The sequence below is a fragment of the Mya arenaria genome, chromosome 13 (genome assembly GCF_026914265.1).
Source record: "Mya arenaria isolate MELC-2E11 chromosome 13, ASM2691426v1".
Classification (NCBI taxonomy): domain Eukaryota; kingdom Metazoa; phylum Mollusca; class Bivalvia; order Myida; family Myidae; genus Mya; species Mya arenaria.
Genome location: NC_069134.1, coordinates 14648467 through 14720555, shown reverse-complemented (window position 1 = coordinate 14720555; position 72089 = coordinate 14648467). Strand labels below are relative to the sequence as shown.

The following is a 72089-nucleotide window of genomic DNA, read 5'->3' as shown; positions in this document are numbered from 1 at the left end:
TGAAAACAGTTGACGATTCCTAAAACAATTATCGAAATAAAATTATGCAAAAAGATTGCAAAACTTCGAAAATAATCCAAAGACACACCAAACAACCATCAAAAGTTGATAACCCCTGTTTTACGAGTATGCTCTGATGCTGACTTTGAGAAGAAATTTTAATACAGTGTTCGTGTAGAAGTTATCTTTAAGATTTCGCTCTGCTCATTATTTACTACTTCTTTGATAATGCCGCGACAATTACAAGATAAGCGTAGGAAAGATAATACAATGTAAGAAATAATACCCAGGCTATTCAAAATGTACCTGATGTTGCTTCTAGAGGTGACTATTTTTTAGAAAAAAGGGCACCTTCGAATGACCAACAGTTATCTATTTATAACTTGTTAAAGTCTTACAGTGTTACATTTATTATAATATAGAGTTAGACCTTAAAGGTTGAAATTACCCGCAGTGCAACTGTTGCATTCTGTTTCATTCTAGGAGCATTATCGCCTGTGATTGATCAGCTTTATTAATACTTTAAACATGATTGCTATGTATAAAATAGCTATGTAGCCAAACTACAACTTAGGACAAAGGATAACTCAGCATCTCATGTTCCACTTACACGTTGTACAAATTATAGTATTTGCTTAAAAACAATACTTCTTTGTAAAATGCATTTTCAGAAATGCGGCTATTTTGTTAAAACAAGTTTAGCTAAAGGGTTATCGGATGTGGGTTACTTCCTGAATTTTTCAGAAATTAAATCAATCAAGCAATCCATTCAACATATCTACTAAGAGCAAATATTATCCAGGCTCAGAATTTATTGTGAATGAAAACAATACATATTGTCAGAAAATGTTGTAATAGTCGGAAACGTCTGAAACTTTCAAAAACCAGTGCTATTTTGGATCTTTATGGTTTGGCATTTCGTTGTGTGGAACAACTTTTTACTTGTTTTCTTTTATATACTTTTAAAAAGCCAATTTGCATTTGTATGTACTGGTGCGCGCTTTCTGATTCTTCGCTCGGACAACTTTTTACATAGTTTTTGTAAGGTCAAACAAGGCAAAACTAGGCAATAACGGACCCCTTAAGGACAATGTAGTGTGGACATCTATTTTTTAAATAGGACACATATGGATTAGTGTATCTACTGTTAATATTTGTAAGTGGTAAAGCTTTTATTTAAAAAAATATGTACGTAAGAACGTAGTTATCTAACATAGCAGTATCTGTAAAAGTGGCTATGTCCGGTTTCTTGCGAAAAAATGAATTTTGTAAACGTATTGTGTCTTTTATTCACATATACATCAATTGAACTGAGCGGGTGAACAAAATACTTGATCAAATCGAGATTACCTGCGAAATTGTACAACACGCTTATGCTCTGTGCGGACGCAAACTATTTACTATGTATATTTTAACTGAGCTAAACTCTGACGCAATTGATGCGCTTTAGCCAGGATCGAACATATTCGAGAATGTACTCCCACAAACTATTTAACGAAGTTGCATTATAATTGGATAATATGTACAGTAACTTAAGATATTATTTGCGCAATGTATTGCTGATGTAGCCGGCTCCGCCGACGCCGCCAAAAATAGTTCCTACATATTCAACGATTTCAAAATGAATTTGTATATCCATTTTTGTCAAAGAAATAAAGTACCATATACATTAAAAATACTGTGTTGCAAAGTTCCACAGACGGAATGGGGCTAACATATTAGTATATGGAGAATAACAGAGTTTTTTCATAGTGGTGGATGAGAAAGTCTTAAAACTGCAGTTGAGTATAAAGAACAGTTTCCCATTTGCAAGATATCGCGCTGTGATATTAACATAGCATGCTCAATTTCAATGTTGTATATATATTGTTACAAATTTGTCCAAAACACGAGAGACAAAAAGTCCCCCTGCCTTCCGCGAATAACAATCGTACAGGATCCTCACAAAAATCAAACAACTTAAATCACAAGTGATAGCTACTCAAGGTTAACATGCCGGTTAAATAATTGCATTATCCAATATGATCGCCAGTCAGCCATCTTGAACGCAATAAATCACTTATTTGATGTAACACACATCAACTCATTTTGTTAAACCACTATGCCAAGTAAAAGCAAACAAATGCGATTATGGTCTGGAGATAAAGTGCAGTCAATGATCTCTTTGTGAAACTATTCAAGGGCCACAACTCTGTGAACAATAGCCCTAACACAACATTTCATTGGTAAAGCCATACTAGGCAAGGTGTATTTGCCTACCCTTTTTTTCACAATCTGTGTGATGGGAAATCTTAATATGACCGCCATTCAGTCATCTTGAATATAGATCAGGAACAACTAACAGTTACACTATCAATGGATGATCGTAACTGAATAAATTGCGAAAAAACAATGATGCAACGATGCAGATAGTAAGATTTATGCACTGCTTCTGATTATCTGAATTTGAAAGCTAATGAAAAACCTTTCATGAAGCTAGAAAGACATCCATGCGATCATTTTATGGCGATTACGTGCAGACAAGATTGTCCTTGTTCACTATTTGTAAAATATCAATGGAGCATAACTATGCAAAAAAATACACGGGCATAACTGGTGTACGTATGTATCACCGCTTTGAACTTCAGAATCACACAAGCAGTATTGCAGAATTGTTTTTTATCTAAATAATCTATAAAATGTGTCATAAACTACATTAAATTAACAAAATGTACTTAAGTGAGCGGATTTTCACTTTTCTGAAATAAGCACCAACTTCAAAAACCAAATTTCAGGTAAATATTATTAAACATATTGGTTTTTTATCTCAAAATACGAAATCAATCTGTGCATGAATGAAAACACTATTTTTGCATTTCTTTAACAAATGGTAGCAACAAATGAACTAAATATTACAGTATTACATGAACGCAATGTTATAATAAACCGCTACTCTCTGGTACATGGAATAGATGAACACACCAAATTATACTATTACTACAGGGTCACAGTTCGGCGTATTTAACAAAAGGAAAAGGTATGTCGATCCGAAAAAATGTATATTAAAGCTTATAAATAAAGTTTTCTGTTGTATATAAATGTTTCAACACTTTTCGTTTTACATTTTATGCCTGGCACTTCATATTCATATGACTAACATCCGATAATTATGGGATTAAACGTTTGTATCGCTAGTTTATTGACGTTTGGCTACTTGCCTTGTGCTTCTAAACAGGGTTATTAATGTTCCACTAAAAGGCTTGTCCTTTTAGTTTTTATTGTTATTTTGATAATTTGTTATACTTGAGGGTTAAACTATTGGAGTCGCATAATATTTAAATTGTTGTATTGTGTTTAAATGCATTTTGTGATGTGTTGAGTTCTTTGATATATGCAGATATCTTGTAAAAGTACAATTCTGTATGAAATCAAATATTATACTTTGAAGGTGTCAAGTCACTGGTTATTATTTACGGGCAAAATAGTATATGGTTTGTTTTTCGTTTAATAAACGATCAAGTGACTGTTTAATTGTGGTGTAGTAGGCAATGAAAATATTTGTACAGCCTGGTCTATATATCAGTAATATGGTACTTATTCATACCATGATCAGCGCAATGTTATAACTTATTGTTGTTACAAAAGCTCAAGAAGTTGTTTATGTGTCATAGATTGTACCCGTCCTGTTTCGCGTGAAACGTATGGCACGTAGACGCTCAGGTCGAAAACGCAAACATAGCAAACACCATTTCTATCACAGCAACATCCAGTCTACTCTTGGTCATATCAGAAGGAAACGCCAACGCCACCACAATCAGGTTATGAACCTTGCTTGCACTGCATTACTGAGTTCGTTGGTATACGATATCCATCCAAAGTTAACCGCAACCCGGAAACGTTTTTCCATAGTCAGCTTGGCATTTTGCATAGGTATATTTATACTGCACATCACTATGCAAATAAAGAAACAGGACTAGAGTATTTTATAAGTGATCTATATTGAACAATCTTAATTGAAAAACTCTCAATGATTTGTGACTGTATTGTACATAGTTTTTGTTATCTTCCCTCGATAGATAATGTAGTTTGTAAATGACTATTCAAATATGTAAATGAATTATTGGTTATATTTTGCCTTTTGTGACATATGGCATTGATTATCATCCGTCTGGTATCTGGGGGTAACAGTACTGGTGGTGGTGTATAAGCTTATTGATAATCGCACTCAGGCCTTGCAAATTCGGCGAAAGCTCCGATAAGATTGTTAGTCAATTTTAACTTTTTGTCGAGCATAGTGCAGAGACAGAAAGTATCAATGGTTAGAACTAAAATGGTACTTTAACCTGCACCAGTGTATAACACTGTCACACAAGACCCCCGTTTAACGTCCCTCCCGGAAGGCTATTGGTATTATTAAGTGCTGCGGCGGGTAGTTGAACCTGCCGCCACTGTATTGAGGAAAAGTGTGTTACCACTAGACCACGGATCCGCAACGATTATAGTACTAAACCTAAACACCTATTTATACTTCCACTCACCTAGAAGAGGCGATAACAAGTTTTGGAACAATGATAATATTTCTTATTGTTTGTAGGTATTTCTCAAGGTTTGTTGGTATTTCGTGTAGAATTGTGTTTGTGACAACATTTTTCTACAACTTTACATGAGCGTTTAATCGCTAATATTACAATACTCAAATGTTGTTGTAATAACCACAATGCCGTTGGACTTAATAAACCGGTGATTCATTCAGACCATGTATATTGTGTAATCTTTCGGTACGCATATTTAATCATTATGTACATGAAAATGTCCAAATGTAGGTTTCTGTGTGTTTGTGCTAGCGTGTCAAAGTACAAACTTATTTAAAAGAAAGAAATGTCAAGTAATAGTGACGAATAAATTCCAACTCAAATTCACTTCGATTCCTCAACATTAATATTGGAAATTGCAGGGAGACGGATATGTATCAAGTTACTCCTGACTTTAAATACCTGATCTTCCAATGATTTTTGTATCTTTATTGCTATATAATTTCTTCGATTAAACCTTGAATTATAGATAACCAATCAGGGCAGCATTATTCAATTGGGACACGTGGTCGTTGAAACGTAATTCGGGAAATTGTTAGACTGCTGAAGGAAGACAAGCTTGAAGGTTTTCCTTTAGTATTAGTGAATGTATATTAAAATTTCTAAATGTTTCTGTATTAGTTGTAGTAAATGGAACCGGTTTGGGCTTGGCGGGAATATATTTTTGTATTGTTTTTGTTAATTATTTGTATGTTGTCCTATGTCTTCATAACAGTTAAGTGATATTTTACGGTGCAGACGGATATGGAGATGAATTTAGATTAAATATATATTTACTTAGATTTGAACCTAGTTAAGTTTCAGAAACCTCTTGTCGAGTTCTGAGAGATCATTTAGTGATCATTCCGATCAGACGTTGGAATTCTACTTATAACAGGCTAGACGCTACTGTTGTGGCCGAGCGCACATGAAGTCACAAATTCGATCTATTTATCTTTCAATGTGAAAATTGTTGCTAATAAAAAGCTTTATTCCTAGTTTTGTCTTGTTTTTAATGCTGGTGTCAAAACATTTCTGATTAGTGAATAATTGTTTTACTCACGATAACCAACGTGAGTAATATATATCCTTGACGGTTAAATGAAGACATACGTTAGACATACAGGGGTTTAGGTAATATCATAATAGTGCAATGATAGCCCTTTACCACTCACTTGGGTATGGTCGATACATAGCAGTGTATAATTGTATAAGTCATTGTGATTATGTATTTCTTCCTGAAAACATGACAACAACCATAAATGCATAATAAGGAGCCATGCAATTGTTATGATTTAAATGAAATATTATGTAAAAATCTGAAAGAATGAAAAAATAGTTTTCAAGCCAAATATGATTTAGTAGCATGTAGCTGGAAAAAGCATATGTAAATAAAAGAAGCATATATTGGATAATAATAATTATAATAAAACTCAATAATTAAATTCTAATCATATAACTCAGTGAATTTATGTTGATACATGTCGGAAAATAGCTCATTTAGCATATATTTCTTGTAAATACCATACACCTGACTCAAAATAAAGAATCTTGTATGGCGCCCGGTATTGTATGCCACTGATCATCTAGCATTATTGCATGCTTTGGCAGAGATCCACATATATAATATCGACACAATAAACTGATAACGTAATATTGAATGCCATGGGTCTCGACTTATTACAGACGCGTGTGACAGTAACTAAATTTACATCACATAAAACATAATACGGTCCGACAGAAGACAAATTGGATCGATCATTGTGATTGGCAAGATGAATACATCGAGTAAAACAATGGGTCAAAGATACAGCTTCTATGGGGAACTGTTTTATGATTATACTGTCAAATAGAGAACGTCATTAATCATTTAAAATATTCAGATAGCGAACGCTTGACAAACAAGGGCTTCGATAGAGCTTTTCATTGAATTATCGCCGAGTAAAATGACTGAAGACACAGTATCTTAAAGCGATCAAATAAGTTACATAATAGTTATTCATGACCAAGTATGGTGAAATGTTTACGTTAGTAAGGTTATAAAATAATGAAAAGCTTGAGTGCCATTTATGGTCATCAAGTTGTCTTTATATAATACAGACTCATATCTAAATTAATAAAACTAGGAAACATTATTCCCCAAAACATAACGTTATAATAAGCGCTTTGGTTTTCAACATAAACGTCATTCAGTTTTAACCGCCAGTAAAATTACACTTTGCTAACCGTGGCAAGGCTTTACCAAACAATTCCTGATAGAGTTCACAGTTTTGTTTACATTATATATATTGTGTGTTGTTTGTGGATGTATCTGTGTTGTTGTTTTGTGTTTCTGGCAATTGTCCTGTGCTGTTGAACGGGGTATATATTAAACCTTTCAACAACTCGACTTGTGTCTGTTGATTGTCATATAAATATTGATAAACATGCGTAGTTTAATGTATTATATATGTTGTGTGTTGTTTGTGGATGTATGCATTGTTGTTCTGTGTTTCTGACTCCGGCGTCTGCCATTGAACGAAGTTTATGTTTAAGCTTTCGATTAATGGTCTTGCGTTTTGTTTTCATATAAAAGTTAATTGAGACTGCTTACTCATATTAGTGTCAACGCCCTCTTCCACCTTAATAAGTCTACTTTGTGATACACGTCAATGATCAAGAAAACATAAAGCCGGTAGTAAATGTCGTTTGCAAGTCCGTAGGCGATGATGCTACTTGGCTATCACAAGACCCGATGAGTTCTCCATATCTTTATAACAGCACGTATATAATTACATACGTCATTCCGATATTTCCATCTCTCTTTAATAAACAATATGTTTCAATATTTATTTTTCCACTTGTTATTGTACAAGAAAACGGGAAAATACGTATTTGACGAAAACGATACCCAAGTTATATAAATTTATGTAGTAAAATGCACTAAATTAATCTTAAGTATGGACAAATGTGTACCGTTATTTAGTGGATCATTTCCAAACATTGTGTAACTTGATTGGTTAGCTCCTGAAAGCAGTTCTTTAAAACTTAGGAAATCATGTTTTTCTGCTTTCAGGATGATTTGAATTCGTTTTCTAGGTTTGTCTGATTAATTATTATACAAACATTTACTATCAGTGTCGATGAACTACACATGAGCATTTAAGTGAAAGATATATTGGATTAATGAATATATCATATCAGAATCAAAGGTCCAGCTTACTGTCAACTGTTTCAGTAAACTTTCTTAAGTCTAATAAAACCAGGAATCAATTACAATTAATCAATTAAACAAGCTATGATTTATGTACTGTGTTGTCAACAAGCATTATGATATACTCTGAAAGACTAATTGGAGGACTAATTGGTTGCTTGACGTAGGCATTCCTGATAAGGTACTTACGTTTAAACACCGTACTATCTTTACACTCGAATGAGGCAAAAAGTAATATTTATAACACTTCTGTACGTCACTAAGGTCGAACACATAGAGAACAATACAATGACTTTAGTCATGATATGGAAACTTCGTACAATATATGACTTTTAAGTACATGGAATATTTATTAGGTTAAATAATTAACATCACACTAAACCAGTGCATCAAATATTTGAATGCATGCAAGGAAATGCATTGAGGACCGACTGTACCTACCATACACATGAGTTTACCTATTTAGTTTAATTTTATATTAACCCTGGATTGAATCACTATAATATTTACTCGCCATTACTGTATGTATTAACGGGATATTTATATTTCTTGTCATATTATTCCATAAAATGTTTCGATGTTGGTCAGTAGTTGATCTAGTTTTACGTTTTTACTTTATTTGTTTATATGACAACATTTAAATACCGTTGTATAAAAGTATAATTGCATTATTTTGGTGATTCGTTTTTAAACATATAAGTGAATCATGTATTGTCATACGATATACTTAAGCCATTCACAAGTTTGCGAGAAGACGTTTTTCTTGGCAGTATTAAATGCAAATGAAATGACTAAACACATCATAGTGTCTCTATTAGCAAGACTTGCATTGTCTGTTGATCGCATATTGAGAATTCTGATACTAACTGTATTAAGATAGTTCGAGCAGTTACACATATTACTATCCATACAAAATCACGGTATGCAATAAAAATGCGTAGCAAGATACTGGATCAACGTACGTACGATGTTTTTTGTTCCAAAGGCAGATTATTTCATAAACCAGTATTTAACACACCTTTTAATCATCGACATTTTTGGTATTTATTTGTAAAACGTTTTGAGAAGGGAGATGTTTGTAGTTTGTAATGCATGGTCAAACGTTGTATACAACATACAGGGTAATAAAACTTACTCAGAAAAAGCGCATGCCCTACATCATTACTACAGGATGACCTTAGATAAAGAAAATGATTTGTGCACAAGAACAAATCAAATGATCGAAGTTTGAAGGATGAACTGTCGTTTGTCATTTCTGTGTTTTCCGACTGTCACAATCATTGTCAAATCGATGCTTTGTCTATTCTTGAACAACCCTGAAAAGGTTACTGCAACCAATGTCTTGCCTCGCAAATTATCAATAAATAAATGTAAGAAACAGTTTATGTGCCGATTCAGTTTGAATAAATCGCTCCATCTTTACAACGTACCCTTGTTGAATAATAAACAGCATTTTGTCCTCAGAAAGTATTTTATCGTACTAAGATTATAACAATTTATCTATTTATTATAAAATTAACCTCCTTTATCATGTATTGCTACTTCTGTTGATAAATATGAGTGTTTTCTAGTAGTATTCATTCAAATTATGCCTCAAAACATAGGTTCATCACAAAATATTTATTATTATCGTTAAAACGTAAATAAGGATGTTGAACTCAATACTTGACCTAAACTGATTTGACCGATAAATGGATTAATATGCAATCATACTAGTTGGCTTAAATACAACAATCTATTAACCAACACGTGTTCCTTTAATTATCTAGAGGAAAGCTCTTCCTTACTCTTATACATGGAGTCAAATGAATACACTAATGTTTAGTTGTTGTTGCTTTTTAAACATGAACATACGTCCTAACATGACAGCATATAGCCGTGAAGTGCGCATGTTCACAGCATGTTACTATAAAGAATCATCGTTGTTTTCACAGTTTGATTCATAGTCAAAATCATGATTATATAAACTCGTCCTTACTTTTGGAGGAGTAAATTAATCTGCCTAACTATCTTGTCTTTTTGATGCTCCAAGAAACATAAACTATGAAACTGCTTAATCACAATCACACTTTCGGCTTTCATGGTGACCTAATTTGTAGGTTTGTCTCATGAGCTAAAAAGTCATTATCTCATGCTAGTCGTGATGAGTCGAACTGCAAATTTATGTTCAAAAACTAAACATGTCCGAAATGAATAACAGTAATTTACCACGACATTATCTGCTTTACAATATGGTCTGAATCAAGCGGGTTTTAGGTTTAGTTTCAGAATAGTATGCACCATCTGTACGTGTTGATAACAGGTTGACAAATTCATTCCATCCAAGAAAATGCGGGTTCTTTTAAATTTCGACTCGTTTTTGTTAATATTTACAAGTTATAGTCTGTAAAAAAACTTTTCAAGAAGTAGTACGAAACAAAACAGTCGGTTTCGGCGAAATTATACATGCGGGTGCATAAAGAGGTACCTATTGCATATAAAAAAGAGGTGCAGTAAATCCGACGAACAACTTATCAATTTGTTGTAGCCTAGAAATAGTTGATATATTAGTCTACAAGTATCTTTTAGGCTTGTGGTTCTATACGCTCATGTATAATGACCTCTGTAAGCCATCTAGCCATGGCAGAATATATCTTAAGCATCTAGGAGAATTTATGGACCTGTGGGAAATGTTGCTCGGAAATGAATTTATTCGTTAAGCATTCCTGTCATCAGCTGAAATCGATATTCATTTGAAACTAAAAGACGTCTACTCTTTCTTCATCGGTCGTAATGAGGCCATTTTTTGACGTAAGACTTGAATATATACTGAACATGTTAGATGTACTGTATAAATATTGAGTATATATCAGCGTAAATACATTGGAAAATACTATTAACGGCAATTACCTATTAATTAAGTAAAGCTATGAAGACATGATACCATTTACTATTTACAATTTCTCTGTAGCAATTTAAGGTATCGAAACAATACAAAATTGATTAACCGCTTTGTCTTAAAACACGACCAACAAGGGCAAAGATCCATATAGACCGTAGCATACACTTCGTTGCAAGCCACCGAAAACATTAAATAAATCAAATATTCATTACATTAAATGGTCAGCTTTAGTGCAAACATAATTGTACGGCATATATATGTACCCATTAGTTCCATTTCGAATCCTGAGCCTAAAAGCAAACACCTTTGTACACGGCTTCAAATCATGTTCGACCAAGCCACGCACCTGAATGACCTGATTACTCTTGATACACTACTGTTTAGTAAAGACATAGAAAATAAAACGGGCCACATTGACAATAATACAGCCTTTTAATATTCAAATTACCATTACCCTTTTTAAGTTTGGTCATATGCTTGTTGCTGAAGAGACGGCAGAGCATGCAATGGTGTGTGTCAAAGCTCTTTCATTGAGTAGACTTCTTCATTCTTTAACGTGCCCATTAAGGAGGGCCGATACATGAGCGGTATCACCCTGGGTTTAACAATTCTCGATTTCACTGAACGTGAAGCACTTAACACCAGCTGTAATGTACCTTTAGTAGTGCGGTTCATCGGTGTAAAATACATTGATACATATGATAAACTTCACAAATGGATGAAGCGCAGTACTGAATTATGTAACTGAGAATAATGGGAAGGAAACTAGCGTGGCCCCTCAAACTTTACACCAGGCATCATTATCACGAAAATACTTAAGTCAAATCTTAAAAACTCAATCTCAACTCATTTTACCATATCAAATGTATTAAAAACATAATATGTTTTACACATTTTTAAACCGCGTTTTAACATTGTACATGTTGAATGAAACCCTTGGTCTAGATTTCAATGAAAAAATATTATACAGCCAAAAATGTACTTAAGTACAATTCATTGCCTTTGAACAATTGCTCATGTTAATTGTGGCCATAATGAGCTGTGAAATAACTAATATTATACACAACTATTTACTACAAAACAAACATTAAAAATGCATTGAGCTTTTTGAAGGTCCGCCATGAAATCATCAAGCATGTCCGGGTGAATTTTTACTCACATATTCAAATATCAAGGATTCACGAATTTACAATTAAAAAGCTTATTAGCGTATATCAGATTGCAGAGTTATTTATAATTACTTATATATCGCCAATCTCGCCAGCACTAGTCACGCGGGAAAAGCTCGTTTGGGCATGTGTTATTGTGAGTTTGATTCTCAGACAAGAACATACAACTTATAGAAAGAATCAAAGTGCGCCGTGAACTAGTTTTAATCCAGTTTGATTAAAACAATAGTATGTAAGAATCATAAATAAATCAACAATTATGCTGTAGCAGAACATGTTTTGTTTATATTTTATCAAACACGACACACTGAGCTTTGATAAACTTTTAAAGAAATATTGAGTACTAAAGAGATTGAAGACACAATGTCGAAACCATAACGTCATTGGTATTTTATGGCCAATTATGGTCTAATATTTACTGTGGTGGTGGTGAAGTAGCGCCATTAGGAGCAGTTTTATATCTTATTATATATCATTGAAAGCTTGTTAGTAGTTTATTGCCTTCAAATTGTGTTATTTAATATATATAATACAGACTCGTATATATATCAATGCACCCGGTAGGAGAAATAATTGAAAAAGCAAAACGTAGTAATAAGCGTTTTTACTTGGTTGAAAATACTCACTGATAGAACTGTCAACGCCCACTACCAATACATGTTTTCGTTGTCCAAGAACAGATAGTATTAGAATATATTTAACTTGTATTCTCAATTAATATTAAAAGACTGAAGGGTTTGTTATTGTTGTGTTGTACCAGGACCCGATTACTTTTCTTGGACAAAGTCACCAAATCTTTATAAAAGCTCGGATTTCATTACAAACAATACCCAATGTATGTGAAAACTAATAGAAACAAGCTTAGTAGCCAAACGTTGAAACATAAACCCCGTTTAATGGCACAGGGTAAACGCCAAAGACATAAAACACAAAACCAAATAAATCACAAGAAGGAACATGGAACAACAACACAAAACTTCACAAACAGCACAGTGCTTATATACTATATAAACAACTATGTATGTTAATCAAGGATTGTTAGGTAACGCCTTGGAACGGTCAGTAAAATATTAATTTACTATGGATTTAAACCAGTAAAAGGTAAATCTTTTCGAAGTATATAATAATAAACTAAAAGGTAAACCCCAAGGACTTCAATGATTAGAGATTCCAACTCTATCTTCAGACGGAGGAATGCAATTCAAAATACCTACTTCAAAAACTATTCAAAGATACGATGCAGTCATTGTTTAAAACGATAAGCATCAAACACAGTCTGCCTTAGGTTAAACACTATGTGTGAAATCAGTATGTAAGTAAAATCATTAAATTTATTTAAAGTATGGACTGATTCCTCACGTCATTTACGAAATCATTACCATAAATATCGTTTGTTGAACGTTACATAAAATGCAAAAGTGTCTTAATAATATTATTCATTACAACGTAAATTCATGTTTTTGAAATTAACATAAATATTAAGTGTCAATAATAATCAAGTTGCCATAGAATAATTTATTAATTCATACGCGCTTAAAGGAGACCATATTGCAATTTGTTTCATAAAGCATTCTCTAAATAAACCAGAATAGTATTATGACCAAAAACGTGGCTTTAAAAATATATCTGAAAATGAATTAAGAAGCTGAGATAAATTAATTCCGTTGTCAACAAGCAATATGATAAAATATTACTCTTGAAGATCATTGGGATGACAAATTGAGAGCTTGACGCAGATATTTTAATTAGATATTTACTTTACATTCTTTACATACGTGAATATGGTTTCCTGCACCCCTTTATCCCACCGGGTCACTTACTAACTCTAAACGTATTTATCACGTCGACAACATTTTTACTTGTTTAAATGTTTTATTTCTTCTTCGAAATTGAAATATAGACGCCATTTTGGTACGATATACATTTGGTGACCCTATATGTAAACTATATATGACTTGATGTATGACTTTGTATTACATTAAAGACTTGTCTTGTTATGAATGAAAATCGACCAAAACCAGTATATCAGAGATTGGAACCAACTAATGAAATGCAGGGAGGACCAACTTGTCAAGTGACGGGCTCCAAATTTAATTTTAAATTGCATTCACTCTCTCGATTAAATCGCTTTAATTTACACGAACGTAACGCTACGGAAATCGCCCAGTGTTCCACTACAACTCAGAACACAGCAAAGTTCGTATTTTATTTATTTATTTTAATATATTTACAGAGTAGAGCATAATTTATAATTGGTCTGCTCCCCAAAACCACACTTCTCGTACAGAGAATCTGGTGAAACCAGGCCAAAACTGTCATAAACACAAATCTACATCGTATATATATATATATATACAGACATTATAACTAAACTAGGCTTATTAAAGCTTTTATAGCTATTTAAAGACATATTCCGTTTCAAAACAACAATTCTATATAGACATATTTACAATGATCTGTCAAACATCTTATACTCATTTATTGTTCTTATTAATTGTTTTGAATGGTCACATTCCATTAGACGCCCAGAAGTTGTGGACACTTATATGCCCACGCTGTACACTCTTTAATATTTTTATTACTCCTAAGTTCTGAATTAAAAACTGTGATAATGTGACCATTCAATTCTACCTTGATTATATGTATTGGTAAATCCATGCTGGTTTATTGAATGTAAAATAGAATAAAACTCCACTTTTAACATGACTCTGTTGCTTTACAAATTTATAATCAACAATGAGTCGCATGATGCGAACACTATGAGAAACTTATTGGTCCAGTATAGCGAGCACAATGGAGGTCAAGTTGATACATTTATTATGTTTATTTATCATAATGTAACATCCAAACTTTCTCACAAAGTTACATTCCAATTTGATATATATTTAAGAGGCAGCATATTACAATGATATTGATACCGTTTATTTGTTTTGAGAACACGTTCGTGGTGCCTTCGTTTGTGGTATTTTATTATCAAACGGTACATATCAATATAAACCATATGTTTAACCTTTTGGCTACTGAGCTTGCTTTTATAGTTTTGCATATACATATTTATTAACAAAAATGTTTTATGTAAGAGTAGTGTATATGTTATACGATGTATGAATGTCAGGCCTTGTCCTTGCGCTTCTTTATATTTAACATGCATGAACAATTACCACAGTAAGCCACCTAGCCATGGTAGGAAATATCGCATGCATCTAGAAGGATTTTATGGTCCTCTGGGAAATGTTGCTCGGTAATGACGAACTGCAAAGAATTTATGAGTAATCGCATTTGTATTATCAACTGAAATCGATATTCATTTGAATCTAAAAGACATCTACCCTGTCCTCATTGGTCGTATTGGGGCAATGTTTCCCCTTCATATAGGAAGATTAATTGAAATTTCTAGATGTACTGTATAAATGTTGAATATATTCCAGCGTCAAAACATCGTTTTTTTTCATTTCTAATGTATATAGTTACTAACAACTGCTGGCGTTATCAAAATAACTATTTTTGTATAAGTTAGTAAGTAAGTAAGTAAATTGTTTATTATAGTGACATGTGTATATAACATAATTACATTTTCAATACAAACATATAGTACATTTTACACCCGGCCCATCGGACCTATAAGTCACCTAAATATTAACGTTATGTAAAGCATATATTTAAAGTTATACATTTTTAAATTTGTATGTTACAGTGCAGATATAGGTAATCAAGTTTATACATATATAGCATCTATGAGTTATAAATATGGAGATTGTTCAAAGAGGTAATAATTTCATTCGATAAAGATTAAATGAAAAAACGAAAGCAAACGTGTACATGTGCAAATATATGGAGGCAAAATAAATAAACATAAACATGTATATTGAATAGAAACACAATGTCATTCATGCGTTAAGAATATAACGTATTTCTCCTTATGGTGTATGCCTTCACAATATATTTTGCTAACTGTCTGACATGTTTTTGCATGAGATATGTGATTTTGCCTGTATCAGAGAGGTTTACAAATTCATCGTTGGACAAAAGTGGTCCTAAACATGTAGTTCTTGCAGCATTGTACAATTGACATTTTAGGACAAAATGGCACTCGTTTTCCACTTCTTGGGAATCACAAAATTTACAGAGTCTGGAGTTGACTAAATAACGACCTGTTTCTATTCGTAGTTGCAATATACCAGTCCTAAATTGAGCAAGTAATGAACGTTCGTTCTTCTTAAGAGCCAAGCTCAAATACTTTTCACATTTAAATTCTTGTTTAAATTCACGGTATGTTCGTAGTTTTGGCATGGATCCTACATCTGTTGACCAAATGTTATTAATGTAATGATTTCGCACAAGCATATGCACAGTCGGGATTTCAACAGGTAGCTTAGCATTGAATTTATCCAATAATCCGATATGCATCATGATGTCCTTGATTTCGCTTGACCAGTTTGTAGTACATCTGTTATAGTCCGTTTCAAATACTTGCGCGCATAGCAGGTCTCGGTCCATTAGCACGAGTCTATTCCAGAGGCGTAGCATATTACTCCATCTGCGGTAGCGGGTGGGAATCCATCCGGTGTCCCCGGTTAGGGCGGGTATTGGAGCAAATCGATGAACACCAAGAGCGTAACGTAGGGCACGGTTTTGGACGTTATCCGATGATTGAAATTGCTTGTATCCCCACACCGAACTACAGTAATCCATGACGGGCACAACACATGCGTTATACAATTTTTCATAGGGTTTAAATCCAAGGTTGTTCAGTGTGTGTACTTTACTGATGACACTTCCAAGTGCTCTGCCGGCCCCTTTTGAGAGACCTTCACAAGTGAACGAGAAGTCGCCTTTATCTTGGAAAACGATACCGAGGTATTTGTATTTGTCCACGATTTCAAGGACATTCTCACCGATGTGGAAATTAAACTGTGTTCGTTGAGTACGTCCTTTCCGGAAGTGCATGTATTTTGATTTTGACGTATTAATCATCACACGCCAACGTTTACACCAGCTGTTGAGAACATCTAGCATTGACTGCAATTTTTCCTCACTGTCGGCCATAAGCAGTATGTCATCAGCGTACATGAGCATTGATACCTGATTTTCTCCAATAGCTACGCCACAGCCCAGGTCATTTCCTTGACGAGATCGTTGGCGAAGATGGCAAAAAGTGTCGACGACAACGTGCAGCCCTGTTTCACGCCTGTTACACAGTCAAACCAGTCGGTGTGAGAGATATTTATCCGGACACAAGATGAGGAACTGGCATAAATATTATTGACAGAGTTGTAGAACTTTCCATCTATTCTAGTCAGCAATAGTTTGTGCAATAGCATGTCTCGATCAATATAATCAAAACAACGTCGCAGGTCGATATATGCCGCAAAGACGTTTTTGTTGTTTCTAACAACACTATTTAAGGTGAATACATGATCTTAACACGATCTATTTGCCCGAAATCCGTTTTGTTCATCCGCAAGAAGATTTTCAATTTCAAGGTACTTCGAGAGCCGTTTATTCAAAAATGCAGTATACATTTTGCTTACGCACGACAAAAGGCTTATCCCTCTATAGTTCATTGGTATTCGTTTATCAGATTGAGGATCCTTAAGTATTGGGTAAATAATAGCCTTTCTCCATATTGAAGGGATAATGCTGGTGTCGAACACTAATTGAAATAATTGCTGTAGCACGGCAATAACTGGTGGATTTTTCAATACGTCATACGGTAAATTGTCTATTCCGCAGGCCGAACCAGATTTACATTTCTGTATTATAAATGCTATCTCTTCTAATGAAATGTTGTTATTCAATGATGCGTTCGTTTCATATAGGGGATCATTTATATTGTTCTCAAGTAACAGTTTATGTAACTTTGCACGGTTGTAATGTTCATTGTCGAAATTATCAAATTCCTGGCAATTGTACAAGTCTTTGAAGTCCTCTTTCCACCGGTCAAACACTCTGTTTTCATCACTCGTAACAGATCCGTCGGCTTCGTACACTTCAGTAGGGATGCGCGAGTCTCTCCGTGGTCCCAGCGCTTTGATTTTGCTCCAAATCTCTTTGGGGTTATTTGCCTCAAAGGTCTCGATTTCAATGGCTTTGTCCTTTCTATAAACACGTTCTGTTCTATGGAGAGTCTTGTCAAACTTATTCCTGGCTGTAACATATTCCGAGTGCAGACGTACTCTTAATGTCCTGTCATCCCTGCACTTAAGGAATCTATTTTCACGCTCTCTGAGCTCATTCCAAAGATCTTGCAATTCGTTGTTCCAGAATGGTTTTGTGTGTTTCAGTTTGTTGATGTTCTTTTTGAACTTGACAATTTCGGAATTTTATCATTTCAACCAAAATCACATCGCAAAGAGTTGTGTATAGACTGTCAATAGATTCTTGAGTCTCCCTTGAGTTTTCTATTTGCATGATAAGAGAAAGTAAAGCAGTTCTGACCCCCTCACTGTCCATGAAGTCAGACGGGATACGCCGAAGGTTAAATCGAGCTTCGCGTGGGGTCTCTATAGCAGTATTTGTACCAGATAAAGGTGCACTATAGCCCGTGTCAATATATACACTTAATGCGCAGTGATCAGGAACGCGTGAACGCTCATTCAATAATCCCTGTAATCCTTGTTGATCAATAATGTCATGGGGGTTTATAACTTTAAAGTTTTTACAGCGCTGATAAATATCGTGTGGGACACAAATAAAATCAACAACAGCTTTCCCTTTTCTCGAAATAGACGTAAAGTTATCTAGATCACGTTGAAAACGGCCGTTTAATACACAGAACTTGGAGTCACATAGGAACACAACGAAATCATGGCCGTGCTGGTTTACAGTTTTATCAATAACCTTTCTCTCCGATATGGAGTCGCATTCATTAAGTAAATCTGATAATGAGCCTATCCTGGCGTTAAAGTCAGAACATATAACCATCTGGTCACAGTTTGCATGCGCGTATATCTGCGTTAGAAGATGCGCATCTCGTCCTCGTGTGGATCCTTCCGGTGGCAAATAACACGAGAATACAATAAAATCGGACTGCGTAGCTTTATTTGTGAAGTTAACAGCTAGAATTCCGTCGTAGGCTCGGTCAACTACGCTAACATCATAGTCATTTATAATCCGCTGTTTTACCAAAAGTCCGACACCGCCAGACGCTTTGGGTGCATTTCTATGAATTTCGGTTCTATTGAAGCCAAACCATGAATATCCCTCAACCTCTATAACATTTCTGTCAGGTAAATGAGTTTCGCAAAGGGAGATAATATCAGCATCAAATGAGTTGACTAATGCAACACGAAGATTTTCATTGTCTTTTGTCCATCCGCAACCGTTAATATGTACAATATGGACGGACGTTCCAATGGGACGGGGTGCATCCTAGTTACCATCACGTGGGGCAGTGGGCTGCTGGTCGGGACGGGCGCGGATGCGTCCGTTGGCATCAACACGGTAGTTGGCGCCCTGTGGGATATCTGCAATATCCTGTTATTGAGGTTAAGCTATAAACACATGATAAACTATGTAAAATTCCTTTCCTGCAGTTTAAGGTTGAAGGTGCCAAAAAAATTTGAAAAACACTTTCGCCATAAACACGATAATCAAAGTCGTAATTTAGAAAAAATATAACATAAAATTGTCAACTGTAATGTTTTTATATACAACACATACATTTCGAAAATCGGCCAATAAGCAACCCCATCACCCTTGAAACCGGCTAAATATCATGTTTTGTTAAACTTCACCAGGTCGGTCTTAAACTGGTTTAAACCCCCAATAAATTAACATTTTACTGACCGTTCCAAGGCGGTACCTAACAATTCTTGATAAACATACCAATTATATATATATATAGTATTTATGGACTGTGCTGTTTGTAGAGTTTTGTGCTGTTCTATGTTTCTTGTTTGTGAATATGTGTTCTATGTCTTTGGCGTTTGCCCATTGCCACTAAACCGGGTTTATGTTTAAACTTTTTGCTACTGAGCATGTTTCTGTAGCTTTTTGCATATATATTAAATTACAATTTGCGGAATGAAAAAAACAACATTTAACTTTGTTGTTCGATTATCCAAAATATATAAAGTAAAATAGTTCAATTTTAGCCATTATCGATTACACTAAACATGCAGCACTTAACGCTGGCTGTTATGTTAAGGAACATGGAACATATATTTCGATAAACAGATTTAACAAAAGCATGAACTACAAAGTCAACTTTAAATATTTTTCATGATATGGAAGAAATTGACCTTAAATGCAAATCAACTCAAATCAACTCAATATGTATTTATTGTCGGGTACTTTAACAAGTGTTCAACTTATGGTAAGAATAACTTTCCACGTTAACACCGACAGCAACTCTAAAAGGCAAAATATCTTGAAATATATAAAAAAAAAATATGAAAGTTATGCTACAATACATGACGTATTATTGGCGTTAAATGTACATTTTCGTTACCGTTTTCAAATATCATTTTACACTCCTTTTGAGTTTCTTAATACTAATACATAGCCTTAAGATTGCATACAATTTCCTTTTAAGGCATCTCTTCAGAATACATAAAATCGACAGATGTTTATGATTCGTCAATAATATATAAGTGAAATCGATAAAAAAAAGTGACGTCAGGGACGCTACCGCTTTGCAAACAGTATTGTTTGTACTATTTTTATACATATTCACGTTTAATATTTAAGTCTTGCTGTACATTGGTGTATAAAAGCATTTGATCAGTGCACAAAATTGCCATTATCGAGCTGTGGAATAACTTATATTAAACTAAACTATTTACTGCAAGCCAAACATGCATTGAACTGATCGAAGATCCGCCATAAAGTCATTACGTCGTTTCGGGAAAGTTTATACTGACATGTTCAAATTTCGAAAATTTAAACGTTGCTTAGTGTATATCACATTGCATGACAAATCTATGCGTGAGATTATAACTTAGTTTTCTAGAAAATAAAAAAACGTATTTTGCGTTGTGTCCGTAAACCAATAAATCAAAAAGAAATTGTCGAAATGTATTGATATTTATTTTTCGAAAATAATTTGTAAAATTATCACGAGCAACATATAATTTCTGTTTTTAAAAAGCATTATTGATGCAATATTTCATCAAACATAACAGGAAACAACAAATAGAAATGAGACGATCTGATACATCAAGTATATTTGATATATCCAGTTAATTATAAATTCAAAACATTTTTAGGGACAGTTGTATCGTTACATTGTCCAACACAATACTTTGACTTACACTACTACCCGTCAACATCTTTACACAAATGGTAAGATTATAGTAAATCATTTGTTGACAAAGGTCAAATGCACAGATATATATGAAAAAGTTCTTCGATACGGAAATATCTTGATTTAAGCTACAAATTGTTTTATACCTATATATAACGATATCCGGTCTTGCACATAATAATTATATTTAAATAGAATCCCTTGACGATAACGCCCGTACTAAGTTTTCAGCAATGTAGGTCGGAAAGAGCAGTTTGTATGTGCAATGAAATGTGATTTGGCTGTTCGGCAGAAAATCAAACAGAGCAGAACTTGTATCAAAGAATAAATTGTCACGAGCCATGCCAGCTTGGAGCATTACTACTTTCTGTCTTGACATAAACATTTTAAAGCTAAAAGCGAAACTGAAGCGAATTTTAGGTCGCAAAAATATGTGACACATGCAATTACAAAGGGAAAAATAATACAAAAAACACAATGTTCAGGCTGCTACCAAAATGTGTCCAGCCAGCATGAAAAGCATGGGACACATACAAAGCACCGAACTTGTACCGATATTTACAAAGCGACACCTTGTTAGTGCGTAAACACTATTGTACTATTGTAGTAAGAACTCGTAATTATTTCCCTGATTTATTATGAGCTGATTACGTTTTCTATGCATGTTCACTTGATGTGCATAAGAAGAAAGAACTAATAATCACAGTTACATGTCCATGTTAACAAATAATTCATTGATTGTTCAAATACACCATATTGAGTCCAGTATATAATATTAAAATAAAACAGTCTAATCAATGCTTGAGAGCTTCTTCAAGAACTCATTAAACATATCATCTGTAATGGAATTATATAGCCAAATTCGTAGACGCTGGGGAACAAATGATTATATAAACTTATATTAAGCATACTGCATTTAAAAATGCCAGACATTTAGAGCTTAATTAGCTTTGTCTGCAGACACCCGTCTGGATCCCTTCTTCTTTTGCGTACCGTTTCAACTAGTAATCAAGCGTAATTATTCATTGAAATTGCTGTATTATGATTGTACACTCTGTTGTGTTTTTTCTTTGCTTGTCTTGTTTCATTTGATCATTGTTTCTTCGAAAGTTTATCATATTATTTTGTTGTTTTTTTATTGTTTTTTGTTGTTGTTTTTTTTTTGGGGGGGGGGCGTGTACCTGTAGTTTATTTTACGATATCAATCGAACTTATCCGAACACGCGTTCTCTTTATCCCGAGATATTTTTAATTATTTTTCTTAGATTCAGCTTTACACTTTTTATGTCCTCGTTTGGAATGGAAAACACTAATAATAAATATTTACACTGCAAAACAGAAACAATTATACGGGATATTTTCGAGCTGGTTTGCTTCATTAAATGTGTTCATTGTAATGATTTCTTATATAAGAACGATGTTACGAAACTTAATACATAATAGTTATTGACCGTTGTGTTAAAACAGGTAACATGCGCTCACTTTTAATTAGGTTCACAAGCCAAAAGAATAGTGCGTAGTGGTTGAAATGTTATTCTATAGGCTTACTTTGTAAAAAAGCAATGATAGCAACATATTTAATACATATATCACGTATGATTAATTACTAACACATGCGTGCGTGCATCAGTGCATGCGCGCGCGCTTGTGTGTGTGTCGAATACGAAGATAACTGCGCGTCGCAGAGAATGTCTTCAATTCAAACAACATATCTATACGACTTTCGAGTGAGCATCACAAAACACTACGGAGTTTTGAATTAAGAGCTCACCTAACAAGACGTAAACCTAACTTGATGTCCTTCCTCGTGAGTTGTAAATAAAAGTGCGCCAAGCTGAGATCATATTAATATATTTCTCGTAGCAATTTTGATATAAACGACACATTTGACTTAATGTGCATGATTTGTCTGATATAAGGTTTAGGGTTAGCACGCTAGGGGTAATTTCACATAAAGCCTGTGGTGCTTGCTTCTGGCCAAGTGAGACTAAGTGCAATTATGGTTGTAAGCTTCCGAGGCATTGGATATGTTTATGTTCTCAAAGAGTTTCAGGACCTCTGGGAAATGTTGCTCGGAAGTCACTTAATGCAATTCATTGGTACTTTTCGTTTTTATGATAGAAGCTTGAGTCGATATTCGTTTACATCTAAAATACTTATACACAGTGCTCGTATTAAGTCATTGAATCATGTCTTCAACTGAAGCGTTTATAACGCATTTTGAACTGAAATACAATTCATTAAAAGTTTAAACAACGATTGACACAATAAAGATTCAATTATGAGTTTAATGTCTTAATACAATAAAACCAACCAGTCAAAACAGTATCTTCGAACAGTTTTCCGAATTCAATATCTCGGAGGTCACATCATCATCATCATACTCATCATCATCAGCAGCAGCAGCAACAACACCAACACCACCACCACCACAACAACAACAACAACAACAGAAACTTTCAATTAATCATTCAATTTGTATTAAATTAGTCACTAGCAAGTACTCATTATTATGCCGTGTTTTATGAACAAAAGCGTCTACAATAATCCACAAGTGATTGTGGATTATTTTAGACGCTTTTTTTAAGAATACAACGTATAACAGTGATAAATTACACAAACACGCCTTTGTTATTGCCATTAAGTTTTTCGTTATTATGACCGTACATTTACGATAATGGCAGATCGTAAAAATGCTATGAAACGCACCTCTGCATTCGATATTTTGTCACATGTAGGGCAAATTCTTGTCTGGGCATGCACGCCGGAAGGCGATAGTACGATGATGAAAACACGACAGTACGACAATGAAAACGCGACAATACGATGATGAAAACGCGAAAGTACGATGATGAAAGTACTTTCGAGTATCGTGTTTCAGATCAACTCATTCACAGGCGATGGCCCTAACAGCATTCCGTAAACTACCGGTCGGTAGGGCCTTAGTTGATATATGTCTGCCATTAAAACCAGTTTTAGCTGTTTTAATCACAAACTACATAATATTTGATTAAACATATACTTAGCAACGGAAACAGATATGTAAACAAATCCCCGTAGAATACACAAAACATGTTGTTGTTTTTTTTATGAAATACACTTAAATGCAAATCTTTTCGTTAGAAACAGGGGTAACAGTGTCAAATTTAATACAAATAAATAATTTAAATATATTATTAAGTTTATCTTGGTATTCCATTTTTTTCAGTTGGTGGAGCAAAAATTCAAATATTTACCTCATTTAAAACATGCATGTGAATAGATGGTATGATTTTGACAACACATGTTGTATATTTATGATAGACAGCTGTAACTAGTATCTCCTCTCTTTTTTGTTTGAATTTCGTCAGTAGTTTTATCGAAACAAGCTTATTTCCATACTTTGATAAAACCCTAATAAGAAATACGAGGATTTTAACTCCCATAATGTCATTTACTGTATATTCGTCTGAGTGTCATATTGTTCAACGTATGGTATCGGTTTTAATTAAAATTCAATCAATGCAAATTCATAAGGCGTGCTAGCGCTTCTTGGAAAATTTGCAAAATCGCGACCGAGCGCTTACACTGCATGAACGCATAAAAAAACCCCCATCTTTATGCCTTTTATTTATTCAGTTTTGGTAGAAAAAGGATTTTAGTTGTTAAAACGTTCTAATTTATCAAGAGAACTATTGATATTTCTATACCTCCAGTTTTATCTATGCGTGACGCAGGTCTTTCTTGCAATATTCAGCCTGCAGAGGTCACGAAGGGTCGACCGGTTCTTGTAAAATGAACGAAAAATTTTATCGGGCAAAAGCAAGAGCAAATGTAAATATTGCAGTTTAATAACAACAAGTTCGAATTGATTAGCCATTATATTTCCGATAAATGTTCACAAAAATCGATTTCATTATACAGCGCATCCAACGTGATATTATTAAATGAATAAGATGGCGCAGCTCTCTTAATTCACGTCTGCACGAAATACAATCTTGGCTTTCATAAAACGCCTACAAATAAAGTCAATTATTGAAAACTAGATAAATGCAATTTTATCTAAACGGCAAACGCATTTGTTCTTTCTTTTAAAAAAATACCATGTAAAATATAAGTATAAAAAGCGAAATTACAAATTTAAATAACGAACATCAAAAACTCTGAAATAGATTGTCTTTTTCATTTTTCTCGTTTTCCAGTGTCACAATTAGCTCAAGGGAAAAAGTAAATCCTTGCTAATTACTAATTTACAATAAAAAAAGGTTTGTTTTAAAATGAAGCATTTATACCACGGCCATTGGCACTGTTCTCAAAGAACGTATCATCGTGAAAAGAGAAGTTGTAGTTCCCGATATTGGCTCGACAGGGCCTAGAATAGTTAAGTGAATGGAATACACTCAGATAGCTGTGCGGTGCGGTGGCATAGAGTCTCATGCCGACAGGAGTGGAAGGATTGGCATACTATCTTGTGAAATAAATGGAAAAGGAATTGTAACGCGCGACTGCATCGATGCCACTTAAAAGGAAATTACTGTATCAATAATTAAAGAATAAATTCTGGAAGTTCCTATGAACATCTAGACTTGATTATTTCAATACCGTATTTTATATAACTCGGGGCTAACAGTGCGCTGACTCAAGAACCTAGGATGGCAATTCTACACAGTATAAGGTTTTGCTGGTAGATTTATAGTGCCGTTTCATTGTGAACCCACCATTCCAGGATATTATTTTTGAGGAAAACTGAAGATTTTTTAGGAATAAATTTTGTAAATACTTGAACTGGAGCTTTATACTAATGAATAGACACTTAAAAGAAACTAGTGGTCTTCAGAACTTATGAATTGTCAACGGTAATCCGGTACAATGATATAATTACATTATTTCGTCTTGTTTAATCGTTTAATCACCAGAGGTAATATTTCGACCGGAAAATTTTAAACAGGATCGCAAAAAGTGAATGTTTTATAGCAGGGCAATTTTTTACTTCATGTCATGATATTCACAATTCACACTGTAAAAGTTTTACTTATCTGTTATATTTACTTCTTTAATTAAGCACGTGCTGTTGGCCAAGGAAAAACAAATATATGGATGAACTAATATCAAAAGGAGAAATTCAATGCGGAATATTAATTTCTCTGAAGAATCGGATATGACGGATATATATTTGTCTCACAACCAATCACTATTTGTTAACAATACCTACACTACTTTATCAGGGACCTTAAATGGTATCTACGGATTAAATAAATCAATCGAACAAGGGACTTTTGGTGAACATGAGATTTCATCAGGAAATATAGTGACAGGAGTAGTTTTATTCTTTATTGCTGCCCTTACAGTTACCGGAAATATAATGGTATTCGCTGCTGTTATATTCAACAAGAAATTACGGTCAGTTTCAAACTTATTCATTATGTCTCTTAGCATGGCGGATTTGTTGTTAGCGACTGTGGTGATGATTCCTGCAACACTTAACGAAATATTTGGACGCTGGATACTGGCAAGCGGATTCTGTGTTGTTTGGGCGGGCTTCGATGTCATGCTCTGTAGTGCGTCGGTGTTAAACGTGTGCCTGATAAGCCTTGATCGATACATTGCTGTGATGTCACCTCTACGTTACAAGGTCATCGTGACCAACCGACGTGCATTTGCTATGATAGCTGTTGCTTGGGCAATAGCGATTTGTGCGTCTTTCATTCCCTTGGGGACAGGTATTCACAATCCTGATTTACCAACTCTGACTGACCTAACCTTTCTTACGGAAACACCTCAATGTCTTTTCATTCCAAGTTTAACATTTGTGCTAATAGCATCAACTGTGACTTTATGGCTGCCGATAATTGTTGCATTCGGTTTATATTACCGGGTATCTAAGGAAGCGAAACGTCAAGCACGTTTCGTAGGAGTCCTTATTGCACCTAGCAACATGCTCCTAGGTGCAAAAGTAGCAAACAAACATATCAGAGAACCTTTCACCAGAAAAGCTACAATAACCCTCGGAATAATTGTGGGTGCATACGTTGTGACATGGGCTCCATTTTTGATTACAAATATATTAGAAGCCTTATGTACTTGCGTTCATGCCAAACTGTTTAGTGCTTTTGTGTGGCTAGGGTATTGTAACAGCCTCATAAACCCCATCATTTACCCTTTGTTCATGCGTGACTTTCGGAACGTGTATTCAACAGCGCTGTTAAATGTATGCCCTTGCTTGACATTTCTTAAAAAACACAAACGTGACAGAGTCTTTTTTCAGAGCTCTATGGATTTTGCAAAGCGTTCGTCGGGACCCATAGAGGATACAGTATAAATTACCAGCGGATCAAATCTTTCGTGCCATTAAAGCCATACATATTTTATGTGACACACGTACATAATAGGATACTGAGCATTTGTAATGTGTCATTGACAGTTAAGATTTCGTATCAATTTGTCTAATCATTATTCCAGCCGGAAATTAAACTTGTACACGGTTTGAACAAGACTAAAGGAACCTACTTTACCCCGTATCAGAACCTCGTATATTGAAATTGCTTCCAGCGTGGGTCCTTTTATATAGATACATGTACTGTTATAGATAACAACAGGTATCAACTCGCAAGGCTTATTCAACATGGAATTAATCATTGTATATATTTTAGGAAAGAATATTTTGGGTGAACTTTTAAGGGCTGTTTTCCCATTGAATCGATGTTAGGTATTATTGTATTACAGTAGTCATTCCGGCGCACGTTAATGGTTGCTATGTTTACTTTTAATTCGAATGTGCCGTTTTTATGAAAACTTGTCTTTCAAATGTATTTTTCATACATATATTGATATGTTATGGTTACTCATGTTATCCGTTCACAGTGACTCTCTTTCGAATAAAGAAATAATACCATATATACGTGTTCATATTAATGTATAGACCTAGCTTTTAACATCGAATATTCACCAACGCCATACAAATGTTAATGTGAAAACAGTCTGCGAAACAAGTGGATAAATGCATCCGACATATTTATAACTTCAGGGCGATTGTATTATTTGTCTAAACTTGCACAACTATATTTTCACTTTCAATTAGCATTGAAACCAATAATTTGAAAAACACGTTTTTGGACATGCACACTGTAATTGTGTTATAATTATTGTAAAACTCTTTATTTGATTCAATATCTATGAGTTGGATTGCTGAATTCCCGGGGGTTTACTTGAAATTTAAATGTTACAAATTAAATGTCTGCAGGTTCAATGTGGTGCCAAACAAATCCTTCGGGAAATTTATTACGTCTGTGATTATGGATCATTTTAAGCAATTTAGGATCCATTTTAGGAACATTCAAAGCAATTAAAGACTGCATGTGCACCTCCGTGGAGAAAACACTGCCTTCTGACTTTCTTCTTCCGTGAATCTGAACTTAGTATCACGCTGTTTTTAAATTACAGCATACACACAGGACATTTAATTATAAAACATGGAAAGGTCAAACTGCGGAAGAAAAAAAATGGTACGAAACTTTTTAATTTGGTGCTTGTATCATTATCATATAAGTATCACTTATATTTGAAGTAAGATATGTGCTCTTATTTGTTATAACAAGGAAATCAGAATTGTTTTTGTGTTTTCGATACTTCTTTTATTTGAAGAAAATGTTATCAAACAATCACACGACATTGATTACAGTGTCGTCTGCGGAACTCTGGTTTGTATATGGTATTCCCCATCGATCTTTGTATACATTGTTCATTTAAAAGGATAGAGTTTTTTTTATTTTACACCGATTGTGCTATTATTTCGAAGTGAATATATCTTAATATTATACAAAAAAGGTAAATCTTGACTGATATTACGTTGCGTGCTGAAACCAGGGAACCTGTCGAACGGCATGCCCAGCAACTAAGCCAGAAAAGTGTGTTTCAATGAATTTACATTAAGGAGCTCAACTTGTTTACCAAATTTTATCTTACGAATTCCATATAGAAATTCTTTATTAAAATGTTATGCGATAATTATAAGTTCATCGAAAATAATTATTTGAATTCAAGTAATAGTATAAGTATTTTCGATGTGAAAATTGCAATAAATTGAATCGTTGAAACTGCATCGGGTAAATTCGGTATAGGTTAAAATCCGGAATGGCGCCATATAGTAATCCGACTGTCCGTCCGTACCAACGGTTTCCAATCAATAACTTGTGAACGCTAAGGCCCATTGACTTCAAATTCGGTAGGCTGGTTGGTTACTTCGAGCAGATAAATTCTATTTATTTTGAGTCGAAAGGGTCAACTATCAAGGTGCTGGTATTTTTTACCTACTAATCCATTTAATAATTTAAGAACGCTTGGGCCCAATGTGTCAAAAGTATATAGGAAAACAGACCAGAACATAATTCGTATTGATATTGAGGTAAATTGATCTAAAGTCACGGTCGTTTGGCGTTTAAAATCAGTTTGAGATAAATAACTGAAGAATACACGGTACCAGGTACCTCAAACCTAACAGAAAGGCTGGTCACGCCCAGAGAGTGAATTTTAACGATTCTGAGGTCAAGGGGTCAATGGTCAATGCTATGGTGATATTGCCCAGAAAATTCATTTCCACTAAATAACTGAAGAACGCTCTAGCCTAATTGCCCGACACCTGGTATGCAGTTTGATCATCATCAGCAGATGAGCCCTAACGATTTTATGGTCAGTGGGTCAAAATTTATATGAAAAACTACAGAAACAAGTACAGTAGTCGAAAGTTTAAACATTAACCCCGTTTAATGGCACAGGGTCAACACCAAAGATATAGAACAAAAACAATCCATCACAAACCAGAAACATCGAACAGCAGCACAATACTCCACAAACAATACACTACATACGATTATGATACGTATATAATATATACAAAAACAAGGTTGTTTATGAAGGATTGTTCGGTACTGCAAAAGTATCCATTACATTAAGTAACCTTAATGTAAAACAAATAATAATAATAAACTAATACTGTAAGGGGTTAAAGTCTGCTGATGAACACTTGGATCTCGGAACCTCATACTTGACAGGCAGTTTGATCACGGTTTACACCTTTTGATAATGTATACAAGGATATTAAAACGGTAAAATGTTCATGCCATTTACTGACGTTATTCACACAAAAGCTATACAGTGCTGGTTATTTTGTTGTTGTTTTGTCATTATTACTTTTATTATGCAAGGTTTTCATCAAAACGATCCAATTAAAAATTATTCAACTTTCTATAAAGTGATATATACATACATTTTCAGTCATGGCCTCAATTTCATTTAATTGACAGCAGACGCGAGTTGACATCTACTTTATATCGCAGTAACTTATCATTTTTATGTTGATACATTTCTACTTCTGTCTATCAACGAGGCCTTTTTGTGGGCATTTTTCACATTCCTTTGTCAGTTATTGTTTCATTCATTTTATGTTAGCATGTTTTATTACATATTGATATCAACACTTTCCCCGAACCACCAAATACAGTACAAGTATGTAAATGGCAGTGCCACAAATGCTCCTATCTGAATACAAGAGTGATATGCTTTTTCACTTAACACTTAATGAAGCTACTACGAGAACATAAGAACATACCTAGATACCATCAATCACATGATTGCTACTTGACTGTTGTTTTCAACCTATTCAATATCATAGATTCTGTTTGAGCACCATATAGTTATTACCCAGTAAAACATTTTATTGCAATTATAGTCTTACAAACAAACAAAAGACAATCGACTACAATCTAATGCACAGGTACCGATAGCCTTCGAAACAAAAAACGTAAATAATGCCCAACGAATAACGCTCAGAGTGTACACTCCATCTAAACACGATCAGAATAATCACTTAATGCTGGCGAGTTATTTCATGAACTGATGGTTTGATCTGGCGTGATGATCATGATACGTATACAAATTAAAATGTACGTTTTATGGGTATCTCCAGTTTTAAATATCTACACTTACAAGGCAGATTGAGAAACAGCCTAAACAGCTTATGTTTAAACATCAGACATGGAATTTAATATATTTATATATATATTTATTTTCGACAGGCACATTTTAAAAGGAGTGCGTATTAAGTTTTTTTTATTAAAACGACATAAAATATGTACTTCAGAAAATGTCCGATTTTAGATGTTTATTATTAACAGGATGGTTTCAAAGTTACGTGAACCTTTCACACTAATGGTTGTGTTTTTTCCAGACACTCAATTATTTACAGCATTCTATTGAGGGCATACACATGCAATCGAAACACAAAGAATATTAATAATGGGCATATGGCATTCGCATAGTCAATTGCATTAGTAGCGAGAATGTTATCATTGATTTTCAATTGCAAGGATGAAAACTGTTTTTCTTGAGTTTTATAATACCGTTTTTATTGTATAACATGGTGCATATCTTAAGTCGTATTAACAACAGAAAATACATTGTGTCTTGATATAACCTATTTTCAACAATTAATTTACCCCAATACTTTATAATGCGACACATTCTATTCAAATCTAATATTTGAAGAAAGCACATTATATTCAGCAAATGTTCGTTTCGTGTTGACCATTCAAAATGTCATCGTATTTGTTTTATTTGAAATGGCATCAAATACATAAAATCATAGTTGTAACTTATAAAAATATACAGTGGAAATGAATATTTGTGAATAAACAAATATTTCTGATGCTTATAATTGGAATGTTTCAACATAAGTATAGTTTTTCACATTAGTGTACATAATCTAAGATTAACTTTAATATGTATGTCATAAAAATAAATTTGTGCTGCTTTATCAATTTCAAAACTATGATAGAAGTTATTTATTTACAAATTAAGTTCATTCAGCGAAAACTGACTCTGTTGGAACATATAGATTACAATGTGCCACAGAATTTCGTGTCAAAAGACAATAAAAGATTCAAATGAAAACTAAAAGATTACCATAAGCCAGTTTAACCAATACTAATCAAGATCAGAAGGACAGAGTGAAACAATTAAATGCGTAAGGAATTTCTTGGCCGTAATTGCTTGCCTTACTCTCGGGTCACCATATCAGCAAATATCTTGATTTTGTTGCTATTGTCTTGGAAGTTGGACAATTCATATTTAAAGATACAAACAGCCGTTTTGAAATATGTCATTCACACGTAGCGAATAACCACTTACATCAGCAAGCGATAATTGACAAGCAGACCGGTTATACGGAAATATAAATAAAACGTCGAGAATACAACTGAATATACCATTTTATGGTAATGAAAATAAACAAATTATCGTGGAATCCCAGCAATGCTTACATTAGATATAAAGCCTATATCGTTATAGCTATATATCCTGTCCTCATCAAACTTCGCCTTACCTTAGTCAAACTTGCCTGTGTCTGTAAAGTCCATCGACACTTTTGCCTGAGTAGGGCTGATGCTCAGTCAAAATGGTCGTTTGTCTCAATCAGCGATTTCTAAAATGGTATGTTTATGTTACTTTGTCGACTACGAGGATCAGACTGAATAAACAATTAAAACTACAGGCGCACATATATTACAACCAAAGTCCTGATTCAAGGCATGTGCTCCGTACAAGGCTAACTGGTGACACTCAATGTCAAATACAACAACACAAGTTGCCCACATCATTTAAAAGAGAGTTTACCCAAAAAAAATATGTCTGCTATAACAATACCATATTGTAAAAATCAAAGATATTTTTTAGAATATACTTGAAACATTATTTAACTTGATTAGTTAAACTTCTAAGTATATATAGGAAGCATTGTTTATATTTCATAAGAGTGTTTGCGTGAGTGTATACTATACGAAGGCGAAACAAATAAAAATAATTGATCCGCAAGCTTGACATTTTATTTTAATCTATCACGGCGATTGAGATAACAGTATTCGTTTTTCTAAATGCAAGGCAAATGGTTAACGTATCTTAATTGAATGTTCCATATTCAAAGTAAAGGACTTTTCTGATCGCATTTACATATAAATATACATAATTATTAGGAGACAATGTAACTTTGCAACATTTGTATGTCAACATGCATATAACATATTGGAAGATATATGCTTTGCAATCAGAAGTCTCGGTACCAGGATAATCCCCATTTACTGAAAATATCATATGTATTTACCCCTTTCTTACAGGTGCGCACTTCTATTTTCAAGCATCCTTAAAAAATGTGTTTATTCTACAGCTATCAATGTAAAACTGATAAAAACAACGCTTAGCTATTTTTTTAAGATATTCCTATTTTCTGAACCTGATTTGTTTCTTGGAACTACAAATACATTTACCATGAACCAAATGGGAACCTTGAACAACTGGTAAAGTTGCTCGCCTATTTTTTTATTTTTTATTTTTAATAAGTGTTTATATAAACTATTGTACTTTTCTTCCTTACTTCTTACAAATGTATTGTTCGATTGTTTGTATTGTTGTATATATGTTTATTCCTATAATTGTTAAATCACTTACGGGTGGAAAAAAGAGTATATATATATAGATTACCCCTTTGAACGGCGATGTTCAAATTTCCCCATCATTAGGTTTGTTTGTTTCGCAATTGGTTTATTTCGCTAGAGCATGTTCGGATGTGCATGCGTTTTGTTCCCTTATTAAAATGATGATTATGTAACTGATTATGCAAGAATTTAAACATCTGAATTTAGGTTTACCTTTTCAAAGGTCTTCATAAAGCATAACGACAAATACCGCCAAACTCTCAAAACACTGATCGCTAATGGTATTAACCATCTTGATTTATATGGCGATATTCGCTAAAAGCTGCGTTATCATAAAATCCTATCCCAAAATAGAATTTACGGCAAAATCAATGTTCTTTAAATATCAACCCTGTGCGACATTATTGATTAACAGTTAAGACTGAGGTGAGGTTTAGATTTATGAATGCTGATTTGGCTTCAGATAAATTAGTGTGTTCACTCACCGCCAAGCGATGCCGTTCGAAATCTCGAAGGATATTCGACTGCGTGTATTTTTATTGTTGTTAATTGTTTTACCTTCGAGTTTGAAAACTTGGTTTTACTTTTGTTAATTAAGTAATAATTGTATCTACCTTTTTTAGATTTGGCACAGCTGCTTTCGCTTGATGCTTTTGTTTGCAGGTGATGTCTTGTATCAGGTCGTTGAGTTTTGTAAAAATATATCAGTTTAGTTTTACTTTATACCGGATTATTTTAATTTGATGCTGAAATTGTTAATTTTCTAATTGTTTATCAATGTAGGGAAGTGTGTGATGTTTTTTGCATATGTACTATTTCAAACACTCAGTAAACTCACGGTGATCCCATCATTGATTTAGATGCGATTGTTGTCTGTGTTTCTCGTTCAATGTCGTTTGGGCAACAGGATTTTTATTTGAATATTGGACTAGTGGGTTTGTGCCCAAGCGTTTTCATTGATTGTCAAGAGTTTAGCAATCAAATAAACAATGCCGTTATAACGCCGATCTGTCCATGCCTTATGAATGTTACTTGTCCCAAAGACAATACCAGACAGCGATTACTTTGAATACGTTGAGTTAATATCGAGAACAAAGTTTAAGATTGTATAATATTTTTACATTTTTTGCAACTTTCTTAAGAGCAAATGATTCTAATCAATGAATAGCCCACTGGTAACACTTTTTTGAAATAGTTAAATATATCTTCATTCAATATTACATTTAAATATTTTTATAATTACGAATGCAAGAAAATATAAATATCAATATAAAGATGACATGGAGAAAAACCTTAAACCACCAAAATTATCGCTTGCGTCTAAGGCAGGATTCAAGTTCGGGGCTTGCATTATCCTTGACCATATTATACGTGTACACTTGCTTTTTTTCGTAAAAATGCACCAATACACTATCCGAAGCCGAATAAAGCGACTTCCAATGCTCTTATTCCAAAGTCATAGTCTAATGATAAAGATTTTATCGAGGGTAAGCATCAAATCATCACAACACTCATGTGAATACAACTCAAGTTAATGTTCCACATGTACTAAAACAAGCAGGACATACTTTGATTTAAATATACAAGAGTACAATAGTCGTTTGTAACAATTTCATTACCCAGATGTGTTGCTAGAGAGAATGATAAAGCTTCACGTATTTATATTTTTAACCGCCTCAACTGTGCCAATCTATACACATAGAAAGTGTTTAAAATTAAATTCCCAGACGCACATCCAGAACATTATTATTTTCAATAACTCATTGTAAGCATATTGCTAGCCTGGATAGTATTAACTAGATGCTGTTGAAACAAATATATGTATGCGAAAAACTACAGAAACAAGCTTAGTAGCAATAAATTTAAACATAAACCCCATTTAATGGCACTGGGTAAACGCCAAAGACATAAAACATAAAAACAAAAAAATCACAAACAATATTACATAAAAAAACAGCACAAAACTCCACAAGCAGCACATTGCATACACACTATATATAAAAAAACTAGGTATGTTTATCAAGGATTGTTATCAAGAACTCTCATCCCAACAATCATAAATAAAGAAATTTTGTGATGAAGCAAACATCAGATCATAATTTGCATTCTAGTTTGAAATAAAAATAGATCGGCATTTAAAAGACTCTGTGCGGAAGTATGTCATTTAGGTTGTATATATGAAATTTAGTAATTAGCACATATGCAACACAGATTGATTATTTGTATTACGTTACTTCCAACGAGTATTTCAAAGGGGACCATATAATATTCCTGAGACATAAAACATCAACTCAATTGCCTTACCGACATGAAGAGGTAAATACACTGAATCGCAATTAACAAGACGTTATAGCTGAATACTTTACGTCTAGGATTCAAGCAATCAAAATAATAGTATACTTCTGGGACAAGAGAATTCATGTTGTTTATTTAGAGCACTAACAATAAAGCTTATTTGTAGGAACTTAACTTGAAAGGCAGTGTCAACAATGCTTTGATCTCGAATGTGTATGCTTCTCGTCATCTCTTATAAAGGACACTTATGGGAAATTCCTGAGATTTGGATTAATAATTTGTATCAACCTTTGTGGTAGAAAATATATTCATTGATATGATATATATGTAAACCGTGTTAGTTTTATAATGTATTGTGAATGTATTTGAATTTGAACATAAAACAAGACCACTGTATGCATGTTTTTCCTTGATCCTTGTACTATTAACCAAGACCGCTGTTTTAATTTTGCTGTAATGCTGGTACAATTGAACACTATTTATGCAAAACCTACAGAAACAAGCTGAGAAGCAAAAAGTATAAACCCGTATTAATGGCATTGGGTAAACGCCAAAGATAATAACATAAAATCACAAAAAAAACATGGAAGAACAGCAAAAAACTCCATAAGCAGCACAGGGCATACATACTATATATAGAAAACTAGGTATGTTTATCAAGGATTGTTAGGTATCGCCTTGAAACCGTCGGTAAAATGTAAATTTACTGGAGGTTTAAACCAGTTTAAATGCACAAACCTCACTCCTAACCTAACAATCTTAAATAAAGATAAAACGCAAAAAGTAAATCTTATCAAAGTATGCATTAGACCCCTTAAGGCATTTTGCTTTTATACTTATACAATTGAACAAGACCGCTGTTGTCAATTTGCTGTGATGCTGGTACCAATTGATCAAGACCCCTTTAGGCATTTTGCTTTGATCCTCGTTCTATTAAAGAAGACCACTGTTGGAATTTGGCTCTGATGATCGTACTTTGAAACAAGACCACTGTTGCATTTTTCCGCGGTGCTTAGACAATTAAAAAACAATAATGCAAGTAGGCTGTAATGCCATTTATAATTAAAGAAGACCACTGTTTGCATTCGTCCATGACGCTTGTACCATAAAATATACCACGGTTGCCAGTTGGCTGAAATGCCCACATAATTGAAGAAGATAACTGTTTGCATTAAGCTGTGATATTGTACCATTAAATAAGACTACTGTTGACATATGCTGCTTGTATCAGTCAACAAGACCATTGTTGGATTTTGGTTGTGATGCTTGTTACATTAAATATGTCATTTTGTTCTGATGATTGTTCTATGATGTAAGAAACCCGTTGGCATATAACTTCGATGGTTGTATTATTAAATAAGTCCCTGTTATCATTTGATTGTGATGCGTATTGTATTATATAAGAAAACCGTTGCCATATGACTGCGATGCTTGTACCACTTAATAAGACCACTACTGATATTTTGTGTTTAGCTATGTACCATTAAAGCCCACTTGCATTTAGCTTTGATGATTGTTATATTAACTATGTCCCTTATGGTATTGGTACTTGATACTTGTATCATTAAGCGTCTTCACTATTGACATTTTGCGTTAATCCTCGTACTATTAAACAAGACCAATGTTGTCATTTCATTTAGCTGTGATGTTTGTTACATTAAACACGCCACTTTTTTGTATTGGACTGTAATGCCCTTAATAGTTGAACGAGAACAATGTTGGCATTTTGCTCTGATGCTAGTCCAGTTATATGACAATACTTGTTGGCATATGGCTGTGATGTTTGTATCATTAAACAAGACCACTGTTGGCTTTTTCCTGCAATGCCTGTACCATTTAACAAGACCACTATTTGCCTTTTGCTTTGATCCTTGTACCATTAAACAAGACCACTGTTGGCATTTGGCTGTAGTGCATTTTATATTTATTTATAATTGAACATGAACACTATTGGCATTTATCAGCCATTCGTTAACTATCAAATAAGACTAATGTTGTCATATGGTTGTGCTGCTTGTCTCATTAACAATACCTCTGTTATCATTAGGATGTGATGCTTGTACCATTTCAAAACATCACTATAGACATTTGGCTTTTATCATTGTACTTTTAAACAAGACCATTGTAGTTTTTAGCTGTGGTGAATGTATCTGTAGTTTATTTTGCATATTTGATGTAAGAGTTGACTGCGCAATTTAGGACTTCGACTGACACCGATCATATTTGCAAGTATCCAAAACAGACTTTTGCACATGAAAACTAATGTCGTATTTGTTTGGCAACTATATGAAGACTTAAGAAAACTATGTTGGTAAATAAGAAGACTTACAGTTGGCCATGGATTGTTCAATGTTTTTTTTAATACTAATGAAATGTTTCATTCGAGTAAATAAAAATAAAGTAAAAGTAATACTGTTTGAGCACGATAAAAGGATAACTATGATAATAAGTTAGTAACACCTGTAAAGCGGCTAAAGCATTGAATACTTACACTATTCGCTTCTTTCACTCGGTAAACTGCTTATAATGGTATAAAGGTTGTTGTGTTCTGTTGAAAACACAAATGCTGAAGTGTGTAATATGGTGATACGTTAAACGGTGTGGTACAGATGTATTTTGTAGTAGATGTGAATGTGTGGTGGTTTAAAGCAATATTGAAGAAAGGGGAAATGTTGTGGAGGGAGGTAGGTACATACACAAGTTAGGTTAGTGGCATACTTAGGTTTGCTCTTATTTATAAGGAAATCAGAGGCGTTTAGTCCGGCGAAGGTGTTCAAAGAGGTTCAATATAATTTTGTTGGTGCAGTACGTGGCTGTCTCGGATCCTTACAGTAGAGCCTAAAGATATCTTGTGAAAGATAGGTGGTCGATGATATTATATCCTTAAGCATGATTTAGATGTCAGGTGAAGATTTTCTCCATATTAGAAATTTTGGCTATCTGCAATATTGTTAGACATCAACTACCTGCTCCGATAACAACAGTGCATACGCTGCCTTTGTGATGACATTTGCGATAACCGTAATAGAAAAGCATGGGAACAAGTTTATTTTTAGATCAACGGACTTCTTCTGGTAGTGCATTCTATGCTATGATTGTCAATGACATAAAGGAACCCTAAAACAATTGTAATTCATATGGAATCCTCCTCAGTTGAAGATAATTTCGAAGGAAATTATATCGTCAACTCGTAAGGGAATAGAGCGTAGAAAAAGTTTTAAACACAATGTTAATACGGTGCTTTTATGGGGTGTGGGGGTCCTTTAGAGATATAAGTTCTTTTTTTATATAAAGTTTGAATACGGAGGTCGTATTTGAAAGTATGCCACTAACCTAACTTGTGTATGTACCTACCTCCCTCCACATACAGATGAATAGGTGTACTTGCTTGTATGTTGTTTTTTTTTATTGAGTGATAAAGTTCTTGCCGTATTTAATGATACAACAACACCATGAAAATAATGGAAAATACTGGGACAAGCCAGTTTTCATCCCAAATGCGGATACTTCCAGTGGCATTATTTAGTTTCTGGGCAGCAGCTATAGTCTCGTCGACAGTGATGAACGTTTAAGGTTCAGGTCATCACAATTTGCTCATTTCTTGAAAAGCAGCTGGAACAATTAAAATCCACTAAAACAGCGCTGGTTTTTATTTGTCGATACATAACTTTTAAAATCAAATATATACGTTCTTCTCAATCGTCTTAGAGTTATTCACTTATAGATACAGCATCGACTTGTCAACGGCCATCTATTTGGGACTTATGTTTAAGGCGAAAGTATAACTGTGTTTACCAATCGTGATTGATAACCCTTAATACTGTTATTATGGATAATGTTAAACACATTGTAAATGAATGAGATATGTAGCCACCCAACAACTCTTACTTAGGACGAATGAAACTGTATAGTTTATGTTCCAGCGACACGTTAAAACAGAAATCTAAGGCAAAAGTAAACCGCAGAGAAATTTTTACATATGTTAATTATCAAACAATTATTCGTATCTATGACTAATCAGCTTTATTATTACAGTCATTATAATTAATGTCAAACATTTTGTATATGAATTAGATATGTAGCCACGCTACAACCTATGACGTAGGATAACGTATAGTTGATTGCAATAATTAAGGATAATTTTAAAAAAATGTATCCGATAACTGCAGTAATCTGATGAAGTTTCTACATAAACCTTTCGTAAAATATGTCGTTTAAACAATCTATCAAACACTTCTACTTACCAGTTATATCCGGTCTCAGAACTGATTGTGATTTATAACCAAATAGAGTGTTAAACAACTTAGTTAGAAACACCGGCATTCTTCAAAGAAACTTTCTACCACGCAACTTTATCGTTTATCATTTTGTTCTTTGGACCAACTTTGATCTTTTTTATGCAGCCGATTTGCATTGCAATGCACGGGCAAGCGCTTCCGGTTTTATCGTTAAGGCATTTATTTGCATCAGAAAATGCAAACTAGGCTACAACAGACTGTAAATAGATAATGTGAATATTATGCACATCCTACTTTTGAATCGGTCACGTGCGGGATAGTGAATATATGAAGTACATATGTAGGTTTAGTTTAGCTGTAATGTACAATATATTTACAAAACCAACATAACATGTATTTACGAGAAAAACATAAATATGAATTTCCTTAGCTTATTCGTACACCAATGTACCTGAAACCTATTGTAGTTCAAGTATAATCTCGATTAGTTTGATCAAAATGAGATTGACTGCGCAATTGTACAAAATGAATCTGTTCTGCGTGGACAAACGCTATGCAAAACTCCTGCACGATATGTTGTCAGAACTTTTTGCTATATTCGTTGCCTATCTTCACAAAAGGGTGCTGACTGGAAATGAACTTGTATATGAAATAGCTTGTCGCAAATTTTCTTGTTGACCCTGGCCCTACTTATCGAAGTGTTTCCTTAAACCACATACACATACTACAGGTGACAAGAGAATGCGGTATAAACATGTAATAGGAGCAAAAACTGAATATAGTAACTTATGCGATCTATGTTACGATTAAACAATACGGTGATGCCATGCATACAAACACTGTCAGCAAGTTGACTGGCTAAGATATACTGAAGTTATCCTTTGCAAACGATACAAAAAAATCCTTAATGTAAAATGGGCTTTACTCCGAGAATTACTTATTCAATTCAATCAACGATCGGATGTAACCGAAACATTGTTCCTGCAACCACTGTCAGCAAGTTCCATAATGAGTGTATATTAAATACTTCTTGTCTGCACAAGACGTAAAGTTACTATTTTAACGTTTAATGGGCATAACTCTGTGATCATACTTGACCGCGACATTTTCCCTCAGATACTGTCACAAAGCTTTAACATGATTGGATAACTTATACTTAAATCATATTCTCACAATAATACACCTACTATTTTTAATTTTAAAGAGACATAACTGTGTTTAATTATCTGATAACCCACGAATGAAGTTAACCGACACAATATGCCTTCATACACTGTCATGAAGTTTCATTTTGCTTAGATAATAACTGTTTACTAAATACCAAATAACATTTAAAAGAAAAACACACTTTGTATAGCTTTTTACAGACATAAAATGGTTGCTATGGTTTAAAGTATGTTAATGGTTTATGGTTGCTGTGATAACTTTTTAAAGTACTTTTTGAAATCGAATTTGCCTTACTTTATACAAAAAATGTCTTTCAACTGTAGTTTTCATACATATGTTGATATATTACTGTTTCTCATGAAATCCGTCACAGTGATTCTCTTTCTAATAAAAAAACCTCTTATTACCTTAAAAACTTGTCAATTCCGAAACAACCGATATATCAATAAATTCAGAACGATATTACTACTCGTGTCACTTTTCACAATTATGTTTACACTTTTAATAAGCATTACACACAAGCAACTATTTGAATAACTTTGTTTTGAAATGCAAACTGTTATGATGTTAGAATTATTGTAAAACTCTCCATTTGATTCAATGTTTATGCGTTGGACTGGCTGATACTCCCGGGGGCTAACTTGGTATTCTACTGTTTCAAATTAAATGTTCAATTGAGGTTCAATGTCGTGCTAATCAATTCCTTCGGGGAATTTATTATGTGTTTGATTACGAATCAATTACTGTAATTAAGGTTCCTTGGAAACGTTTAAATCAATTGAAGACCTGCGTTTTTACTTTCTGTGCATCTGTACTTAGTATCACGCTGTTTTTAAATAATAGCACAAGTCAAAGAAAGCTCAAACTGCAGAATAAAGCTTGGTAGGAAACTTCAGTACTTATACTATTTTCATGTTTGTGTCACTTATATTTCAAGTACGATATGTGCACTTGTAATAATTAGGAAATTAGAAGGTATCATTGTTTTTCGATACCTCTTTTATTTGAAGAAAACGTTATCAAACAATCACAAGACATTAATGACAGTATCGTCTGAAGTTTTCGCGGGAGTCTGATTTGTATATGGTCTTCTCCATCCATTTGTGTATACACATTCTTGAAAAAGACATATTTAACAGGATATAGTTATTTATTTTAACATCGACTGGCCCCAATTTCTCGAAACTTTTTAAGCTTAACAGGTTTAAGTTGTTTATTTCAAATAGCCAAAATACATACATATAGTGATTTTTGATCAATGAAAAAATGGTTTATTGCGATATTCGTAACGATAATTCATATCTTAAGTATAAATCATTTAAAGAAGTATATAAAACGCAATATATATATATATATATATATATATATATATATATATATATATATATATATATATATATATATATATATATATATATATATATATATATATATATATGTGTGTGTGTTGAACTATTGAAAAACAAAAATATTGGGTTTAGCATAATCCTGTTATAAGAGACTTAAGAAGTTTCGAGAAATTGGGGCCAGAGCTATAACTATAATAAATAATTTTAGTATACATAATAGGTATATCCTGGTTGATTTTGCGTTGCGTGCGGACACCGGGGTACCGAAAGGCATGACAGGCAACTAAGCCAGAAAAGACCAGTGTGTACTTTCAATAAGGAGTGCATATTTCAAGTAAGATATGTCCACTCATTTGTTATAACCAGGACATCAAACGATGATTTTGTTGTTTTGATAACTCTTTTATTTAAAATTCTTATCAAACGATCACAAGACATTGATGACAATGTCGTCTGAACAATTATGGCGGAACTCTGATTTGTATATGGTCTTCCATCCATTTTGTATAGCAACTCTTTAATTACTGGCATAATATAAAGCTTATTTAGTTTACATCAATTATGTTATGACTGTGAAGTTTAAATAAAATCTTATATTATACACACTTGCTTTATCTTAAGTGTTTTTGCGTTGCGTGCGAAAATCGGGGTACCCCTTGGAAAGACATGACCAGCAACCGAACTCTTAGCCGGAAAAAGACCATTGTGGTCAATGCATTTACAGTGCTGCATATCTATGTCTATCTTTGACCAATCTTATCCAAATAAAGAATCAAGAGATTTTCTAGAACGGAGCTACATATGTTCACCAAAGTGCTTATCTCGGCGTATAATAGAATCTAACGAATTGATTCAGGAATTCTTTACATACTATGCGATAAGTATTAGTTCATAGAAAAAGAATATTGGAATTCATATCATAGCTTTTATATGTTTAAATTGCAGCAAGTTTGAATGGTTTCGTGTGAAACCAGTATTTATGCTGTCAAATGGCGCAAAACAGTAGTTCGACTTTCTGTCTTTCCGTCCGTACCGACAGTTTCCAATTAATAACTTGTAAATGCTGAGGCCTAAGGACTTATTTTGAAGACATATATTGGATATTAACAGCATAATAATTATATTAGTTTTTAGGTGAATTGGACAAAGATCAAGGTGATGGTATCTTTGAGCTGAAAATCCGTTTTCGATTAATAATTTAAGAACGCTTGGACCCAAGGTATCCAAACTATGAAAGCAGGCAGGTTATGGACAGAACTGATTGAGGTCAATGAATCAAAAGTCAATGCCGTTTTGAAGTAGGCACTAGGAACTTGAAGAACACTCGGTCCAAAGGACAACAAACCTGACAGGAAAGCTGGACATGACCAGTAGTTTAATTTTATCGATTCTGAGGTCAGAGGGTCCAAGGTCAACGTTGTGGTAACCTTGACCTGAAAATCCGTTTCCGCTTAATAACTTTAGAACGCTCCAGCTTAAAAATCCGACAAATGGTAGGCAGTTTGAACACTATATTAATCCTATTGATAATGTATACCAGGATTTTGATACGGCAAAAATGATCAAGCCATTTACTGACGTCATTCACATAACCGTTATCCAGTGCTGGTTATTTCGTTTTGATTGTTATTTTAGCATACCCTAAAAGTGTTCATACCATTTTTTGTTCTATAAGAGGTTTCCATTAAAATATAAATCTTGGCAAAAATCTATTCAGCTTTATGTAAGTATTCATACACATACATTTTCAGTAATGACCAGCACTCTCATTTGATTGTACGGCAGATATGAGTTGAAATCAACTTATTGCAGTGACTTATCATCTTCTTATTCATATTATACCATCTATATATCAACAAGGCCTTTTAGGGGCATTCTTCACATCCCTGTGGCAATATTTATTTTTATTTCAAATCATATGCAGATTTTTTTTCAGTATATTTTTATATCAATAAATTCTCCGAAACATCAAATAGATCACAAATATGTAAATGGCAGTGTCAGTTTGATTGACGGAGATGTAAGGGCAGCCCCGCTGACGTCCCCCGAGCACCAAGAATTAGACTTGACTCAAGATTGATAGCGCCTTGGTGGCACAGACGTATCTATTACTTCCAAAACATTTCTGCTAGTCATATCCACGAATGATCCTATTTGCAAAGTGTTATGTCTTTCATAACACTTATTGAGCTATACTTACGCAGATCATGTTTGTTACTAAGGCAACATACCTACATACCATCAATCACATGATTGATCAATGACTGCTGGTTTAATTTATCCAGTTTGTCAGATTCTGTATAAGCACCATATTGTCATTACCCAGTAAGACATAATTAAAAAATAAATGTACATTTTAATATATTTATATGCATATACGACAGGCACATTGTAAAAATTGAATTAGAATTGTTTTTAATATGCATGTAAAACAATGATATGTACTGTAGTTCATGTTCTGTTTTTAAATGTTTATTATAAAAAGGATGATTTCAATATAACATTAATCCTTTCACACTGACAGATGCGTTTTCTTTCGAGACACTCAATTATTTATAGCATTCTGATGAGGGCATACACATGCAATCGAAACACAAAGAAAATTAGATATAGGACTATCACAATGTCAATTGCATTAGTAGCAGAATGTTATCATTGATTTTGAATTGATAGGAAGGACATTACCACAGAAATTGTTGTGTCCGGATATAAGCTATTTTCACCAATTATTTTACCCCAATATTAATGCGAAAAGCTACAGAAACAAGCTCAGTAGCAAAACGTTTAAACATAATACCGGTTTAATGGCACTGGGCAAACGCCAAAGACAAAGAACATAAAAACAAAAAATCACAAACAAAAAATATGGAAGAACAGCACAAAGCTCCACAAACAGCAAAGTGCATACATACTACATATAAAAACTAGGTATGTTAATCAAGGATTGTTAGGTACCGCCTTAATACTTAATAAGTAGTATTGATTAAATAGATTATTGGCTGAAATGTGCAACAGCAACACTGTACACGCCCCGTGGTCTCGGCATTTTCTGGTATTTAATTTCAATAATATTGACCTCAAAGAGAATAAGTACAGCAGCCACATTATACTAAATGCCGAATTCAAAGTTAATTGTCAGCAACGGTGATTGCAGCTCTGTTATTCCAATGGTATATATAGTATTAAAGTAATTAAAAATAACTAAATGTAAACACTCATCAGGTACCTTTACCAATAAATGATGAAATAGTCGACTTGGAACGGTCAGTGAAACTCTTTTTACTGGAGCATCCGTCTATTGTGTGCTTAAACAAAGTTATACAGCCTGGTTTTTTGTGCTATATGTTTTTCAGGAAACTGATTCCCTTATAAATACTTCAAATAAAGAAGCAGCATGGAATTATTTTCTTTGACTATAGAAAAATCTGTGATGTAATTTGTGCCGGTAAACATGGTATTTTATTGTCCTTAATAACTAATAGGAAATGAGTAAGCTTGCCAACGACGTATTGTTTCAATGAGTCCAAATTTGCAACGGTATATTTACCAAAGTTTCGACGGTATATTCAGTGTTTTACCGCCACAAATAATCAATTTAGCTAACGAGATTGCAGATGTTTTGGAATATTAATATGATACACATTAAATCGATCATTTACTACATGATATAATGTATATGACACTGAAAAAGAGAACAATAAATACAAAAGAAGTAAAAGCAAATTTTATAATGACGTTGTGCGCGCTAAACTTAGATTATTCTGTGGTTTTTGTTGCTTTTTGTTATTGGAATAAAGGAATTTTCATCACTCTTGAAATGAAAAAGGTCATAAAGGTTAAGAGAAGCTTACACGCAAATAAGTTTACATCACTAAACATGATTGCACTTTAAAAAGTGGTAGTGGTACGTTTCAGAGTTTGCATGGTTTTCTAAATGATTAGCATGAAATATGGTTTGCGAAAACGCATTATCAGCCTTGCTTTTACTTAATTCAATATATACAAAGAAAATGAGCAAATGAAATGATTCCAATCTTTCATTAACTTTATTTCTTTACAGTTACTTGATAGGGAGCTGATAATATTATTTTAAGAACTGATCCGAAGTATGAATGCGCTTGTATCGTTAATGGATATACTAAACATTACCTTCATCCCACTATTGAAAATGTTGATACTAGCAAAAGTTATCGCATTAAACTTTCTTTTAGCAACAAGGGTATAGATCTTCTTCATCTAAATAATTTATTTAAGAATAAAAATGTAGAAAAATGTATTCCACAATACTTTAAGAATAAAGAAATGCCAATGATATGTTACAAATATATAAAGCCTATTAGAAATTTCATATTTAATTATAATAAAGTAGTATCAGAAGAGGATATTTCCGCAAAAACACCTTCTTCATGAGATTGTATTGACTCCATGTACTGCTACGACCCTGTTGGGCATATTGTTACAGGAGAATTTTCTTTTATTAAAAATAATTCTCTTAGAAAACTGCTTAATAAAGGTCCTTAATACCGGATAGCATCTGAAATTAATTTCCATACATGTAAATTAGAATTGACAGACACTTTATCCAAATATTGTAAAAGCTAGTGCAAAAGAGAAGGGGTCGAACCAAATGCCTTATTACCGTGGATGAATAAAATATTGTACCTAATAGATAAGAAAATAGAGTTTTTCAACAATAATCCGTTGGCACTTCCCCCAAAGTCCATTTCGATAACTCCAAAGTTGATAATGGATATCAAATCCCTACATAATAAACTTGCATTTGTACCAGCTGACAAAGCAGCTAATAGTGTAATCATAGTTTGACGTTTATATTATGTAAATACTATTATTGAAGAGTTACAATCTTCTAGAACTTACATTTCTAGCCAACTCGATGAAGAAAGTGTTATTAAAAACCATATTGATTATAATGCTAAATTTCAAGTTCTTTTGAATGATGATCATAATTTTTTTATACATTCCTACAATACACTGGTTGCCTAAGATGCATACAAATCCGTATAAATCACGATTTATTGTTTATTCTATTTCTTGCTCTACTAAACAAGTTTCAATTTTACTTACATCCTGCTGAACTGCTATAAAGTTTCATGTGAAAAAATACTGTAGTAAAGTTTATGAGAATTCTGGAATTAATCTCATTTGGTCTATCAATAATTCTTTAGATTTAGTTAATGATTTTGAAAATAGACGGTATAAAGTCTCAGTACTTAATACTAACCCTTCACAATTGCAACTTAATAAATCTAATACATCCGTTTTAAAAGCATCCTATTTAGATTTGCAACTAGAAGTAAAGAAATATATATTGAGCATCAATCTTTATGATAAACGTGATAATTTTAATTTTAAAATAATTAATTACCCTTCTTTAGATGCTGATGTTCCTATTTCACCTTCATATGGTGTTTTTATTGCACAGTTGATACGATTTGCTAGAATATGTACGGATGTAAAAAAAATCTCAGTTCTCGCAGTAAACCTATGACGCAAAAACCTCTAAAACAGGGTTTCAGATATTTTAAATTAAGGAAAACTTTCTCAAAATTTGTTAATGGTCATTATAATCTCATATCAAAGTATAATAGTAGTCTTAAATCGCTCATTTGTGATAGTATTGCTCATCCCGATTTTTAGCTCCACTGGCCGAAGGCCATGGAGCTTATGTCGTCAAAGATTGTCCGTCGTGAGTGCGTGCGTGCGTGCGTGCGTAAACTTTTACTTTAAACGACATCTCCTCTGAAACTGATAAGCGGATTTTGACAAAACTTCACAGGAATGTTCCTTTGGTGGTCCTTTACCAAAATTGCTCAAATGGTTCCGGTCCATTGCACAATATGGCCGCCAGAGCTAAAAATAGCAAACTCTTTAAACGACATCTCCTCTGAAACGGTTCGGCAGATTTTGATGAAACTTGACAGTAATGTTCCTTGGGTATCCTTTATTAAATTGCTCAAATGGTTCTGGTCCATTGCACAATATGGCCGCCACAGTTAAAAATAGCAAAATCTTTAAACGACATCTCCTCTGAAACGGATAGGCAGATTTTGATGAAACTTGACAGAATTGTTCCTTGGGTGGTCCTTAACCAAAATTACTCAAATGGTTCCGGTCCGCTGCACAACATGGCTGCCAGGGCAAAAAAATAGAAAAATCTTTAAAGAACATCTTCTCAGAAACCGATGATCAGATTTTGATGAAACTTAACAGAAATGTTCCTTGGATGGTCCTTTATCAAATTTGCTTCAATGGTTTCGGTCCACTGCACAAGATGGCCCCCAGAGGTAAAACTAGAAAAACCTTTAAACGACTTCTCCTCAGAAACCGATGATCGTATTGCAATGAAACTTGACAGAAATGTTACTTGGGTAGTCCTTAACCAAAATAGCCCAAACAGTTCTGGTCTGCTGCACAACATGGGCACCAGAGCTAAGAATAGAAAAAAAACGTTAAACTACATCTTCTCAGAAACCGATTATCAGATTTTGATGAAACTTTACATAAATGTTCATCGGGATGCCCTTTAACCAAAATTGCCCAAATGGTTCCGGTCCGCTACACAACATGGCTGCGAGAGTTAAAAATAGAAAAACCTTTAAGGACTTCTCGTCCGCAGTCTTCACGAAAAACATTTTAACCTACTAGCCAGTTGGACTAGCATAATGGCATATTTTACTAGTCCGAATGACAATCTAGTAGTCCGACTATTTTGCCACATTATAAAACTGTATGCTTGAGGTAAATACCTATTTCAATTGAGCAGCTTGCAGTTTGAGTAAACATTTCTTTATTATGATGCTCATGCAGTGATAGGGAGTGACATCCTTCTGTTGGGAATAGTGCTCCTTGTTTTTCAGATCCTATGGGTACTATGTAAAAACAAAAGGTATCTTGCTTGAATAGACTGTAATAATATCAACATGGTTAGAAAAGAAATGCCATGCTTTAATAGCTTTGATTACATTTTACTACTGAATTACCTCCCTTTAATAGAAAAAAAAAATAATGTCTTAATTTTTCACGTATAGCATCTTTAAATAATTTTTAAACAATAATAATTTATGAGTAAACATATAAGCATAAAGTTCTCACAAAAAGATCAATTTAAAAACCTTACATTTATACATAGGAAAGTATATATAGACTGAACATTAATTTTCGTTTAAGTGACATTCTGAAAGTTTATGAAACAGCTATTTTTAGTAACTTAAATGGCCGAAAAGTGTAAGTGAAACACCAAGTCGATTCTATCTCGTCAGTTCTTGTTCAGGTTAGATATTTGCTTCATAATCTATTCAGATTAAATGTTTATTAATTGTTTAACTTTTAAGCATTATTTTGGGTCGATATTTATAGTTTAAAGGAAAAACATTAAACATTAAAACATCTATTTTCATAGATATGTGCTGTTATTTCTTCGTTTACAATGTTTAACCAAAGCCATCTTTCCTGCTAGGTATCACATGACATGTGCTGTGTGGGTACACCTGACAACCAGTCTGAAACTGATTTACCACAATTATGATTATATAGCAGTTCTGATAAATCAAAAGTGATAACAAAAAAGAACAATTCCAAGGTTTATTTCTTTGCTTGTTTTGCGATCTTCTGATCCTTTGTACAAAGCAAACGACGTCTCCATTTCCATTTGGAAAACAATGGTTTGTAATTTTTAGCTCGCCTGTCATATGACAAGACAAGATTACATGTTAGTCAATCGTCAGTCCACAAATTGCCTGCGTCACAATTTTGACATAATCTTTATGAGACTTAATAACAAGGCTCATCTCAACAAAATCTTTGACAAAATGGCCCAAATGGTTCCGTTCCGCTGCACAACATGGCAGCCAGAGCTAAAAATAGGAAAAACCTTTACACCACTTCTCCTCAGAAATCGATGATCAGATTTTGATGAAACTTGACAGAAATGTTCCTTGGGTGGTCATTAACCAAAATTTGTTAAATGGTTCCAGTCCACTGCACACCATGGCTGCCAGAGCTAAAAAATAAAAATAAACTTTATACGACTTGTCGTCGAAACCGATGACCTTTTTTCGATAAAACTTGACAGAAATGTTTGTTTGGTGCTCCTTTACTCAAATTGCCCAAATCATTTCGGTCCACTGCACAACATGGCAGCCAGAGCTATTAAAGTAAAAAAAAAAAAAATAACTTCTCCTCAAAAATTGATGATTGTATTTCTATGAAACTTGACGAAAATGTTCGTTAGGTGGTCTTTGCTTGAACCTTTTGGCCAGTGGAGCACAGGCACTGATGTGCCTCTTGTTATGGTGATGTTAAAGAAAATCCGAAAAATTAAAATGTTTCCAGCAGGTAGTTGGGCAGATAGACTTAATGAATTACTTGGATTTTATTTAAACCGTGGATATAAAGGCAATATTTTGAAGAGCACTTGCCTTCTTGTTTTTGAAGATGAATACCTGAAACAAAATACTGGGTTGAATATAGCATCCTTTCATAACTAAACTTTCAGTGTTTTGATTTTTATGAAGAATTTGCTAATTCATGTTATCTTTAAAACCTTTTTTGGCGAACACATGTTGGGTGACTCTCGAGTGTTTTGGCTGTGACCTGGTTGGAATAATGTGGTTTCTGCACTGCTACTTCAAACAACACTCGGTATATGACATCAGAACCATTGTTTTCGATAATATATATCCTTGCTGGTATACTAAAATATTTGAATTAATTGTGGTAAATCTTATTTGGGAGTATACATGTATCTCTAAGAAAAGAATCTGTATTGCATCATTTTACAAGATCATTTATATGTCAGAAAAATACCGAAGACCTTAAACATGGTAATTAGTTACCAACTCACTGTACATTGTACTTATTTTTAAAAAATTAATATGCATTGACTAACAGTAATGTGTGATATTGTATAGATGATTATTATCTGTGGAATGTGATTCTTTGGAAGGGATTGATTTAATACTTGTTAGTTATTATACCTGTATGAAAGAACGGACATATTTTGAGCAGTTTAAGACATCAAATTACGATGATATTTTTCAAGATGTTATGAAATATTTGCAATGGTAACAAATAAAAACAATTTAAATTTATGCTGATCACTTTATAAAGTTATTGTAAAAGCCTTTCAGTTTCCTTAACATGTCAGAAACAAAGTTTGCATCAAAGTAAATTCTCTGGACAAATAAATTGTTCTTGTGAGCACCAGTCCATACAACAAAGTCACACCATGGAAGGCCTGTCACTGCCATCTCCCCCTGCACCTGGGCATAATAATGATGAGTCTTGCAGAGTGCTGGGCAAGAATCTGAACTCTGCATGTAAAAAGATGGAATACTCAATAAATCTTCCACTTCTGACATAAAAAAAATCTTTTTTGTCAACACTGTAGGGGCATTTAAGTTCCAAAACACCTTTTTGGCAATCACAAGGCATTGACTTGTCTATGACAATGCCATCACAGCTGGCCCCGAGATATGTCCCTGAAGCCTCCTTGAACTTGATATAATCAGCCCTTGCAGTATCCTCATGGTATTGGCCCCACTTTACCTGCACAGGAAGATTGCTGTATCTGAAATGCAGGAATTGTAATTTTATTTTTCCTTAATTTGATATTTATAATAACTGAATAGTGGTGGAAACACCTTCATAATGTAAGCATATGCACCAGCATCTATGCCAATTCTTTTCATGTGTGTTGGAATGAATTCCAAAGAAATCAAATTAATTAAAAAACATATTGGTTCATTTCATAGATGTTAACTTAAATTTGTTTGCTTTAGTTGAAATATGTAGCATGTTATTTGTTATATATTAAAGAACATTATGCAGCACAAACTTACTTGTTGAGCGATGATCCATTTATTATTTCTGCGATGAGGTGATTTTGGGACTTTCCAGCAGCCATTACGCGGCCAGAGTTTGAACTTGTAATTCTCCCTTTGTGAAGCAAGCACCACGGTTTGTTTGTCCTCTGCCCCCTTGTTCTAGCTTCGATGGTGACCGCTAGAGAGTCATCTATGACACTTGGTGGCACTGGTAAATAAATAGTTAAAGTTTTATACAACAACCTATTACAAGAGTACATAATATTTATTACCTTATGGTATCATATTCACTTGAATATTGTCAATAAAATTTAATATTAACTGCAGACCATTCATGGTATTTGAACGATATTCCTTTTGACACTGCCTCTCCAAAAAATACAATCAACCGATGGTGGAAGCGGGTGGATTACATAAGGATGCAACTTCATTCACCACTTAGGCAAATTAAGCTTAAATATATCTGGAGAAGTGAAACAGTCCATTGTGCCCCGTTGTAAATTTGTCATGATGCTTTATAAAAAGTTTCCAATATGAATTTAAGTTAAAAGCACATATATTTGCAAATGAACTATATATTTATAGTGTGAATAAGTTATCTTGAATGCATACTGTTGCCTGGTGAGAATACCATGGCACTGATATTCTCCAAGATGGGATCAGGAGTTGTCTCCACCTCCATCTCCTGTACTGCTGGTGGTGCACTGTCTGGAATTGGTGCCACGTGTGTCATACCTATTGAAATTTTTAAAAATTATTGTCTTTGTAAGAGATGATTTTTTTCAGAGATTGAATCAATTTAGGAAATATCTCTACCTCAGTGTGTATGTACTATTAAATTAAGTTTCCAATAATGTTGTTTCCATTTTTTGGCCTAAAATGTTCAGACAATCAGAGCTATTTATAATGTACAATGCAATTTAATTTGAAATCCTACCAGTTTGGGGGAATATGGCTTTAAGTTCCTCCATCTTCTGCCTGTAAAATTCTGCATCCAGTTTCCTATCACTAGAGCGTCGGGGATCGAACTCCACACAACTTCTAGTGGAGACAGGTTGATGAGAAGTCAATCTCGGCTTGCTCAAATCAAGTTGGCTTTGGAGTCGGGGCCATTTTTCTAGGCACATTCCATTCCGCTAATTTAGAGGTGCATGCCACGTCTACATGAAGACTGGCTGTTTGCCTGTAATCTTTAATGGCAAACAAGCCCACCAATGTGGCTGCATGATTGCGCTTACCTGAAATTTTCAGTGATAATATCCATATTTAATATTGACTGTTACAAGTATAATGCTCCTTTAGTGGAATTCAGATATATGCAAATAAAATGGCAAATATGCACCAATTAAGTTACAAACAATATACAATATACATGATATGCACAGATTTTTTTTCTTATAAAAAGTCAAAACGTTGACCTGTCCTTTTTGTTATGTATTTATATTTTAAAACATAGTATATCTGTATACATGCACATTTATATACATGTACATGTAGATTATACAAAAGAATGAAACATACCCTAGGGCACTGGACACTGGCAGAAAGCATGTACTGCTTCCTGGTTCTCGAAGAAAACGTACATAGTGTATTTGGTTTTCTTCATGGATGCCAACACCTTGGCCCTTACATACAGGAACTCATGATCTATCTGGAAAGAAACATAAACAAAAGTTAAATGAGTGTGTAATGATATTTAATTATTGTAAACAGACAAGGCACTATGACTGTTTTTGTACATACTATAGACTAAACAATTGAATTACAGGTTGGGAAGAGTAGCCCTATGTTAGGCTTGAAATAAGTTGAAGTATTGACTTCTTCACAGTTTTATACACCTGGTATTCTTCATCATGAATAATAAATATATTTAGACATTGAAAGAATAATATATCTAACAAAATATTTATTCCCTTATTTTTTATATTACCACTGAAAGTTTGATGTCTTGAACATCGCCGGCATGGAAATAGAGAACTGCTCTGTCAAGAGCCTTAAATGATGTTAGGGAAGCCGTCTCCTTTTTCTTCCGATCATGAAACGATACAGCCCGTCAAACCTTATCTCAGGCAACGTAGCGAAGTAAGTGCGGTACATTACTCCATCATATGGTGGTAAATTCTCCTTCCCGGAACAGATTGGCATGAGCTTATTCTTTGATTCAATAATTATCGTTTTCAAAACATCGCGGGCCGCCATATTGTTTTGTATACGTTAGCAACGTTGCCACCCCTAGGCAGTTGTGCGCATGCGTGCCTATTTGACTGAAAGATACTATAGAATAAACAATGACGTTATAACGCCGATCGGTTCATGCTTAATTTACGTCAGTTTCCAAATAGACAATACAAGGCGGCGATTGCTTCCGTGGAGTTTAAGCGTGTATAATTTTACGTTGCTTTGCAGCTTTTTATCTGAAATTACAAATGAATATATTAATTGAATAGGCCATTAGTTACAGGTTCGAAATAATTAGATATATTTTCATTTTATACTACATTTAAATACAACCATAAATACGAATGTAAGTAAAAACTAATTTATTTGCATTACGTTACATCCAAAGAATATTTCCAAGGGGACCATACGATAAAACATCGACTCAATTGCCTTGCCGACATAAACAGGTAATTGCACTGAAACTCACTCAATTAGAAGTTATAACTGAATACTTTACGTCTAAAATTAAAGCAAATTATAACAATAGCATACTACTGGGCGGCAAATGCATTTATGTTGTTTTTGTGAAGCATGAATATTTAAACTAATTTGTAGGGACTTGACTTGAAAGGCAATGTCAACGATGTTTTGATCTCGAATGTGTGTGCTTCTCGTCATCTCAAATTATAGACACTCGAGGGAAATTCTTGAGATAAGGATACAAAATTTGTTTCCACCTAGGCAGTAGATAATATATTCATATTCTTATAAACTGTGTGCGTTTTGTAGTGTAGTATGAATACATTTTGCATTTATCCTTGTACCACTAAACAAGACCACTATTGGTATTTGGCCGTGATGATTGTATTATTATACACGGCCACTGTTGAAACTTGGCTGTGTTGTTTGTACCATTTAATATACCACTGTTGTCATATGGCTGTAATGCCCTTTATAATTAAACAAGACCACTGTTAGCATTTGGCTCTGAAGCGTTAATTATCAAATAAGACTACTGAAGGCATATGGCTGTGCTGCTTGTATCATTAAACAAGACCACTGTTTGAATTTGGCTGTGTTGCTTGTACCATTAAATATTCCGCTGTTGTCATTGGGCTGTAATGCCCTTTGTGATTGAACAAGAACACTGTTGGCATTTGTCTCTGAAGCGTTTACTATTAAATAAGACCAATGTTGGCATAATTATGGTTGTGATGTCTTGTCTTTCGTTTATTTAATTTGACAACTAAAGTGGTAATATGGTGATACGTTGATCGGTGAAGGACACATGCATTTGCAAGTAGGTGAAAAAGTCAAACTCAAAGAAATAGGAAAAGGTCAGGGAGGAAAGGAGGTACAAACACAAGTCAGGTAAGTGGCATAATACTTTTGGAGTGCAAAGGCTACCTTGCATAACTGATATTCGATAAGCTATCATCGTCAAAGTAGAGCTGGGAAACTTTTTTTGTGTAAACTAGGATAAGATAAAGAAGAACGGAAGAATAAGTGTAGTACAATAAGCGTGTGTAATTGTTTCAAACAATTCTTGTAATAGTTTGTGAAGTTTGTTTTAGCATTTTTCCCTGTACAGTTCTGCTTCAATAAAAAGATTCTATACGTAATGCGATCGTGTTGCAATTGAAACTATTTGCTCTGCCCTATACTGCAATTTCGCTAGGTCGTCTTTGTCTGTTTTCATGAGATTATCCCTTAGAATGACTGCAGTCTCCAGTGGTTGTGTTATAAATACAAATTAACGACCAGGACGTAGTTGAATGAGGTCCTCATGTAGATGCGCTGCCAAGCCTTCTGATTGACGGATTGTATATATTTATATCATCCTTTTTCTAAAGGTTATCCATAAAGATAGATATTTCTCCCACCTCAGATAAATAGATCCAGAAGATTGACCATGCTAGAAATTCTTATTTTGCCCACGGGCAGAGATAAAACGAGAACCCGTATGGAACTCCTGTTTTATTGTCATCACACAATTACATCCCTTGTTGAAAACCGTCGTCTGTAGCATCATGGTAACCTTGTCTTGTGGCAATATTTAGATTCCTAATTAATTATTTTTCGCTCAAATGTCACCATAAAAAAGTTTTCACTCACCTTTCAAGAAACAATGCTTCACACTCCTTAGAACAATTTAAAGACCGATTTGACTATTAACATAATCTGAATCACTGTGCGCAATATCCATGACAACCACGAGTTATCGCATATTTATATTTACATTTTCACTACGCAAAAGAGTGCCAGCAAAAAATACATTTTTACACAATTATCTTTAACTGAGGTGAGAGAAAAAACATCTACCATAGCCGCACATGTACGATAGGTTCATCCCAACCTTCGCGCAGGGTGTTTTGCGGAAACGAGGTTAACCAAGTTTTCGCAAAACACCCTGCGCTCGGGTCGGGATGAACCTATCTTACACCCTCGGCCATGGAAGAAACATTTATTTTCTTTGGTTTCATGAAGAGTGATTGAGGTTTTGCGTTATTTAATGATACAAGACAGCTTTCAAGCCGCATGTGGATATTTTTCCCTTGTCATCATTTAGTTCTTAGGTAGCAGCTAAAGGGTCGTCTAAGGGTTATTCACTTATGGATAGAGCATCGACTTGTCAACGGTCATCTACTGGGGACTTAATATGTAAAAAGCGTCAAGTCAAATCTCCGATGGTCTTAAATTGTTACATACGAGGGATGGTCGGAAAGTTTTGAGACTGTGTCTATATTTCAAAATGTTTTTAATGTAAATCAACAAACAATATATAGCTGTGTATACAGACTATTCACGGATTTCCTATTGAAGAATAGAATTATAAAATCTCATACTATGGAAGAAAATTGTCTTCAAGACAACCCATATGGCGCTTCACGGAGTACTTTGAAATTGACGTTTTCTTACAATTGGTCACAATATATACTACACCGTCTAAATAATAGACGCCAAAACGTCACGTCCTCGATGGTCTTAAATTGTTACATACGAAATCTTATAATGAGGAGTTGAAACAGTTGTGTTGATGCATTTGGTGTTTACCAACCGAGGATTTTGGATAATGTAAAACATATTGTATATGAATGAGATATGTAGCCACCCTATAACCTATAAGTTAGGAGGAACGATACCGTATAGTTAATGTCACAGCGACACGTTATAATAGAAAACTAAGACAGAAGTAATCCGCAATGCAATCGGTAATTAGCGGGATATTGGAAGTTTAAAGTACATATTTGATTGTTGTTTAGCTATAATATACAAGATATATATATTTTCCTCACAGGATATATACCAACGATTATGAAGCGAAAAAAAGGTATGCTGATTTGATATTAAATACTGCAGCTATTGTCATATTGATGCAGATAACTCCCATAAGTACATTTTGTATCCAATTAAAGGATTCCCACATACAAGGTGGGAAAATTATTAACATTGGTAAATTCCAATTGGAATATCTGGTAAATGGGGAAAAAATGGAAAAAAACTGATCAGTTTTAAAATGGAGGAGTTCCAATTAGAAATTGATAATAATAAAAACATAAGCAAATGACACTTCGTCTAAAATCTAACCTGTCAACTGTAGACCAATCCATATTTTTATGCCCCCGAAGGTGGGCGTATTAAAATCGCACCGTCCGTCCGTCCTTCTGTCCGTCCGTCCGTCCGTCCGGCTCTGTAACTTTCCCTTGTATGGACAGATTTTAAAATAACTTGCCACATGTGTTCCACATACCAAGACGACGTGTGGCGTGCAAGACTCGTGTCCCTACCTCAAAGGTCAAGGTCACACTTAGTGTTTATTCACAATGGAGTGCTGCATATAAGGACATAGAGTATAGGTTGTCGTGTCCGGGCTGTAACTTTCTCTTGTATGGACAGATTTTAAAATAACTTGCCACATGTGTACCACATACCAAGACGACGTGTCGCGTGCAAGACCCGTGTCCCTACCTCAAAGGTCAAGGTCACACTTAGTGTTTATTTACAATGGGTTGCTGCATATAAGGACATAGAGTATAGGTTGTTGTGTCCGGGCTGTAACTTTCCCTTGTATGGACAGATTTTAAAATAACTTGCCACATGTGTTTCACATACCAAGACGACGTGTCGCGTGCAAGACCCGTGTCCCTTCCTCAAAGGTCAAGGTCACACTTAGTGTTTATTCACAATGGAGTGCTGCATATAAGGACGTAGAGTATAGGTTGTCGTGTCCGGACTGTAAATTTCCCTTGTATAGACAGATTTTAAAATAACTTGCCAAATGTGTTTCACATACCAAGACGACGTGTCGCGTGCAAAACCCGTGTCCCTACCTCAAAGGTCAAGGTCACACTTAGTGTTTATTCACAATGGAGTGCTGCATATAAGGACATAGAGTATAGGTTGTCTTGTCCGGGCTGTAACTTTCTCTTGTATGGACAGATTTTAAAATAACTTGCCACATGTGTTCCACATACCAAGACGACGTGTCGCGTGCAAGACCCGTGTCCCTACCTCAAAGGTCAAGGTCACACTTAGTGTTTATTTACAATGGAGTGCTGCACATAAGGACATAGAGTATAGGTTGTCGTGTCCGGGCTGTAACTTTCCCTTGTATGGACAGATTTTAAAATAACTTGCCACATGTGTTCCACATACCAAGACGACGTGTCGCGTGCAAGACCCGTGTCCCTCCCTCAAAGGTCAAGGTCACACTTAGTGTTTATTCACAATGGAGTGCTGCATATAAGGACATAGAGTATAGGTTGTCGTGTCCGGGCTGTAACTTTCTCTTGTATGGACAGATTTTAAAATAACTTGCCACATGTGTTCCACATACCAAGATGATGTGTCGCGTGCAAGACCCGTGTCCCTGCCTCAAAGGTCAAGGTCACACATAGTGTTTATTCACAATGGAGTGCTGCATATAAGGACATAAGGTATAGGTTGTCGTGTCCGGGCTGTAACTTTCTCTTGTATTGACAGATTTTAAAATAACTTTCTACATGTGTTCCACATACGAAGACGACGTGTCGTGTGCAAGACCCATGTCCCTACCTCTAAGGTGAAAGATACACTAAGTGTTTATTCACAAGGGAATTCTGAATATAACGACATAACAGTGTAGGTTGTCAAGTATGGGTGGTATTTTTTTATGTTCAGAGGCAATTTAAAATAACTTGCCATATGTATTTGACACGTAAAGGCAAGATCAACTTTTCATGTACTGACCTTGTTCGTAGGTCAATGTCACATTCGGGGGCATTCGTCACATACTGTGACAGCTCTTGTTTATATAAGAAATACTTAACGATGGTTAGCAGGACTTGTAATCATCGCATTGCTTCATTAACAATGTTTTGGAAGTAGTACTGGTGCCAATTTTTAGAGGCCACCAGAAAGTATCCCAGATCGAACCCACAACCTTTGGGTGAGTCTACTGACAGATGGTAAAAACACTAATAATACACTGCCAGGCTACTGACAAGTCTTGTAAGGGGTTTACAAGTATATTATGTTTGTCCAAAACAAACTCTGGACGATAACCGTTTTTTATTGTGTTAAAGAACATTAACAATTCGATATGATTAGCTTCGCCGGGTCGTCATTTTTTGAATTAAGATGAAAAACCATATGATATATTTTTGCCATTCTAACATCAGGCTAACCATAATCACCATTTGTACCAGGATTAAAACAATGAAGAGAATCATAAGGTTGTTTTGTGAAAACGAGACAAAGACCAAAAACAAAAACATATCCGTAATTTTATTTCTTCATCACTAACTTAAAAACATACACCATTTCTATAAAACATTATATGCCATTCAAAGTGACATTTTATAATTCTTCATAATGACAAACAAAAAATAAACACAGTTCATCTGCACATCCTTCAGTTTACTAAATTTACAAAGCGTTTGATATCAATATAATATACATGTAGTTAATACAAGTCGAGTTTGTATAAATGTATAAGATGAAGTTGTTCAAAATGTGCAAGAACAAAACTGTACAGTTTTGAATATTTTTGTATACTCTTAATTGCTACTAAAGAATTTCACTAAAAATGATTAAATCAAGAGTTGTCACAGTCACATGACAAATGCTCTAGATGGGTGCCTAGCACGAGTGATGTTTGAAACATGTAAGAACAAATGTATTTATCGTTTAATGCAACAATACATAATATACTTGTAAACCCCTTACAAGACTTGTCAGTAGCCTGGCAGTGTATTATTAGTGTTTTTACCATCTGTCAGTAGACATTAATTTATTTCAAGGGATAATTGAATAAAGCAATTCATGTATCATAGTGAACATATATTTGAAGAAAACAGCTGAAAATGTAAACAACAACGAGAAATCAACGAAACAACATTTCTGACAAATTTCAAAGAAATTTGATCTGAAAATGTTACCTCTAGAGTGTTAACAAGATTGTTCCATATTTGGGCTCTGTGAACTAGGTTTTTTCCATATTTGAGCTCTGTGACCTAGTTTTTGAACCAAGATGACCCATATTTAAATTTGAGCTAGAAATCAACGATGAAACATTTTATGACAAATTTCCAGGATAGTTTGGCTGAAAATGTTGGCTCTAGAGTGTTAACAAGGTTTTTCCACTTCTGGGCTCTGACACCATGTTTTTGACCCCAGATGACCCATATTTGAGTTTGAGCTAGAAATCAACGAAATAACCTTCCTGTCAAATTTCTAGGATATTTGGGCTGAAAATGTTACCCCTGGAATGTTTTTTTTCAATATATGGGCTCTGTGACCTTGTTTTTGACCCCTGATCATATACGAACTTGAGGTAGAAATCAACGAAACCAGCTTTCTGACAAATTTCCATGATATCTGGGCTCAAAATTTTACCCATATAGTGTTAACATCGTTTTTCCATATTTGGGCTGTGACCTATTTTTTCATCCCAGATGACCCATATTTGATCTCGTCCGAGTAATAACATAGTCTGGCACAAACATCCTGACACTTTTATACAAATAACGAGTAGCAAAAGGATTTAAGACACCATATCCAGAAGCGTTTGGGGTTCATACATAATTTGGCCAAGTATGGTCAAGTATATGACGCACAACTAGAAAAAAGTCTCTTTTCTTATTCCACATGAAAGCTTGTCGTTTATTTTAATCAAATTGCTTTTACGAAACACACACTTTATCTTAATGTATGCATTCGATAGGAGATATAATTTAAAAAAAAAAAACGCAATTAAAAGTGTTCCGACTAGATCGGGGCTTCTCATCATTGCCACCTACCACCGCAATTATTATTTTAAGGTCATTTTCAATGATCAAGAAGGATTATAAAAAACGCTCGTTATACATATTGTCTGCTAGTTCGTAGGGCTTGTTACTGCTTTTTATACGCCCGAAGGGTCGTATTATGTTATGGCCTCCATCGTCTGTCCGTCTGTCTGTCCGTCCGTTAGCAATTCCGTGTCCGGGCCATAACTTGGTAACTAATAAAGCGATTTTCAAATAACTTTATACAAATCATCACTACATTAAAAGGATGTGTCGCGCGCAATTTCAAGGTCCATACCTCAAAGACTAGAATCACCATGGGGGTGCGTTAGCAAATCCGTGTCCGGGCCACAACTTGGTCACTTATAAAGTCATTTTCAAATAACTTTATACAAAGCATCATTACATTAAAAGGATGTGTCGCGCGCAATTTCCAGGTCCATACCTCAAACACTAGAATCACCATGGGGGGGAGGGGCGTAAGCGATTCCATGTCCAGGCCATAACTGGGTTACTACTAAAGCAATTTTCAAATAACTTTATACAAATCATCTCTACATTAAAAGGATATGTCAAGCATGCTTTCCAGGTCCGTACCTCAAAGGCTAATTTCACTGGGGGGCGTTAGCAATTCCGTTAGCAATTCCGTATCCAGGCCACAACTTTGTGTTACTACTAATAAAGGAATTTTTAGAAAACGTGTCCTAGCCACAACTTTGTAACCAATAAAGCATTTTTTAGATAACTTTATACAAATAATTGCTACATTAAAAGGATGTGTTGTGAGCACTTTCCAAGTCCTGCTACTTTTAAACTTAGTAAGCAGTATACTAGCATAACCTAAATGTTTATTAAAGACCTCAAGCCGAATCTTCTTCGGGCGTATAATGCTCCGTTTCGCGGTGCTCTTGTTATCATTACTGTTTGTTTTAAAGCGTGTAAATGAAGCTTTGAAGTTTCATTTTTTGTCAGTCAAATTTAAATCTAATCAGTCAATTTCTTATTCAGCATGTATATTTGTTTAAATTTCTTTTTAAATCGTATGAAATAATCTTTGAACTTTTACTCTATATAAATTAAACCACACACTCCGTGTTTTTATATTTTCCAAATACACCTAACGTTTATAACCGTACGGATATCAGTACATATGTCATTTGGATGTTTTCATTTCTATTTAATGATAGAGTATTTAAATATGTAAATACTTTACTTGTTATTGTACGTCAAACATTAAGGTTCATGTTTGACATAACTATAACCAAAGTTATATAATACTGTCAAGTGGAAAGAACTTAATTAATTTGAAGTATTGAAACAATGTAATTTTGTAAATCATTTTCGAAGTTTTTTGTTTGTTAAACGTTACATAAAATGAACAGTCAAGCCCAGAAAATACTTAGGACACCTAGGAACAGGGATCAAGCAAATAACAAAACATGCCTGGATTATGTTTAATGATGTCAACAAGCATACGATATACTCTGACATATACTTGAGAGAATTTATTGTGTCTGGCACAGATACTGTAAATGAGATGTTCCCATTTCACATACATTTCAACCCGTTACTATCATAACATTCTAATGAAGAAAAAGATAACATTTGAGCACGTGAGTACGTATGTCAATAAGGTCAACGTTTTGTTGTAAAATTGAAAAATAGTTCTTGATATAGAAACCATCGATACTGAACTTAGCTTTATCTCAACCCTGCAGGATTTCTATTCCAGAAATCACGTCAAATATCATAAGTTCTTGTAATTCCTTGAATATAAACGTAATTAAAGCAGCTGAGATCTGTTCGAATAGCTTCTTTAGTAAATGCAATATGTTGCTGAATAAACTATGCTATAGAATCTTCTAGTATCGCTATTAATTATCGTATTTGTTTTAAAAAAATCAACAGTATGTAAACGGAAGCACTCAATTCACGGCTCTAGCATGATACGGAATTTTAAAACGTCAAAAACATCATAAGGGTTTCTTAATACTGTATTTTGCTGTATTTTTACTAATGGATGTGGGAAACATATTGTCATTTAATTAACGTTAATAACAGACAGTCTATTTTAAAAATGCAACACGTAAATAAATGAATTTAGTGATAACCTCATGGTCATTTTACTGATTCTTTGAACAGAGTTGATACCTGAGTGTTGTATAATGAATGTGTTGTCTGGTGTTGCCCAATTGTTTGGATATTCGAGTTTGATCATGGTGCCATTAATACATTAGCATATTGCCCCTAGGTTATTTTTATTAACCTGTCCTGAGCGATAAAAAAGTAACATCCAATAACCCTCATTTGGTTAAAAGGCAACAATCTTTCGATCAACAAAATTATGTGTACTTATTTGGAAAACAGATATTCCGTAGTCCGACTCTGTTGAGTCAAAGAAAACAATACACGTATGTTGTTTCACCATTGTTTAACAAGCTTTTTTCTCACGATTTAGCGTTCCATTGTGGTACCGAAATATGAATGTTACAATGATATTAATTGTACCCATTGTTTGCAAACTGGTGTAAAACCCAAAGTAATTTTACGGACCGTTCCAAGGCGGTACCTAAATATCCTTGATAAACACACCTAGTTTTTTCACATACAGTATATATGCACTGTGTTGTTTGTGGCGTTTTGTACTGTTGTTCCATGTTTCTTGCTTGTGATGTTTTTAGTTTTTGTGTTCGATGTCTTTGGCATTTATCCTGTGCCATTAAACGGGGCTTATGTTCAAACCTTTGGCTTTGAGCTTGTTTCTGTAGTTTTTCATATAAACATTGTTCGTGGAATCTTGTTTGTGGTCTTTAAATATTGAAATAGTACATAATAGTAGACATGTTGTTAATAAATCTAGTTTGAACCAAAGTAAATTACTGTTTCACTGACTGTTTAAAGGTGATAAACCAATCTGTATTGTTGTTTCACTGACTGTTCATTTATAATTCAATCTAGAAGTATGTGTGGTCTGTCTGTTTTACTCTCGTTAAGTTTAGGCATTGGCCTAATTAACTCTGTAAGCTATCCAGCCATGTTAGAAGACATCTTATGTATCTAAGGGGACTGTTTGTTCCTCGGGGAAATGTTTCTTGGACCTGACCTAATGCAAAGAATTTCTTTCTTTCATGCTGGTGTTATCAGCTTAAAGGCGATATCAATTTGAATTTAAAAGACGTCTACCCTGTCTGTATTGGTCGTGATGAGGCCATATTTCCACATCAAACTGAAAGATTAATAGAAAAGCTAGATGCACTGTATTAATCTAAAGTATATAAATAACCGTCCTCACATCGTTTTTGGTTGCAATGCATTCAGCTATTACCATATGTATCGGTCGGCACTTTGGATAATACAGTAATTTATTATTTAGTGCAAAAGTACACCATTTCCGATGAATATGTCGTGCAGAGACTGCCGAACATGCAAGGGTGTCTACTCTAGTTCTCATTTTGAGGAGAATCGATTGTTCTTTGACATGCCCAGTGTAAACCCCCGATGCATGGATAAAACAGATTTTACCAACATTGATTACTCTGAATGTATAGCACTCAATGCCAGCTTTTGTGAAAGATAGGTAAATATATTTCAAAAGCAAGAACTACACCAAAAGTCAAATTTGAATATATAAAATATAAATTTATTAACGGTCAGAAACAATATAACCGCCGGGGGGATGAAAACCTGCCCAAAGATGAATGAACTCTCAAAGTATAAATAATGTGAAACTCAAAGGATACGAAATGTTTGCTAAAATATGTGACGTTTTATCGATAGTTATTTTAGTGTACATTTACTCGAAATCATTTCAAATATTCTTATCTACACTCCCACCGAGTTTCTTTAGATAAATGAATAGCCTTTCAAGTGCACTCATGTTGCGATGAAAACATCATTTTCGGAATACCTCTGATAAAACATAGTGGACACTTGTGGTTTGTCAAAAACTTCCTGAAAAAAATAAAATCGATAAAACAAGTGACGTCATTGACGATGTCGATATGCAAAGAGCCGTATTTATACTATGTGGTTGCAGACAAGTTAAAATATAAAGCTTGTATATTTTAGTATTGCGGTATATCGATGTATGAACACATAAAATTTGTGCACGGAGTATGACATACTTTAAGAACTGATCAAGTGCAATACCTTTAATACTCTGAACTTCAACCATTAAATAATATACCATGTGAATATACTAGTTTTACACGCAATGGCGTAAAGTACATAATTATGTTGATTATAGGAATTAAGTGAATGCATTTTCATACATCACGATATAGTTTGTTCAGTTGATTCATCATTATAACGAGTTTGGAATAGCACCTCAGTTGAGAACACTAGGAAGTATATTGCATTTATGCATAAGTAAAGTTAAACAGTAAACAGTAAGTTATATACTACAGAAAAGGTTATCATGCAATATATAGACCCGTGACAAAGCAATACATGTGTTTCATTGTCATTTTGTAAACTTAAATACAGCAGTGACTGGTTCCTGATTTACCGTTTATTTCTTTGGTGCGACCGAAAGAAAAATCAAAGGGGTGTGGTCGAAATGTATTTTTTTTTTTGTTAAAAAGATATGTAAAATATTTGCAAAAATGTAAATAAATTAATTTTACTTAAAGTTTTCTGTTAAAAAAACATTTTATCAAATATGACGAATATTAATGAGAGTCACGGTACGTGTTCTATTCTTTGACAGGAACTAAATTCATATCATAAAAGAATTAATACTCGCCGTCTTAAGCACTATTCTTGACAAGTTTGATATATCGAGTTAAGTATTAGGTCTGCTAATTTGTCTTTGCCATTTAGTATAGGTTAGAGTTTATTAAGTAATTTCTTCATGAATAAGTAACCTAAGGAAGCGGAGCGCAGCGAAGCGAGCGTTTTTTTTATTCACGAAGAAATTACTTAATGAATTCTAACCGACTTAGTGTTAGCCCAAGCTTTAAAATAAAGCCGTATGCCTGACAAAAAGACCTCTCAGTCACTGTAAAATAGGTTGACGTCATTTAAATCAGCGTTGACACTGCAATTGCGCCTTTGTATATTCAAACAGACGGCATGATTAAGTGCGCATTCGCAGTTATAGCAATTTACTTATTCATGAAAAGATGTCTTCAGCAATAAGTAATGATTCTTCACATATAAGAAACTAAAAATTTTAAAAATCTAGCGCCCCTGATTGGCTGACAATGTAGGACAAACACTAGTGAACGTACGACACACCTTGGCGTTAATAGATACTTAATAAAATATCGAGCAATGAATATACTGAAGAAACAGTACACAAACATGTTCAGAGATGTTATATAACTTGAAAATCATGGTAAGTACGCTCAAATGATTATCATTTTAGTGAAATAAAAATTGCAATATCAGTAGCAATCCGATCACATTCGAAGCTTTACAACATGCATAAATATATTAATATCTATGTATTTATAATAAAAAAACAAAAACGTCTGGACTTGATTGCAAATATTGATTTAAATTAGATTCAACGCCACCTACCACCGGAAAACTTTTTCTGAGCCACATATAGCATTGAACTAGCAGATATGTAGAGGATATCGACGAACAGTCATTAGGAACATATATTATAAAGAAACTGATAGAGCTTTGATGATAATATCGATTCTTTATCTACTTTAAGGAAAATGTCAATCTCCTCAGTGCTTTTATTGAGCGGGGAAGGCTGTAAACATTATAATTAGTGTGCGGATATCTATAATAACTATATTTCATCAGACTTTGCCGTCATCAACAAAGACTTAGGAACTTAAACATCCCCTTCAACAAAGTATTAAAGTACGTTTGTTGCTGCTAGCAATGTGCTTTCTCTTTGCCTCAGACAAAGTCTGTGTATAACAGGATTTAAATCAGTGAGTGTTATAATTCCTACTCTAATGCTAGTTCAAGCAGACGGGAAGGCAGATATTTGACGGAATCCACGCCTGCGTTATATAAAGTTAACCATTTGCCGGAAAGAAAATGATGGAAGTATAATAAATAAACAATTTTGCAAATTCTTTTGGATCATTAAATTTGTTGAAACTTATACATAATTTATTCTTCAAAAAGTAATAGGAATTGATTCTAAACATGATCATTTTAAAGATCCGATAAGCATCTAAATGAAGTGAATTGTATAATTGATTTATCTTATATAGAAGCTAAGCCAAAGGTCGACTTATTTAATTGCCATTAACATAGACACTAATATCATGACGCGGGAAATTCTCACAATATCACTATAACCAGAAATCAGCACACTAAGATGTATACATTATGTTGTCAACAAGCATTACAAAATACACCGGAAGTAAATTTGAGACTACACAGAGATATTTGTAATGAGGTTCCACCAGTAAGCATCTTAACACTTTTTTCAGACATTTAATAGGACGAAAATTTCAAAATTATACCTCAGGTTTTGTGCAGCATTTTTCAAATGCACGCGTATAATACAAATAAGTATGCCTTGATAGGAAAAAAATGTTTACAATGTTAATTGGACTTGTGATCTATGACAAACTAAAACACGAGCGAAAGAGTGACAAAAAGCAATCCCGATTTGGTTGAAAACAATACCTATGTCACCCTACCACTATCACTCAGACATCTAATATAAAGCAAATGGTATACTCATCATTTGTGCAGCTAAATTAAAGATGCGTAGTATTATACGAAGACGTACGTCTTGATGTAAAAAATAAATATTGACAATGATAATTGGATTAGTGATCTATTGAAAAACGAGTGAAAACGTGACGGAAAGCAATGATCCCGTTTGGTGTAATAATATATATGTCAATAAAACATTTTCAACGTCCCGATACATAAAGCTTGTTCATACTCAAATGATTTATTATTGCAATAGTACGTTAACAATCAGCAATATACATGCACAAAAAATAATAATGAATGAATTGAGATGTAAGCTTTAAAGCTTTAACTTATCAATATTTATGCGAAAAGCTACAGAATCAAGCTTTCGGATTTAACTTATAATAAAAACGAAACTTTTGGGACGATACTTAAGTATGTATCACAGACATTTTTTGAAGGATGTTATTAAGAACAGACACAGACAAAATTAAAGTTTTGAAGATAACTGGCGACTTTTGATCGCACATCTGGATAGTGATATTTCAAATGCTCTTCAAACATTCTAGATCCAAGCGAACAGTTGACTGTTTGTCTATTGGGCATGCGATCAGGCCATCAAATATGTATTTAATACCGCATATATAACAGATACTTCTGAGAAAAGTTTGTAGTTTCTTATTCGTGCAACACTTCCGAGATTTTATATGCATGGTTTGAAAGATAACGATATGCTTATGCAGTTTTGTACAGTTTATTTCAAATAGCTACACCGATAAGGCGGGAGCTTATTCCTAATCATTCTATGAAAACGTTTTTCTCTTGCAATTTCATTTGATGTGCATCGGAAGAAAGGACCCAAAACATCAGCATGTCCTTGATAACAGCAAATGCATGGATTGTTCATAAACACTAGATGGAGTTCCTTTAGTATATAATATCCAAATAAAACAATCTAATAAGTACGTGCAGGCTACTTAAAGGATTCATTCACTATATCATTTATAGTGTAATTATCTCGCCAAATCAAAAATCGCAAAGAAATGATCGTATAAACTAATATTTGAGATCCTATCTTTTTTAAAAAGCTAGTCATCCTCACTCGTAAATTAATATCACTACACTATTATTTAGGAATCAGGTCTTTGAAAGCAGAGTAGAGACCACAGAGCTCGAATAGAGATTAAGGACATGAAAAAATGAAAATGAATTATTCTGTCCCGAATTGAGACGTATTTAATTCACAACACATTTTTAAAAATGTCTCCAAGTCAACATAATATATACGGCTTTCGAGTGCACATCACAATTTAAACTACGGATTGATATGCACATAACAGGTCGTTAGTCTAACTCGGCGTCCTTCGTGGGTTGTAAAAAGCAGAGAGATGGAGATGAAGTTAATTCATTTATCCTAGCATTTCGACATTAACGACACATTTGACTTAATGTGCATTATTTGTCTCAGAAACAAATTTATTTAGAAAGCACGCTAGGGGTATTGTAAAGTCAATTTCACACATAAAGCCTTCGGTCCTTGCTTCTTGTCAAGTGAGACTAAGTGCAATTATATTTGTAAGCTACCGAAGCATTGGATATATTTTATGTTTTGGAGTAGTCTTTGGTCCTCGGGGAAGTGTGGCTCGGACATCACCTAATGCAATGATTTTAAATTTCGATGTTATGATATTAGCTGAATTTGATATTAAATTGAATCTAAAATACTTTAACACTGTTTGCATTTGTTGTGATGATGATTTTTTTTCCAAACTTGATAATAGGAAATTGTTGATGCACCATTTTAATCTTGTATAAAAAATATATATGTAATACTCGCGTTACTACCAGTATGGTGTTATTTGATATATATCCGCTGTGTAGGCCATTTTTACGTATACCCGCATGTTTGGTGCCAAATTCTAAATCTTTAAGCAAATTATAAAGACATTACACAATTTACTATGCGCGATCCCACTTTCGCGTTTCAATGTTGTGGATGTCAAAGCCATTCATTATTTAGAATAAAGATGTCATGAAAGAACATGTTTTATTGCTACATTTTTACGCAGCAACAATAAAAGGCATGAATGGAAAGCTTCACAAAATAAGTGTGTTTTATATAACACTTGCAAAGGCTATTATTCTTAATGCACAGTGGTTACAATATTTAAACAAAAATGTGTTTATATACATAACATTAAGTGAAGCAAAAACTATAGGGATAACACTCTTAAAATATTTTATTCTTTTTAGTGCTGATAATGTAACAATTTAGTTTATTTAAAACATTTAAATATTATTGTAAATATTCATGTTAAACGTTTGTGATATACATTATGCTCTCCTTTCTTTTTGTATATGTTATCGACAGTTTGTTAGTTCATTTTCGTGCAAAGGGTTATTACATTAGTTTAATTAACCCTTACAAGAAAAACGTGAATTGTAAGTCTCAAAGTGCCATTTACCGGTTTATGTCATATTTATTTGCGGTAAAGTTTCCGTTTTAGTCAGTGCTCAATTCATCATTGCCTTGTTTTAAAGGCAACCACAGATTTGTTATGAGTTTTGAATATTTAAACGTTTCTTTCTAACAATACATGTTATAAATTCTTGCAATATATTACAATCAACGCGTGAGTAAATCGTTATCCAAAAAAAATTCTTACATTGCAGCTTCATCGCTAATCGGTGATTTATTGGAAAATTATCACAACCAATTTAAAATGATCAATTTTTACCAAAAAAAAACAAAAACGATTTGGTTATAACGCGCATCAAAGGAATTTTATGGGGGAAATATTATTACTATAAACTTGGTAATTGGATTTTACAAAATACCATCTTTAACATTATCACCAAACGGATTACATTATTGGTATACAAAGTTACAGATTTAAATGAAGATCACAAAAAGGTCTGTATCAGTTTGCATTATATTATTCTCGTTTTCCCGTGACAACCAATAACTTATAGGACATAGTAAATTGTTACGAATTACCAATTGACGAGAGCAAGAGCTTGTCGTAACATTAAAGCATTTATATCACTGCCATAACCACTATTCTCAATGAATCCATTGTCGTGAAACGAGAAGTAGGAGTTTCCGATATTGGCGCGACATGGCAAAGAATAGTTTTGCGCACGGAAGACAATTAGATCACGAGAAAGGCTCGGCGCGGTGGCAATGAGTGGCATGCCGACAACCAGAGTGGAAAGATTGGCATCGTTTCTGATGAAATTAATGGAAAATGTATTGTTACACGCCACTACATAGACGCTACTTAAAAGGAAATTACTGTATAAATAATTAAAGAATAAACTCTGGAAGTTGTTATAAACATCTGGACTTGTAAAGAAATGATGGAATATTTCTCTATTGTTTGATATTGTACTTTATCCCGGGACTTACAGTGCCGCTGACTCTAGATCTTATGATGGTATTTCCAGACTATATAAGCCATAGTTTGAACAAAATAGTGCCATTTCATTTGTGCAAGCAACATTTTGGGATATTATTTTAAGGTTTCTTCGGAATAAATATCGTAATTTCGTTTGATTTTAAAAAATTCAGGTGAGGACGTTAAAAGAAGCTAATTGACTTTTAAATTCATGCATTTTTAATGACACTGAATAATATAATTAGATAGTTCT

At 34.0% G+C, this 72089-nt stretch overlaps 1 protein-coding gene across 1 annotated transcript; it reads left to right on the top strand.

The window, feature by feature from the left end:
- The first annotated feature begins 25384 nt into the window (after positions 1–25384).
- LOC128214666 (5-hydroxytryptamine receptor 6-like) lies at positions 25385–27490 on the top strand. The gene has a single exon (XM_052921254.1). It carries the CDS (start codon positions 26145–26147, stop codon positions 27336–27338), a length of 1194 nt encoding a protein of 397 aa, XP_052777214.1. The 5' UTR covers positions 25385–26144; the 3' UTR covers positions 27339–27490.
- The last annotated feature ends 44599 nt before the right edge of the window (positions 27491–72089 follow it).

What these genes read in the sequence shown, in the direction of transcription:
- LOC128214666 (XM_052921254.1), top strand. Translation starts at nt 26,145, where the DNA reads ATGCGGAATATTAATTTCTCTGAAGAATCGGATATGACGGATATATAT.